General features: G+C 58.2%; 2 protein-coding genes across 8 annotated transcripts; one reads left to right on the plus strand and one right to left on the minus strand.

Annotated features, from left to right (window-relative positions):
• The first annotated feature begins 5,986 nt into the window (after positions 1-5,986).
• On the plus strand, positions 5,987-40,660 carry CSNK1D (casein kinase 1 delta). 3 transcript variants are annotated; one of them, XM_050765800.1, is made up of 10 exons: positions 5,987-6,412; positions 14,156-14,266; positions 25,476-25,624; positions 26,212-26,440; positions 26,852-27,022; positions 27,583-27,731; positions 29,468-29,639; positions 30,052-30,191; positions 39,618-39,766; positions 40,511-40,660. In XM_050765800.1, the coding sequence occupies exons 1-9, from the start codon at positions 6,337-6,339 to the stop codon at positions 39,702-39,704; spliced, it is 1,284 nt and encodes a 427-aa protein (XP_050621757.1). In that variant the 5' UTR covers positions 5,987-6,336; the 3' UTR covers positions 39,705-39,766; positions 40,511-40,660. The 3 variants fall into 3 exon arrangements, with proteins under 3 accessions (XP_050621757.1, XP_050621759.1, XP_050621758.1); XM_050765802.1 differs by lacking the exons at positions 39,618-39,766; positions 40,511-40,660 and adding exons at positions 33,582-33,645; positions 34,798-34,831; XM_050765801.1 differs by lacking the exons at positions 39,618-39,766; positions 40,511-40,660 and adding an exon at positions 34,798-36,973.
• On the minus strand, positions 40,204-51,005 carry SLC16A3 (solute carrier family 16 member 3). 5 transcript variants are annotated; one of them, XM_050765797.1, is made up of 5 exons: positions 50,929-51,005; positions 43,542-43,790; positions 42,896-43,039; positions 41,820-42,575; positions 40,204-40,977 (listed from the first exon to the last, which is right to left on the minus strand). In XM_050765797.1, exons 2-5 carry the CDS (start codon positions 43,762-43,764, stop codon positions 40,703-40,705), a joined length of 1,398 nt encoding a protein of 465 aa, XP_050621754.1. In that variant the 5' UTR covers positions 43,765-43,790; positions 50,929-51,005; the 3' UTR covers positions 40,204-40,702. The 5 variants fall into 5 exon arrangements, with proteins under 5 accessions (XP_050621754.1, XP_050621753.1, XP_050621756.1 ...); XM_050765796.1 differs by lacking the exon at positions 50,929-51,005 and adding an exon at positions 50,356-50,435; XM_050765799.1 differs by lacking the exon at positions 50,929-51,005 and adding an exon at positions 47,224-47,616.
• Between the last annotated feature and the right edge of the window lie 16,867 nt (positions 51,006-67,872).

A 67,872-nucleotide genomic window follows, 5' to 3' on the forward strand; every position in this document is an offset into this window, starting at 1 on the left:
CCCCCTCCCGATTAGCAGTCACTCCCCACATCCCACCCAGCCCCTGACGACCACCGATCCACAGTCTGTGTGGATGAATCTGCCTATTTCGGACATTCCATGTAAATGAACTCATACAGTATAGAGTCTTTCGAGACTTGCTTCTGCTGCTGAGCATCGTGTGTTTTCAAGGTTTGTCTGTGTTGTAGCACGTTACTGCCTCCTTCTTTTTTCGGTTAGTGCCTCCTTTTTTTTTTTTTTTTTTTTGAGACAGAGTCTCACTCTGTCACCCAGGCTGGAGTGCAGTGGTGCAATCTCAGCTCACTGCAACCTCCACTCCCAGGTTCAAGTGATTCTCCCACCTCGGTCTTCCGAGTGGCTGGGATTACAGGCGCCCGCCACCACACCCAGCTATTTTAATATTTTTAGCAGAGGCAGGTTTTCACCTTGTTGGCCAGGCTGTTCTCGAACTTCTGACCTCAAGTGATCCACCTGCCTTGGCCTCCTAAAGTGCTGGGATTACAGTGTGAGCCACCGTGCCTGGCCATCATTCATTTTTTTTTTTTTTTTTTTTTTTTGAAGCAGGGTCTCACTCTGTCTTCCAGGCTGGAGTACAGTGGTGCGATCACGGCCACTGAAGCCTAGACCTCCGGGGCTCAAGCAATCCTCCTGCCTCAGCCTCCCAAGTAGCTGGGACTGCAGGTGCACACCACAATGCTTGGCTAATTGTATTTTTGTAGAAATGGGGATTCGTCATGTTGCCCGGGCTGGTCTCAAACTCCTGGGCTCAAGTGATCCTCCTGCCTTTGCCTCTCAAAGCGTGGGATTACTGGCGTGAGACACTGTATCCAGCCTTCCTCACTTCTGATGAGAGCTCTGGGAAGATTTCCGCTCCCCACTGCTCCCTGCCCCCAGCTTCCAGGTTTTAGTGCTAGCCTACAGAGGAATTCCTTGCAGCAGCATTTCCTGTAGAAAATCTGTTTAGCACTTACTTTACCCAGTTCCAGAGAGGTGATCATTATTTATTCTCTGCCACATGTTAGCATGCATGCAAGTATACACACACATGCATGCTGTGTACATGCACGTACACACGTGCACATACGCAAACATGTATGTACATGATGTGCGTGCACCTGTGTACTGTGTGTGCATAAATACACACACAACACACATGTGTGCATGCAGGTGTGCACAGGTGCCGACTTACACAGAGAGTGCTGCTAGACGTGGTGCCCCCTCCCCTTCCCTGCCCTGTCTGAGATCTGGGTTCCGTTTCATTCGTCGTTCACAGGGAGGCCTTCCTGGCCCCTTCCTGGCTGGGCTCAGGGTGTTAGACTCGGCATCCTCCCACACCCACAGACGCCTTTCTTCGCCCTGCCAGGCAGATGGCGTCTGTGCCAGGCATGAGTCCTGGGAGCCGTCTTGGCTGTCTGAAGGTTTTTTCTGCAGCTTCCAGTTATGTGTAAGCCGCTATCTCAGTCTGTTCATGCTGCTGTAACAAAACGCCACGGACTGGGTATTTATAAAGAACAGAAATTTATTTCTCACAGTTCTGGGGGCTGGGAAGTCCAAGATGAGGGTGCTGGCAGGTTCAGCGTCTGGTCAGGGCCTGGTGTCTCCTCCCAAGATGACAGCTTGTTACTGTGTCCTGCAGAGGGGAGGAACGTGGTGTCCTCACATGGCAGAGAGACAAAAGGGGAAAAGGGACCAAACTCCCTCCATCAAGCCCTTTCACCAGGCACTAAGCCATTCATGAGGGCGGGGCCTCACAATCCGAGCCCCCCTCCAAAGCACCCATTCCACTGATGCACTAGGCAGGTCAGTTTCTGACACACGCTTTGGGGAGGTCACGGGCAGGTGACAGCAGAGCCCCAAGCCAGTCTGATTCTTTCACTTTGTTGTTGCTGTTGTTTGTTTGTTTGTTTTTGAGATACAGTCTCGTTCTTGTTGCCTGGGCAGAGTGCAGTGGCAGGATCTCAGCTAACTGCAACCTCCGCCTCACGGATTCGAGGGATTCTCTTGCCTCGGCCTCCTGGGTAGCTGGGACTACAGGTACGTGCCACCACACCTGGCTAATGTTTGCATGTTTAGTAGAGACAGAGTTTCACATGTTCGCCAGGCTGGTCTCAAACTCCTGACCTCAGGCGATCTACCTGCCTCGGTCTCCCAAAGTGCTGGGATTCCAGGTGTGAGCCACCGCACCCGGCCTGATTCTTTCCCTTTCTTAGCAGATTCTTTCTAAATGGGTATCCATAAACTTTCCTTTCCCTGTTGCTATAGTTTGGGTGTTGGTCCCTTCAAACCTCAGTTGAAATCTGATCCCCAGTGTTGGAGGTGTCTGGGTCATGGGGGTGGATTCCTCACGAATGGCTTGGTGCTGTCCTCTTGGTAATGAGTGAGTTTTCACTCTTACTAGTTCCAGCAAGACGTGCTTTTTTTTAAAAAGGCCTGCACAGCCAGGCGCGGTGCCTCACGCCTGTAATCCCAGCACTTTGGGAGGCCAAGGCGGGTGGATCACGAGGTCAGGAGTTTGAGACCAGCCTGATCAACATGGTGAAACCCTGTCTCTACTAAAAATACAAAAATTAGCCGGGTGCGGTGGCGGGTGCCTGTGGTCCCAGCTACTCAGGAGGCTGAGGCAGAAGAATCGCTTGAACCTGGGAGGCGGAGTTTGCAACCTCCATCTTTTAAAAAAAAAAAAAAAAAAGGCCTATACTTCCCTACTCCTCCAGCTCCCTCCCGCACGCGGTCTCCACACACTCCAGCTCCCCTTCACCTTCTGCCACGAGTGGAGGCAGCAAGACCCTCACCAGGGGCAGACGCCCGATCTTGAACTTTCGAGACCTCAGCATCATGAGCTATGTTAGGCTGTGGTTGCCTTGCTATAAAGAAATACTTAGGACTGGGCAATTTTAAAAGAAAAGAGGGCCAGGCATGGTGGCTCATGCCTGTGATCCCAGCACTTTGGCAGGCCGAGGTGGATGGATCACTTGAGCTTAGGAGTTTGAGACCAGTCTGGGCAACACAGTAAGACCCCATGTCTACAAAAAATAAGAAAAATTAGCCAGGCATGGTGGCGTGTGCCTGTAGTCCCAGCTACTCAGGAAGCTGAGGCAGGAGAATCTCTTGAACCCGGGAGGCGCAAGTTGCAGTGAGCCGAGATCACACCACTGCACTCTGGCCTGGGTGACAGAGCAAGACCCTGTGTCAAAATAAATAAATAAATAAATAATGAGAAGAGGTTTACTTGGCTCATGGTTCTGCAGGCTTGACAGGAAGCATGGTGCTGGCACCTGCTTGGCTTCTGGGGAGGCCTCTGGAAGCTTCAGATCATGGTGAAAGGCAATGGGGGAACAGGCAACTCACGTGGCCAGAGCAGAAGCCAGCAAGCGAGAGAGAGAGGTGACCCACACTTTTAAATAACCAGATCTTGGGAGAACTCACTATCTCAAGGACAGCACCAAGGGGATGGTGCTAAACATTTCTGAGAAATCCACCCCCATGGTCCAGCCACCTCTCAGCCACCACTCAGTGTAAACCCCACCTCCAACCTTGGGGTTTACAATCCAACATGAGGTTTAGTAGGGACAAATATACAAATTACATCATGATTCTTCATAAATTGTCCAGCCTCAGGTATTTCTATTTTTTTTTTTTTTTTTTTTTTTTTGAGACAGAGTCTCGCTCTGTTGCCCAGGCTGGAGTGCAGTGGCCCGATCTCAGCTCACTGCAAGCTCCGCCTCCCGGGTTTCCGCCATTCTCCTGCCTCAGCCTCCCGAGTAGCTGGGACTACAGGCGCCACCACCACGCCTAGCTAGTTTTTTGTATTTTTTTAGTAGAGACGGGGTTTTGCCGTGTTAGCCAGGATGGTCTCGATCTCCTGACCTCGTGATCCGCCCGTCTCGGCCTCCCAAAGTGCTGGGATTACAGGTGTGAGCCACCGCGCCCGGCCTCAGGTATTTCTGGATAGCAACAGTAAAGGAGACACTGTGGTGTTCAGGAGTTGTATCAGGACGGGCCCGGGTGTGGGCTCGCCCTCATACGTCCTGCTGGGAGCTCAGGGGGCTTTCCAGCCTGCAGGTCGGGACGTCCTTCTAGTCTGAAAGATGTCCTAGTATCATCAAACCACCCCACAGACCATGCCTGGAGACTCTGCCTCACACGCCTGTTCCCAGCAGTCACCAACCCCTCATCCCTCCCTTATCACCGCATCTGTGCAAGCGTCTCCCCTGTGACGGAGGCTGTTCCTTGGCAATGACTATCCTCAGCTTCAGTCCCCTGCTGACAGTTTTCTAGCTCAGAACCTGGGGCTCTGGCTGCAGGATGTCCAGTTCACGCCATGTCTGCATCCTGTCTTTTCGGAAGGGGTGGTGTCATTCTCTGGGCTCCACATCTGTTTTGTCCTCCTCTCTCTGACCCCGGGGCTCCAGGGCACCACTGTCCTCTTCCTTTGTCAGTTTGTTGTGGCTGGGGCTGGTAGTGGGGGAGCCACAGCAATCAGCCTCCCTCACCTTGCCCAGCCCGCACATTCCCAGGGCTCTGGCCATCCCCACTACACCACAGCCCTCTCTGTGTGCATGGGTTATAGAGTCAAGACACAAACACACAAAAGCCAGGCAGACGGGCACAGTACCTGCTGCAGCTGCATGAAGCTGGGGCACTGTGGGTGAGAAGAGCTAGAAATGTTGGGGCCATCAGAGCCCAGGAGGACCAGCTGAGGGAGGAGCAGCTGACAGGTGGGCAGGTGCCCCTGGTCAGGGAGAGCAGGACTCCCCAGGAAGAAGGACCACAGTCACCGCGGGAGAACTGGGCTCTGCTCATCAACAGAAAAGCCATGAGCGATCCTGCCAATAAGGTCAGTTTTACTAGTCTGGCAGCCCCCACCCCAGGCTCCTGTAACTCAGAAACTGGGCGGTTCCGACTGCCTGTGCCTCATTAGTGACTGACGGTGGTCTGGCCGGTGGCATCTCCTGTCTCCAGGCCCTGCTGTGTAACTTCAGGAATGGATACCTGCCTCCCCCACCCGACCTCCAGCTGTTTGGAGCTGAGGGGTGGAGAGGAAGGACTTGGGGGTGGAGAAAGGCGGGCACCACTGCGGGGCCTGCGGGGGCTGCTTTCCTCTTCTGCAGTGACCTGGACGGGCTGAGGCTGTTGTCTCACTCACGCTGTGGTGCCCACACCAGAGCCCTGGTATGCTACTGCCTCAAAACACACATTCACCTGTTTCACGTTCTTGAGTTTCAGCGAGGATGTGACAGGTCTCAACATACATGGACGTGGGACCATGGGTACGGGTTCTTCAAGGTCCCCATGCACCGCAGCCCAGGGGGCTTGTCTGAAGGGCTTTCTTCCCAGCGATGGGAATCAAAGGCCCCAATCTTTGAAGCTGGCCATCAGCCTGAACGTCCACTCCTTGTTTTCTTTTGCAAGGAGGAACATTCAGAACCAACACAGATAAGAATGTTGACTCGGTCTCCAGGCCGCAGGGACTGGCGGGAGGCAGGTGGTCTGGCCTCGTATTGTGAAAGGTGGTGGCTTTGCCCTTGACCTCCAAGCTGGACATCAGGACCTCCGAAGGCGTGGGCCCACTCTGTCTCTGGCCTTAGGTGTCAGGAGGTAAGGCTGCAGACGCTGACGTCCTGGGATGCCCCAAGCCCGGGAACTGGTAGCCCAGTGAGGGGGTCTCCCCTGTGTCCCCTGAGCCTGGCCTGTCACTCTGTCCAGGCCTCAGCTACCTGTCCCCTCCTGCAAAAGGCACCGCCTGTCGCGAGGAACTCATCTGGCTTCCTCGACATCTCGGGGGACACACGAAAAGCCCCCGCGAGAGCAGCGGGAGACTGCAGGTGGAAGGGGCTGGCGGCCCGAGGTCCAGGGGTAACGGGACGGTGCGGGGCAGAAGGGCTTGGCCCTGCGCAGAGTTGGGAGGAGGCCTGGAGCGCTCGCCCCGCCCGGCCCCGCCCCCGAGGGCCAGGCCCCGCCCCCGGAGCGCCGCGGCCCCGCCCCACCGGGTTGCTAGGGGAAGTGACGTCACAGCGCGATGGCGGCGGCTCCTTTAGGCAGCTGAAGGGGGATTTAGGCCCGGAAGATCCGAGTCCATCCGCGGCGGGGAGAGGGCAAGCGGGGTCGACAGGGGCCGGAGCAGCGGCGGCGGCGCTCGGACTGTCCCATCCGCCCCGTATTGAGGCGCTGGGAGCGGCGGGGTGACAGGAAAGCGATGGTGAAAGCGGGGCCGTGAGGGGGGCGGAGCCGGCAGCCGGACCCGCAGTAGCGGCAGCAGCGGCGCCGCCTCCCGGAGTTCAGACCCAGGAAGCGGCCGGGAGGGCAGGAGCGAACCGGGCCGCCGCCGCCGCCGCCATGGAGCTGAGAGTCGGGAACAGGTACCGGCTGGGCCGGAAGATCGGCAGCGGCTCCTTCGGAGACATCTATCTCGGTGAGGCCCCGCCGCCCCCGCCCGCCGTTCGAGGACCCGGGCCCGGCGGCTGCCAAGACCAATCGCGACCGCGGAAGGAAGTGGCGGCCCCCGCGGGGTCTGAGTGCAAGTCGGGGCGCCGCCGGGTCGTGGCCAGAACCCAACGGCCACTAGGCGAGCGCGGCCAGGGGTGGGGAGGGCAGTGGGGAGCGGACGTGGGGGAGGGGCAGGGCCAGGTCGGGGGAGCAGGGTCTGGAGGGAGGAGGGGACAGGGGAGCTGACCCGGGGTGGGGCATGGGCTCGGGGGCGCTGACCCGGGTAGGGGCAGGGTCGTGGGGAGCGGACCCGGGAAGGGCTGGGTGGGGCGTGGGGAGGCGGGCCTGGGGGAGGGGCGCCTGGGGGAGGGGCAGGGCGGGGGTGGGGGCAGCGGGCCGCGGGCGGGGAGGGGGCAAGGCCGGGGCGGCGGAGCGGGCGTCGGCTTCCTCCACGCCTAAGGTCACCGCAGTAAACAAAGGCCACGGTCTTTCTTCCGCAGCCCGGTCCGGGGCTGTCTGGTTCCCCCCACAGAGGCTGCCCCTGCGTCTTGCACGCGTGGGGGAAAATGTCAGAAAGACCCAAATGCCTTGTGGGAGTGGGGGAGTGGCCCGGCTAGGAGCGGAGCTTGCCCTCCGCCTCGCAGCCGCCCTGATGACTGACCGCTGGGGGTTCTCTCTCGCCTGTGCCCCCTGGCCTTGGAGCGGTGACTGAGTGCAGATGAGCAAGGGTTAAGTTTAGGTGACGGTAGAGAAAGTCACCCAGGGTTAAGATGCTGGCGAAGTGAGAGGCAGATGAAGTAGTTGTACTCATGAGCTGTCCTTTAGACTATAACAGTCTCACGGTAGATTTCAAAAAACATGGGATTAGAACGTTCTGGGGTGTGTCATATTTACAATGGAAAAATATGCACGTGAACACAAGTGTAATGAAAGGTTGGCTTAAATCTTCAAGTTTGTAATTTTTTTTTTTTTTTCCTTTTTTGAAACGGAGTTTCGCTCTTGTTGCCCAGGTTGGAGGGCAATGGCGCGATCTCGGCCTCCCAGGTTCAAGCGATTCTCCTGCCTCAGCCTCCCTAGTAGCTGAGATTACAGGCATGCGCTACCACGCCGGGCTAATTTTGTGTATTTAGTAGAGACGGGGTTTCTTCATGTTGGTCAGGCTGGTCTCCAACGCCCGCCCGATCTCAAGTGATCCGCCCACTTCGGCCTCCCAAAGTGCTGGGAAGCCACTGCGCCTGGCGGAAGTTTGTAATTTTAAAGTAACAATTTTCTGCACTTGTCAGTGGGATTGTGCAGTGCACGAGTTGTTCCAAGACCCCTTGCATTTGAGGATATGTAGCCTGAGGCGGTGTGCCTGCAGAGGGGCTGCTGCAGACCTTTGAGGGGAGCCGTTTTCTGTTCCAGCAGCCCTAGCTTTTGGGGCATTTGTCAGCCAGGGTCAGGAATCCCATGGGATGTCAGTAATGCCTCTGGTCATACCTTTTAGATGAACCCACATGTGGACAGTACCCAGTTCTCACTCCCTTCCCATTTTTCACCAGAGAGAGAACTCAGGACCCGGTGGGCTGACAGCGTTAGGCTGAATCCATACATATGGGTGGCTCATTCTTCGGGTGCCTGGTTAATCTGCCGGGTAACCCCGTCATATGCCATGTTGTTGCTTTTGAACCTGTACATATGCCTTAGTGGCCTGCTGAGTAAGCAGGCCTTAGACATTTGGGTTTGACTGTTTAAACATTTATACCAGGTGGTCAGCTGGATGTGTTCTTGGCAGTGTTTTGGAAGTCAGGGTGCTTGGTAAATGGAAGTCGTTTGGCTTATTTATAGAACAGTAGATTTTGGCGAAAGTTTTAATCCCAGGATCTGAGTTACACTGCAAAGCCAGTCCATTAACCACGTTTAGGCAGGCATCAAAGAGAAGTATTTTGGGCCAGGCGTGGTGGCTCACGCCTGTAATCCCAGCACTTTGGGAGGCCAAGGAGAGCGGATCACTTGAGGTCAGGAGTTCGAGACCAGCCTGGCCAAAGTGGCGAAACTCTGTCTCTACTAAAAATACAAAAATTGGCCAGGCGTGGTGGTGGCTGCCTGTAATTCCAGCTACTTGGGAGGCTGAGGCACGAGAATCACTTGAACCTGGGAGGCGGAGGTTACAGTGAGCCAAGATCATACCACTGCACTCCAGCCTGGGTGATGGAGTGAGACTCTGTCTAAAAAAAAAAAAAAGAAGTACTTTGAAACTATTTCTTCTCTTCTCTGAGACCTTGTCAAACAACTTTTGTGCTTTCCAAAGATAGAGTCAGACAAATTTTGGTGTGGTTGTCACCAAGTGATTCCAGAGGTGGAGGGTGGAAGGCTGTCTCCTCACTCAGCGTTCTACCCTCCAGGCCTCACCTCTCGCTGGGCATACAGTCATGTTGGATACGGGATTGCAGGCGGCTGTGGCTCTGACTCCCTGGGGTTGGACCCCCCCAGACAGCCATCTATCAGGGTACACGTCCAGTTACTTGAGTAGGGTTGGGCACAGCTGAATTTTTTTTTTTTTTTTCCGTCAGCATTGGCTCCTGGCCACACTGTGGTCCTTTCAGATGACCCCTCTGAGGAAATGAAAGGCGAGGTGGTCACGTTAGCCCGAGTAAGGCAGTTTGGAAGAAGCGTGGGTCTCAGCAGAATGGCAGTTAGAGTCAAAGATGGCTGATCTGAAGACCTTGAGATGGGTTGGTCATCCCCACCATAGTTTTGTTTGTGCAGCCAGTTAGACATAAATTGAGGAACTAGGTCTTCGTCTTGACCTCTGCGTGTCGTGTGTATTCTAGTGTGACTATCGTTAAGACCATTCCTACTGTTGTCACTGTGGTGTCCTCCAGGTGGGGTTCACCTTGCTTTGAGCCTGGCTTTTGGGTTTTTGTTTTTCCACTGGGGACTTTCTGTGCTTTCCGGTGTTTGAGCCCGGGAAGGCGGGGGGAAGGCTGTGCTTCAGTGGAGTGCCCGTGGGCTAGAAGTGTGGTGTGGGCCTGCCTGCCCCGACCCTGCTGTGAGAGTTGGAGGGCAGTGCTGCAGTGCAGGACCCCACTGGGTTGTCGTGTTCCAAAATTGCCCCTTCAAAGGGGGCAGTATTTTGGGGCTATTTCTTGAATGCCCAGGCTTTGGAAAGTGGGACCCCAAAAAGAACAATCTCAGTCTTCAGTCTGAGATTGCCAGATCTGGAAGGCCCTTCAGGAGGGCAGGCTGGGAGGCGGCACAGCCCACACACAACCTGTGGAGCGCACACCTTGGCAGCCTGTCGTGTGACCTGGCCTCGGCCCTGTGCTGCCCTCCACATTCGTGTCCGTGTGGTGTGGCCATAAACCAGAAGTCTTTTCATTTTTGCTGGCAGAGTACCACTGAAAATAAACTTGATAACATTTGAAAACAGACAGTCCTTAATGTGGACCACGAGTTCCCAGCCCCAGTACCACAGGGGTGTCTGGGGGAAGGAGAGTGTTCAGCTGGGCCAGGTTAGAGGGAGAGGCCTGTGTTCACCCCGCAGGGGGCCCATGCAGAGAGGCAGTGAGAGCCCAACTGGCCTCTGTTCTCACCCGTAGTGTGTTCTGGAGGTGAGTGGCAGGACCGGATTACCTGGCTGGTGGGCTGGACAGGTGCATCTGTTGGCATTTGTACTTGATCCCATCGCACCGTCAGCTTGTCAGGGCCTCCGTTTGTCCACCTGTTACATGGACGGACTGACCTCGTAATGTGCACGAGTATCTTTTGGGAGCTAACTACTGCTTCATCTCTGAAGCACATGTTTTTCCCCTCACTGATTTCTCAAGAGGCAGCCTGCAGGGTGCCTGGCATGCAGTAGGACCCCAAGACGTTGACCAGCCATGAGAGGAAAGCGGCCACCTGTTCTCACTGTAGGTTCCGGGGTCTCCTCACTGCAGTGTTGAGGGCTGTAGCCTCTGTTGACCTTGGACTGTGCTTAACTCAAGCGTCTGTAATGAGAAGTCGTGGTACTGCTGACCGCTGCCCTGTGAGGTGACCTTTGTCCTGCTGCTCAAGGCGTCTCCCTGTTTCTTTGTTGACAAGACAATCAAGCCTTAATGGGAGTTGCCAGCGTCCAGGCTGACAGGGCCACACTCTGGTTAGGTTCACTTAATTCACCATCTGCTTTTTTTTTTTTTTTTTGAGACGGAATCTCACTCTGTCGCCCAGGCTGGAGTGCAGTGGTACAGTGGCCGGATCTCAGCTCATTGCAAGCTCCGCCTCCCGGGTTTATGCCATTCTCCTGCCTCAGCCTCCTGAGTAGCTGGGACTACAGGCGCCCGCCGCCTCGCCCAGCTACTTTTTTGTGTTTTTTATTACAGAAAGGGTTTCACCGTGTTAGCCAGGATGGTCTTGATCTCCTGACCTCGTGATCCGCCTGTCTCGGCCTCCCAAAGTGCTGGGATTACAGGCGTGAGCCACCGCGCCCGGCCTTTTTTTTTTTTTTTTTTTTTTTTTTTTTTTTAAGACAAAGTATCATTCTGTCTCCCAGGCTGGGGTGCAGTGGCACGATCTCAGCTCACTGCAACCCCTGCCTCCTGGGTTCAAGCAGTTCTTCCGCCTCAACCTCCTGAGTAGCTGGGGTTACAGGTGCACTCCACCACGCTTGGCTAATTTTTTCTGTGTTTATAGTAGAGACGGGGTTTCACCATGTGGGCCAGGCTGGTCTCGAATGTCTGATCTCAGGTGATCCATCAGCCTTAGCCTACCAAAGTGCTGAGATGACAGGCGTGAACCACCACACCCGGCCACCATCTGCTTTTGGCTGCTGAGCTTGAGGGACATCCTTTTGTTTTTGTAGGATTAACATTAACTGACACCCAGACATGGACTGAGGAAAGCCCTGTCTCAGAGCAGACCAGGACTGTTGAGCTGCAGGGAAGAGCTGAGGTTGTGCTGATAGAATGTCCTTTGTATAAACAGACAACCCAGACAACCTGGTGATCTGTGTGTCGCCAGGTTTTGGTTTGTTTTGATTCTGACACCCAGGGCTCAGGGTCTTTCAAATTCTCATTCCCCTTTTAGTCGTGCTTCTCAGATTTAACCTGCGGTGAAGGACCAGGCTTGTAATTTTCAATCTGTTGCACACCAAAACTTGTGTATAACAAGGTCAAAATGCTGCAGCCATGCCAGATTGCCACCACAGTTACTCAGCGCCTCCGTGCTGCCTTGTGGACTGGTGGCAGCTGGAGGACCTGGCTGAGCAGCATGGCTGGTAGAGTGTGGGGTGCCCCCGGTGGGTGAGGTGGGACAGGGCTGCAGGCCAGGGGGTCTGAGCAGTGCTCAGCGACCTTGAGGCAGGTGGTGCCCAAGGAATGCACAGACCATGATGCTCTGCTGCTTGATGCTTCTGCATAGCAGGTGATGAGGTGCCTGCTGGAGGCCCCAGAGAATTGCCGTCCTCACATCTGTGTACAGGGCCTGCATCCTCTGCTCCCCTGTAGAGACTCGGGGCAACCTTGGTGTCTGGTTCCACAGCAGGGCTGGCTCTGTGTGCTTGCACAGCAAGAGGTCCCAGCCCCATGATAGGGTGTGATTGGTGGTGTGTGCCAGAGCGGCTGGTGATGACTTTGCCCCACGACAGTCAGTGTTGCAGGTGTGACTGGCAGACATTAGCTGTATCATCTACAGAGAAGTGGAGCGAGAGATGCTAGTCAGCAGGCTGTGTGGCCCCAAGCCATCGGCCCCAGGCCGTGGAGTCACTGGGCTGCCAGCTGGCGAGGGTGGCGGTGCTGTCCGAGGCTGCACTGCGCCTGCTTGGGGGTTCAGGGAGCTGCTGACATAACTAGTGGGATGAGTCACCCTCCCTCCCGGCTGGCGAGTCGAGTTCAGAGTCCAGGTCCTTAAAGGAACTCAGAGTTCGATTTTCATTTGCACAGTACATTTTTCGATGAAGTCATTTCTCTTGTAATTGGATAGACTGTCCCAACTGTAGGCAGGAAGAACAAAATTTATTACCTTGAGTGCTCTGAAAAGTCTCTGTTGATAGTAAGTGACGTTCTTAAATCTAGAATGGTCATTGGCGATGACCTGATGATGGCGATTCCTATGGAACGCAGCAGTGGCGATGGGTTTGAGGCCCAGGCCGGAAGTGGCACATCTCGTGCCACCATCTGGGCAGACGAGGGGGTTCTTGGGTGTTCAGTGGACGTGTGTGGATGTCAGCTGACGGCTCTAGTGCTCACTTGACCTTACTCTGCCTTTCATCAGGGAATCTTAAAGAGCTCATTCATCTCCACGACGCTCATGAAACAGATGTCAGACCTCACCACTGATCTCCATTGACAAGAGAAACTGAGTCACTAAGAACTAGCCAGGTCGCTTTGCCCAGCACTAGTCTCCCAGGGAAAGAATTCTCCCAGGGCTCTGTCTGGGCTGCTGAAGCTAGTGTGAATTCCTTTGCACATAGCCACGCTGTTGGGAAGGATTCCAGTGTCTTTTTTTTTTTTTTTTTGAGACGGAGCCTTACTCTGTCGCCCAGGCTGGAGTGCAGTGATGTGATCTTGGCTCACTGCAAGCTCCGCCTCCCGGGTTTACGCCATTCTCCTGCCTCAGCCTCCCAAGTAGCTGGGACTACAGGCGCCCGCCACCACACCCGGCTAATTTTTTTTGTATTTTTAGTAGAGACGGGGTTTCACCGTGTTAGCCAGGATGGTCTCAATCTCCTGACCTCGTGATCTGCCCCCTTCCGCCTCCCAAAGTGCTAGGATTACAGGCGTGAGCCACCGCACCCGGCCGATTCCAGTGTCTTATACTCCGAAGGGATCCGTGATGGAAGAGGAGAGAGCTGAGTATGTGCTGTGTGCAGCTTCTTTTTCTCTCCTCTTTGGTTAAAGCTCCTGGGATACCTCACGCAGTGGATTTGGGGAAGGCTTCGGGCCAGATTCAAACTCAGGAGTATTTGTGGGTGAACCTGAGAGGGATGGTGGCTGTCACGTTTGTCATTTATCAGAGTAAAGCAGAGATGGAACATTTCTAGATAAAAAGTGTAATTTTGCCTCCAAACTCATAGTGCAGTCATCAGGGTATTAGATGTGTCATTGGTTTTAGCCGTTGACTGACGAAAGATGTGCGACCGGTGTGTGTTGGTAGGTGGTGCATTTCGGGCTTTGAAAACAGGCGATTCTTCTGGCTTTGTGGCCCCAGGAATGGAGAAGGGCCTCCCTCCGCCTGGCGGAGGGTGTTTGCAGTAGGTTGGCTGGAGATGACTCCCGCTGCCTGCCTGGGTGGACTAGGGCTGTGATTGTTGGGTAAAAACCCAGCCCTTCCTCAGGGGGAATCTCAAACCACCCCCTCCCAGAGGCCTGTCAAGGCAGCACGGAGAAAAGGGAATGGCACCCTGGAGCTCCACCATGGGCTGTCTGGGGCAGGTGGATGCAGGGGCCCTGGTCAGGGCTGATGGGAGGACGCCGACCAAAAGGGCTACTGTGGAGAGGGAGCTGCAGCACCTGGAGACTGGTAGGCGGGTGATGGAAACTGCATAGACTTTCTGTGCAGTTCAGACTGGTCCTGTTGTGAAAATGGGACTAAGGATAACTTCCCCCAGAGATGTGCTGGCCAGTGAGCCCGCCTTACTATGCTAGAAAGGAGAACACGTCCATTACTTGGTCCTTCCTGGAAAACTCACATAGTGCTTGTCGTTTCTCCAGCATGTTGGGTATTTGGTGGACACCAGGTAATTCCTGTTGTGGTTTCTTTCTTTGCCAAGGTACGGACATTGCTGCAGGAGAAGAAGTTGCCATCAAGCTTGAATGTGTCAAAACCAAACACCCTCAGCTCCACATTGAGAGCAAAATCTACAAGATGATGCAGGGAGGAGGTAGGTCCTTTACCAGTCACAGAGGAACACCAGGGTTCTGTTTGCTAAGGGAGAACAGCAACTCAGCATTGCTGGTTAAAATAAACCCAAAACTGGCTCTGGGCAAAAGGGAGGGAAGTGTTCCCCACACCCTGACGAAGAGGCCACAGCTTCCTTCAGAGAGTCTCGGGTCCAGAGACCCTCCCTCAACACAAAGATACGTCTTATGGGCTGGGTGCGGTGGCTCACGCCTGGAATCCCAGCACTTTGGGAGGCCAAGACGGGTGGATCATTTGAGGTCAGCAGTTGGAGACTAGCCTGGCCAACATAGTGAAACCCCGTCTCTACTAAAAATACAAAAATTAGCTGAGTGTGGTGGCGGGCACCTGTAATCCCAGCTATGCAGGAGGCTGAGGCAGGAGAATCGCCTGAGCTTGGGAGGCAGAGGTTGCAGTGAGCTAAGATCACACCACTGCACTCTAGCCTGGGCGATAGAGTGAGACCCTGTCCCCCAAAAAAAAAGAAAAGAAACATCTTATGCCATCTTGTCCCTTTGTTTAAATTTTGCTTCATGTCGGGTCATGGTGTCTGAAATCAAAAGTTTGTGTGAATTTTAATGCATGTTCCCTTTGGTGTCTGTGCCCCTCAGTGGTCGCTGGGGCTGTTGCTGGTGGGACCTTCCTGCTGTGTGATCCCTGGGTGAGGCCTCTGCTCCTTCGCATGCTTTGCTTACAGCTTGGGGGATGTCCCTTCACACTCTCTGGGCTCGTTTTCTCCTGAGCAAAACAAGAGTTTTGGGCCTGGCGACCATCATGACCTGTTCCAGCTCAGTTACTGTCCCCGTTCGGCGAGCCCTCAGCCCAGAGCCTTAGGTACCTGGTGTTCCATGGTGGGCCGAGTATGGAGCAGAGTGCTCCCGTCCTGACCTCAGAGTCCAGCTCTTGCAAGTTCCCTGGACTTTGAAATGGTTCAGCTGGGCCGGGCGCGGTGGCTCAAGCCTATAATCCCAGCACTTTGGGAGGCCGAGACGGGCGGATCACGAGGTCAGGAGATCGAGACCATCCTGGCTAACACGGTGAAACCCCGTCTCTACTAAAAAATACAAAAAAGTAGCCGGGTGAGGTGGCGGGCACCTGTAGTCCCAGCTACTCAGGAGGCTGAGGCAGGAGAATGGCATAAACCTGGGAGGCGGAGCTTGCAGTGAGCTGAGATCCGGCCACTGCACCCCAGCCTGGGCGGCAGAGCAAGACTCTGTCTCAAAAAAAAAAAAAAAAAAGAAAGAAATGGTTCAGCTGATGGAGCAGGAGGGCATTCTCTGCAGGGATTTCAGAGCCATGAAGCACGCATCTCAGCAGCAGAGCTTCGGTCTGGCAGGTGCGCTCTTTGGGAACAGGGCTTTCTGTCTGAAGAGTGGCTGTGCCATGTCCGTGGAGCCCTCCCAGTTAGAAGCTTCCGGGGCACATTTGTAGGCGGATGGTTGGATGAGTCCCCTTGGGCAACCGGCCAAAGGAAAACTTGTTCAGGGTCTCTGTTAGCCCTGTCGTCACGGGAAAGGGAGGACTGTTGATGGGCTTTTTTGACATCTTTTCTCAGCACAAGCAACGTAATCTGTGCTACTACAAGAAACTGACATTTCTAAGTTTATGTGACACAAAATGTCTTTGGCAGCACCTGTGGTCCTGGGGAGCCCGTTACAGAGAGGGTCATCCAGTGTGTCCTACACAGGCCTCACATGAGCGGAGGAGGCCACAGGAATGAAAAATCCCATCACCAACCCAAGGAAAGCTCAGCAGAGACCCCACCCGGGGAGCCTGTCTGGCGGCCCTTGGTGGTGGACTGGCTTCTCAAGGGCCTGGAGCCTGCATTGAAGGTGTGACGAGCCAAGGAGAGCAGGGTGGTGCACGGTGTGACCTTGGCCTGCGGGAGCCTGGTGCGGGGGTCGAGTAAAACCTGCACGCTTAAAAACACCTTAAGTTTTTACGAGAGACATCTGCAGGTGAACTTGCAAGCCAGAGGTACACAAGGGCAAAGGGAAGAAAGCCAGTCCTTAAAAGCACAGGATAGGCCGGGCGCGGTGGCTCATGCCTGTAATCCCAGCACTTTGGGAGGCTGAGGCGGGCAAATCATGAGGTCAGGAGATCAAAACCATCCTGGCTAACATGGTGAAACCCCATCTCTACTAAAAAAAAATACAGAAAATTAGCCGGGCTTGGTGACAGGCTCCTGTAGTCCCAGCTACTGTGGAGGCTGAGGCAGGAGAATGGCGTGAACCTGGGAGGCGGAGCTTGCAGTGAGTGGAGATGCGCCACTGCACTCAGGTCTGGGTGACAGAGCGAGACTCTGTCTCAAAAAAAAAAGAAAAAAAAGAAAAAAGCCCAGGACGGTCACTGGGGAAGCCAACCCCGAACCAAAAGGTAGCTATGTGGTTCCTGAACAGGACTTCCCCTGGCACTAGTGCCATTCGTAGTGGTGTGTTCTCTGCGTGGTAGATGTTGGCAGCACCCCAGCCCCCAGTTGTGATACTCAAAACTTCCTTCAGACAGTGCTGAAGGCCCCTGGCAGGCAAAGTTCCTTCTCCTGTGGCCGCTGGCTTGAGAGAGTAGAGAAGCTGCACCTTCCTGTTCCTGCCCATGCACCTTCCCTAGGATCCTGGAAACCAAACAGGATTTCAGAAATGGGTTTTCTCCCATTTGGGCTTCAAGCTCATTGCCATGTCCCTGACCATTCCAAAATGTAGGTCAGGTCTTCTGTGGTAAATGCACACATACCTGGTGGATACTGGCAAAGTTTTGTTGTTTTGTTTGTTTGTTTGTTTTTTGAGACGCAGTCTCACTCTGTTGCCCAGGCTGGAGTGCAATGGCGGGATCTTGGCCCACTGCAACCTCTGCCTCCTGGGTTCAGGCCATTCTCCTGCCTCAGCCTCTGCAGTAGCTGGGATTACAGGTGTGAGCCACCCCGCCTGGCTAATTTTTGTATTTTTAGTAGAGACAGGGCTTCACCACGTTGGCTGGGCTGGTTGTGAACTCCTGATCTCAGGCGATCTGCCCATCTCAGCCTCCCAAAGTGCTGGGATTATAGGCGTGAGCCACCGCGCCTGTCCAGATACTGTAAAGATCTAAAGATCTGCATTTTAGAAAACAAATGATGTCCAGGAAGGCAAAAGGCCTCATTCTGGTGGTGGTTCTTGAATTCACTTTGAGACAAAACCAGGGAGTTGACAAATAATGGGAAGAAATTGCTTCATCCAGAAACCACCAGATCTTGCCGCCGCCCGTTCTTGTGCAGTGTCTGCTGTGGGTGATGCAGATTGTCCTGTTGTGGGTGGTGCAGATTGTCCCCTTGTGCAGTGTCTGCTGTGGATGGTGCAGATTGTCCTGCTGTTTCTGAAAAAACGGGCAGCAAGCACCTCTCATTGCGGTTTTCCTTCCTTTCATGTGAGAGTCAAGCAGTGGTGCCGGGTTCTGATCTTGCTTACGTCTGCTTGATGGAGGCTGCCTTTCAGGAGAAAGCTCCACGCCGAGTGCATTCTGTTATCTGCAGCTTGGGAAGAGTGAGCATTAAAAACACACCGGTCGGCCGGGCGCGGTGGCTCAAGCCTGTAATCCCAGCACTTTGGGAGGCCGAGACGGGCGGATCACGAGGTCAGGAGATCGAGACCATCCTGGATAACCCAGTGAAACCCTGTCTCTACTAAAAAATACAAAAAAAAAAAAAAATTAGCTGGGCGCGGTGGCGGGCGCCTGTAGTCCCAGCTACTCGGGAGGCTGAGGCAGGAGAATGGCGTAAACCCGGGAGGCGGAGCTTGCAGTGAGCCGAGATCGCGCCACTGCACTCCAGCCTGGGTGACAGAGCCAGACTCCGTCTCAAAAAAAAAAAAAAAAAAAAAAAAAAAAAAAAACACACCGGTCACTGCCCACAGCAGCCCTGGGCAGTGGGTACTGAGCTCTTCAGCCTGATGTTGCAGATGAGGAAACTGGGTTTAGAAGGCTGTGTAACTTTACGGAGGACAGACTTGAACTTGGGTGTTCTAGCCCCCCAGGCTACTGCTCAAGCAGCTGTCTGCTCCCAGAGAAGGAAATGGCAGCCACCCTATGTGGCCTTCAGCCGTCAGGAATGTGCCCCAGATGCTCCCACCTGTCCCAAATCTGGTTGGGACAGTAGATTCAATACCTGAAATAGTAGAAAGAAACTAAAATTAGCTGTGTTGATAGAAGACTTGGATAGACACCTAGTTTTTATCAAAACCGACTGGACTGGTGGGCAAAACCCAGGGACTGTTGTAGGTGCTCTTTTCTTTCCGATCCTACCATCCCCCAAAAGCGGCTTTAGGTCACTCCCTCCTTGGGGAACCCCTCAGCAAGCAACATTTACTTAGTTCTCAGCTGCTTTTGGTCAAGGCTAAGATGGCAGGCCTGGTTTCTGGGAGGGAGGAGGGAAGTGCTTGTGTAGAACTGGGCCAGTGGGTGAAGGTTCTGTGGTTGAGGGTGGGCGACTGCCTACCATCATCTTTTTATTGTGAAATATCGTACAACTCCAAAGAACGTATGTAACATGTATGGTATCGAGGACATTAAAATCAACAACCAGGACCCTGTCCTGCCCGTCTGAGAGGAACGCTCCTCCCTGTGGAGCCCATTTGCCTGCCATGCCCCATGCCTGTGCCAGGCCCTTGCTCACCTGTTTGTAAGTTTTTGTTTCTTTGTCATCCTACAAGAAACTTTCAAAATCCAAATAATGAAATTATCTAGAAACATTTTGCAGTTAGATAAATCATTTTAGGGTTGAATTGCTGAAAACTTCATGAAAATTTCTATTTGCATTAACGCTGAGTCCCCACATTTATATTGAAACTTTTCACAGATCAGGGTGGAGCATGTCTTTATGTATCTGGCCTTGTCCCCCCATTTTTTTATCCCCACGCATATATTTAGCTACCTTTGGGCACCATGAGGGAAAAGTGTTGAGGTGACAAATAGCAGCACGAGTGGCTGCTTCCCACCGTGACAGCACCTGGACAGGGCAGCAGGGTGGCCCTGGATGACTGGCACACTTAGGCAGCCTTGGGTCTCTGTTTTCAAACCCATTGGCTTCACTTGTTACTGCAAAAACACCAGTCGCAGTAAGTCCATTGAGCACAAGTGCATTGGGAGCCGAGAGCGTGTTGCTTTTACTGTATTTTATCCATTCTCTAATGCCATGAATGACGGGGTGCATTGTGACAGCTAACAAAAAAGGGGTGATTCTGCTGAGACTTTTGGGGGGCAGGGAGGAAAAAGAAACAGGCCAGGTGCAGTGGCTTACACCTGTAGTCTCAGCTACTTGGGAGGTTGAGGCAGGAGGATGGCTTGAGCTCGGGAAGTTAAGGCTGCAGTGAGCTGTGATGGTGCCACTGCCCTCCAGCCTGGATGACAGCAGGACCCCTGTTTAAAAAAAGAGAGAGAGAAAGAAAGATGGTGTCAGTAAATACACCATCAGTAACACCAGTCAGAACGCCGTCACTCACGTCAGTCAGTAAACCATCAGTCATGTCATTCAGTACACCATCAGTCAGTACACCATCAGTCACAGTCAGTACACCATCAGTCAGTGCACCATCAGTCACATCAGTCAGTACACCATTCACATTAGTCAGTACACCAGTCATGTCAGTACGCCATCAGTACACCATCAGTCAGTACACCATCAGTACACCATCAGTCACGTCAGTACATCATCAGTCAGTACACCATCAGTACACCATCAGTCACGTCAGTACATCATCAGTCAGTACACCGTCAGTCACACCAGTCAGTACGCCGTCAGTCACACCAGTCAGCACGCCGTCAGTCACACCAGTCAGTACGCCATCATTACATCAGTCAGTACGCCATCAGTTACATCAGTCAGTACACCATCAGTTCAGATGGATCATGAGTCCATGCCACATACGTCTTTTGAATACATGAAAGTTTTAGTGTTATGCGATGCGGTCTGTATTTTGTAACTTTCTTTGACTCAGAGTATTCCAGAGTATTCCTGAGATTCTTCCCTATCGATTGCAGCTCTAGGTAATTGATTTCATTGTTTGATCATCCACATAGTTGTATAAAGTAGCTTCCTCTTACTCATTCTGCGTTGAGCCCTGGGGAGCTTCTAGCATTTACTCTTAGGGACAGTGCTTTTGTGCACATCTTGTCCATGTGTCTGGGGCACACGTGCTAGCACCTACGTCTGAAGGTGCAGTGGCTGTTGCTTGGCGCGTGCAAATGTCCAGTTCTGCAAGATAACGCAGGCGTCCGCATATTGATGTGTATCGATTTTTCCAAAGTGGTTATGCAGATTTCCATCCCCCCCTGCAGAGCAGCAGAGGTTTGTGTCGCTCACATCATCCTTTTCCATCCCCCCCTGCAGAGCAGCAGAGGTTTGTGTCGCTCACATCATCCTTTTCCATCCCCCCCTGCAGAGCAGCAGAGGTTTGTGTCGCTCACATCATCCTTTTCCATCCCCCCCTGCAGAGCAGCAGAGGTTTGTGTCGCTCGCGTCATCCTCAGCCTCACAACACTGTTTTCAGCAGGGCAGGGGGTGAAAAAGGCAGGAAGAAAACTGCTGTTACTGGCATATTGATGTGATGTCATTTCCTACATAGGGATCTCAACAGATTAGAGAGTTTAGCAAATTTAAGATCAAAATATAAAATCTATTTATTTTGTTAAACCAACAATAATTAATTAGTTATACAATGTAATTTAAAAAGTACTGCTTACAGTAGCAAAAAGGTATCTAGGGATAAATTTTAAGACACATAAGTTCTGTATGCAGAAAATATATAAACTTTATTGAAGGACATTTAAGAAAGATTTGCCTAATTCTCCTCTATGTTCAGAGAAAGGAAGATGCCAGGTGTCAGGTCTCCCAAAGTTGCTCTTAACATTCAGTGACGTTCCTATCGACATCCAGCCACTTCTCCTACATGATGAGGTGATTAGAATTCACCGAGAAGAGTGCAAGGCCAGGGTTAATTAAAACACCTGTGAAGAAGAGGGCCATTTGCCCTGCGAACACCAGCACTTACTATAAAGCTGTCACGATGAAACTTTGTGTAGTTCTGGCCACGAGAAGGGCTTAGAAGGAGTGACAGCCTAGAACACTGAGCACGCCGGGCCTCCGTGGGTTGTAAGTATTTATCGCTGTCTGTTAAGAGGAGTCCTGAGTGCTTGGAGAAGCAGCTGATTCCAAGGCTGGGGCAGAAAGAAGGAAGGTGAATCTGGAACATGTGGCAGAAAGAAAAGAAGTTCAAAACCGATAGGCATTTGTTGTGAGGGTACAGGATAAAGCTTGAAAGGTTATCTGTTGCCTAAATTTAGGACAGTGAAAACTTCAAAATGAGTATTAAGAAGGAACTGTGATACATTGGAGTGGAGAAAGAGAATTTGGGAATCCATAATGCTGCATATATATAGAGAGAGAATTCACAAATCCGTAGTAAGGTTGAGTATCTGAAACACCCAAAATCAGAAACTTTATGAAAAGTGCTGGCCAGGCGCGGTGGCTCAAGCCTGTAATCCCAGCACTTTGGGAGGCCGAGGCGGGCGGATCACAAGGTCAGGAGATCGAGACCACAGTGAAACCCCGTCTCTACTAAAAATACAAAAAAATACGCCGGGCGCGGTGGCTCACGCCTGTAATCCCAGCACTTTGGGAGGCCGAGGCGGGCGGATCACAAGGTCAGGAGATCGAGACCACGGTGAACCCCGTCTCTACTAAAAATTACAAAAAAATTAGCCGGGCGCGGTTGTGGGCGCCTGTAGTCCCAGCTACTCAGGAGGCTGAGGCAGGAGAATGGCGTGAACCCGGGAGGCGGAGCTTGCAGTGAGCCGAGATCGCGCCACTGCACTCCAGCCTGGGCAACAGCGTGAGACTCCGTCTCAAAAAAAAAAAAAAAAAAAAAAAAAAAGAAAAGTGCTGACATGATGCTCAAAGGAGATGCGAATGGGGGCAGTTTGGATTTTCAGATTAGAGATGGTCAGCTGTGGCGCAGAATGCAACTATTCCAAAATCCAAAAGTAGGTATGTATTTGCATGTGTATATCATATGTTTTCAGGTTTATATATACATTTATATGCAACTGTTCCAGAATCTGAAAGTAGATGTGTATTTGCATATATATATCTCATGTATTCAGGTTTATATATACATGTTTTTAAAATATATATACATATATACAAAAGACCGAAGTCAAACATAAACACACATGTATATGTATATGCCTCATGCCTTTAACTTGTTTTTTTTTTTTTTGGTGAGACGGTCTCATTCTGTCACCCAGGCTGGAGTGCAGTGGTGCAGTCACGGCTCACTGCAGTCCTGACTTCTGGGCCTAAGCCATCCTCCCACCTCAGCCTCCCGAGTAGCTGGGACTGTAGGCGCACAGCACCAAGCCCAGCTAATTTTTAAAATTTTTTTGTAGAGACGAGGGTCTCACTATGTTTCTTTCTGGTCTCAAACTTGGGCTTCAGTGATCCTCCCGCTTCCACCTCCATCGTGCTGGGATTATGGGCCTGAGCCTGGCCAGTTAAACTTTTTGATGTGGAATGCAGTTGAAATCTGTAGTAACGTTTCATGACTTTCTCTGCTGATTTGAACATCCGGGTCCATTTCAGTTGACCTCTGACTCCAGGTTTGTTTTCCACTGTGGATGCCGGACATCGAGAATGTCACGCGTGCTGTGCTCTTCCACGTTCTGCAGGCTCCTCCTCAGCTCTCTTCTGGGATGAGGTTGGGTTCCTGGATCTGCTTGGTCTGGCCTTTGTGCTTATGCTCCCAGCAGTGCAGGGGGCAGCCCAGGGCGCCCTCTCGGGGCCCCTTCCTGCCCTCAAGCACGGCTGTTATTGGCTGGTATGGCTGTCAGTCACTGGCCGGCCGGCGTTGTTGAAACCGCCCTGTCATGTGTGAGGCTGTGTGTTTTGTTTTTTCCCTTAGTTAAGGTGTGAGGGCGAATCAGGCCCCATTACTGTTTTTGCTAGAAGTAGAAGTAACTTTTATACTTTTAAAAGAAAACAATAGCATCTCTTTTTGACGCTGAGGGCAGAAATTATTTTTTAATGTAAGATACTGAAAGCACTCATAAAGCAAAAAGATAGAGGCATTCACATTCATGAAAATTAAGTCTTTTCATCAAGAAACTCCAGAAGAAAATAAAAAACGTGCCATTGGCCGGGCGCGGTGGCTCAAGCCTGTAATCCCAGCACTTTGGGAGGCCGAGACGGGTGGATCACAAGGTCAGGAGATCGAGACCATCCTGGCTAACACGGTGAAACCCCGTCTCTACTAAAAAAATACAAAAAACTAGCTGGGTGAGGTGGCGGACGCCTGTAGTCCCAGCTACTCGGGAGGCTGAGGCAGGAGAATGGCGTGAACCCGGGAGGTGGAGCTTGCAGTGAGCTGAGATCCGGCCACTGCACTCCAGCTTGGGTGACAGAGCGAGACTCCGTCTCAAAAAAAAAAAAAAAAAAAAAAAAGTGCCATTAACTGAGAGATACTTGCCTCACAAAAAGCCTACAATGGTTTAGTATCCGGAATTTTTAAAGAACTACTATAAATAGGAAAAAGATACCACGATAGAAAAACTTAGCCAAAAAAAAATACACACCTTCAGAGGAGAGGAGCTACATATGGCCAGTAAAACGAGCCGGGCGCGGTGGCGCCTGCCTGTAATCCCACCTACTCAGGAGGCTGAGGCAGGAGAATTGCTTGAACCCGGGAGGCGGAGGTTGCCGTGAGCCGAGATGGCGCCCCTGCACTCCAGCCTGGGTGACAGTGAGACCTCGCCTCAAAACAATAAAATAATGAAACAACTTTTTTAATGAAGTAAATTTCCCTAATGGTACCAAAACTTGCTGTAAGACTAAACTAAAAATCTGTCTTGCCATGGAAGGACATAAAAGGTTTATCCAGGCCGTTCATAAGCTGTATGTGTGTAGAGCCATGTGTATAGTTAAGGACCCAGTGCTGTGAAAACATACCAAAAAAACATGTTCTTGTGGATATAAGAAAAAAAATAGGACTGAAGGGCATATTTTGGGGGTGGTATTTTGAGAAACCCATCTGTTGCTGCAGCATTCGAATTTGACTCTGGCGTGAGGCTGCGGTGTGCGCTCCTGCGTGTTCCTGCACGCGTCTTTACCAGCACGTGTTTCCATCTCTCAGCATCTTCTTGTGGTCGTTGACTTTTCATACGTAAAGTCTTGGGTGAAGTGTCCAGGTCTTTCACCCATTTTTTTCTAAAGTAGATTTTTTTTGTTTTGTTTTCAGACAGGGTTTTGCTCTGTGGCACAGGCTGGAGTGCAGTGGTGCCATCGCGGCTCACTGCAGCCTTCATTTCCTGGGCTCAAGTGATCCTCCTGCCTCAGCCTCCCAAGTAGATGGGACCACAGAAGCGTGCCACCACACCCAGCTAATTTCCAAAGTTTTTTTGTAGAGACATAAGGGTCTCCCTATGTTATTCAGGCTGGTCTCAAACTTGAGCTCAAGCAGTCCTCCTGCTCCAGCCTCCCAAAGTGCTAGGATTACAGGCATGAGCCACTGCACCTGGCCCGTGTGTCTTTTTAGTGTTGATTATGCCTTCAGCACTGATACTGTGCAGCCATCTGTAAATTCTTCCTGTTAGATTTATTGTGTCTGTATTCTCACTTCCTGATTTGTATATTTCAAGCTTGGGTTACTGTGTAAATCCCCAAAAAGTTTTCATTGCTTTTATTTTTCTCTTATCCAGTCAAATACTTCTACCAACATTGTAGTAATTGAACATATTTTCTTCTCTCACCTAACCCATGGTAGCTGCTTTCTCTCCTGAAGCTCCTCCCCTCTCCGGTGTGACGTCTCTGGCGGGCTCTGCTGGTCCTTTTCTGCCTGAGCGCTTTCTCTCCCACATCATGACTGTTTCCTGTGTCTCCCGCCCCCCTGCCCTAGAAGACGAGAGTCAGGGAGGTGGGGCTTCGATCCCCTCCTTGTCCCCTTTGCAGCTCCTGCCCGCTTGGCCCTCGTCCAACCTCTGCCTCAGGCCACTTGCTAACAGATGGGGCCTAATCTCGAAGATGGGTCCCTGAGGACCGGCGTTGCCGGGGTCTTCTGCCTCCATCACCCCTTCCCCGTTCAGGGTTGTCACCAGGACCCCATGGTGTACACAGCGCAGACGTAGTGTGGAGCTGAGGCAGGGCCTGGACTGAAACGCTGTCTGATTTCCTCGCCTAGTGGGCATCCCCACCATCAGATGGTGCGGGGCCGAGGGGGACTACAACGTCATGGTGATGGAGCTGCTGGGGCCGAGCCTGGAGGACCTCTTCAACTTCTGCTCCAGGAAATTCAGCCTCAAAACCGTCCTGCTGCTTGCCGACCAAATGGTAAGGACTGTTTCCTGACACTTGGCACACACTTGCCGTCTGATGGAATCAGCCGCTCACTTGTGCTGTTCTCGCCATTATTACGGCTGTTAATTCACAGAGGAAATGGAAATGTGCTAAGCTTTAGCCTTGAGGCTCTGGTGGCTCAGCTGAGTGGCTTGGAGGCCACCCTCTCGGTACCAGCATAGCACGTTTCCATTCAGCGGGCCCCTCCGTCTCAGGAACATGCGTGTGATTCCTAAGCACCTCCGTGCAGCTTCTCTGCCAATCCTGGTGTGTAGCCTATGCGGAGAACAGTGCTGGGAGAGACCGATGTCTAGTGGCGGGTTGTCCCCTCTCTGTCGCCTCACCTCTCTGTTTTGTGGGAGCTGAAGGCAAAGCGCCTAGGCCCGTGGAGGGTGGAGGGTTGCTGAAGGCACCTGGGGGAACAATTTGGTCAGTTCGGCGTCCCCCTCACTAATGGTTAAACTACCCTGCCGTGGCTGAGGGGCAGGAACAGCGCAGCCACTGGCACAGCGTCCTGCAGTTGAGCTGTCCCTCCCTGAGACTGCCCTGGGCTGCCATCTCGTGCCTTGCTCTGCTCGCAGATCAGTCGCATCGAATACATTCATTCAAAGAACTTCATCCACCGGGATGTGAAGCCAGACAACTTCCTTATGGGCCTGGGGAAGAAGGGCAACTTGGTGTACATCATCGACTTCGGGCTGGCCAAGAAGTACCGGGACGCACGCACCCACCAGCACATCCCCTATCGCGAGAACAAGAACCTCACAGGGACGGCGCGGTACGCCTCCATCAACACGCACCTTGGAATTGGTGAGCCCCTGGGCATGGGTCACTGACCTAGGGTGCCTTTGGGCATGTCCATGCCTCAGCCCAGGGAGAGGCCAGCCTCTTGGGGAGCTGGGGGTGCGAGTGTGTCATCAGGGGAGCTGGGGGTGCGAGTGTGTCCTCGGGAGCTGGGGGTGCGAGTGTGTCCTCAGACCTCTGCAGCAGACAGTCTGGCTCGTGACTGCCAGGTGTATGGGGGCAGGCGGATGCTGGGATGTTTCTGAGTCACCTGTGATGTGTTCGGGAATTTCCTTAGTATGCATAAGGGGCAGCTCTGGGTGAGAGTGATCCCGGCGTGCGTGTCTGAAGCTCGTCTCCACTGGAAGTGCCAGCCAGGTCTTTTGCTTTGACGTGAGCACGCCAGTGCTGTTCTAAGCCTTTCCCTTTTGTTTTCAGAACAATCCCGAAGAGATGACTTGGAGTCTCTGGGCTACGTGCTAATGTACTTCAACCTGGGCTCTCTCCCCTGGCAGGGGCTGAAGGCCGCCACCAAGAGACAGAAATATGAAAGGATTAGCGAGAAGAAAATGTCCACCCCCATTGAAGTGTTGTGTAAAGGCTACCCTTGTAAGTCTTTGGAGGCTTCTTCTCAGTGGAGCTGCTCATGGGGGTTGCACGTGCGTCGGGCCCGCCTCAGGTGTGCTGAGACGGCTCAGCCTGGGTTTTGTCAGAAGAGTTGCTCCCCTTCCAAAGGGGTGGTGGCAGGAACGAGGGGTGCTTTTGTGTATGGTGGTAATAGCCTGCCCTCCTGTTCATCTTGACTTGCCAAGTGCCCATCAGTGTGGAGAGCACTTGGAGGCCCTGCAGAGATGGCAGGTGAGGCAGGCCTGAGCCTTGGGGTCCTAAGTGGCTGGAAAGGGATGGATGGGCAGTGGTGGGGCCTCTCTCTCTTTGCATTTGTAGGACTGCTCCAGGATACATACCTTAGATGAAACGAAATTGTGTTTTATGATTTGAATTGTTTTAAAAGCTTGCTTAAGGCCTAGAGTCTTAGAAATCTGCCAGGTGTTTTGTATCTGTCCTTCTCCCCTTGAGTGTGCAGCAGCAGGAGGTAGACGGCGACGCTGGCAGACACGTCGAGTCGCAGTTGGGTTTCACGAGTTAGCTTTGAGTTTCTTGTTTTGCAGCCGAATTTGCCACATACCTGAATTTCTGCCGTTCCTTGCGTTTTGACGACAAGCCTGACTACTCGTACCTGAGGCAGCTTTTCCGGAATCTGTTCCATCGCCAGGGCTTCTCCTACGACTACGTGTTCGACTGGAACATGCTGAAATTTGTAAGTTGCGCTGCCGGCACGTCCGCTCAGTGTGGTGTGCAGGGGATGCCTTGTCAGCGAGAGGCCGGTGACCGTCTTGTTGGGGCTGTACCGTATAGGGAGTGTCTCTGGTGGTGAAGGGCGAGTGTGTAGTGGGCAGGACTTGGACTGAGTGGGTGTCTGCCTGCCAGAAAGGGGTGCCAAGAAGTAAGACACCATTAGGGAACGCAGAGGGGTCCGTGGAATTCCCGGGTGTGGACAGCAGGAGGCCCCATCCCTCCCTGTCACCAAGTGGAGCTAGGGCCCAGAGCATGCCCTGGGGGCAGGGGGTGGGGGCTGGGGGTGTGCATTCCCATTCACTGTGCCAGATGGTCGTGGTGCCCACGAGATGAGTGGGGTTGGGGCCTGGTGAGTTGCTGCCCGTCCAGCCTCACTGACCCTGTTGTGAGCTGGTTTTGCCTGTGGCTCTCTTGATGCGGGTGTGAGCATGCCCTGGAGCCTCTAAAACGCAGCCCAGCCCTGGGTCCACGTCTGAGCCGAATTACTATTCCGACACCGCTGCCAGAATTGAAGCTCCTGTGGAACTGCTGTTTTCTTTCATTAAAAACTTGCTGTTAAGTTGTCAGTTTTAAATAGAAGTTGGAGTCTTTCCAGGCAACAGTCTGATGGAGGAGCAGAACTGCCTCTTGGGAGGGTACAAAAACGGCAGCCTTGTCCGATAGTCGTGCAGGGGCCAGGGAGGGGCGGGGGTGCCCTGGACCCGGCCTTGGCGCCTCCAGGTGCTGGGAGGGGTGCACTCTGCAGAGCGGATGGGTCCCTCTGCCGAGGCTCTGCTGCCTCGGGAGGCGGCAGAGCGACCCTCCTGCGGTGTTTCGGGAGGCGGCAGAGCGACCCTCCTGCGGTGTTTCAGGAGGCGGCAGAGCGACCCTCCTGCGTGGTGGAGTCACCTGGCCCTCAGAGCAGCCTGGGCCAGTGTTTTCCGTAAACGGCAGCCTGAGGAGTCTGGGCGGTGCTGGCTGAATGGTGCTGCAGCCGCAGGCGTGTGTCCCGCTGTGTGTTGCCTGGTGGACGTGGCTGTGTGTAGTGAGCTGTACTTGCAGGAAGAGGTGGCACCTGGGTTTGGCCCCGGCTGTAGTTTTCAGGCCCCTGCCACACAGCATTGGCAGTTAGAATCTGCTCTTTCATAGGCTGCTGTCTCGGCTTAGAATCTGACCTCCCCACCCCTGTGCATCTGGACAGTGCAGCACAGACCCGGCTGCCGGCCGCCCCGCCACACCTGCACAGGCTGTCACAGGCCGCAGGGTCTGGACCCTGAGTGAACTCCTCGTCCGAGCAAACGCTCTCATCCCCACCCTGCTTTCGTCCCCAGCTGTCACCATTTGGGGCCTGTCTCTGGCCTCTGATGGTTCCTGTCTCTCTCCTCTCCCTGCGCGTGTCAGTGAGCACGTTCACAGAGAAGCAGGGGGCCAGCCCCTGCCCATTTTGAAGTTTAAGGAAGTTTTGAGCCCACAGGGAAATGACATACGAGTGGAGTTTTTTTGATTGTTGGGGGAGCTGAGAGGCCTGACTCTGACCCCTTGTGAGGATCACGCTGGCGTCCCGTGGGGAGAAACGCATGGCCTGTGGGCGGCTTCGCAGGCAGTCTTGTCCCAGTGCCGTTTGGTAGGGATTTTCTCACGTGGCCGGGGCAGCCTAGGACCTAGGGTTGCTTTCTGTCAAACCTGGTTCCACTCCAGCCTCATCTCCTGCCTCCTCAGGGTGCCAGCCGGGCCGCCGACGACGCCGAGCGGGAGCGCAGGGACCGAGAGGAGCGGCTGAGACACTCACGGAACCCGGCTACCCGCGGCCTCCCTTCCACAGCCTCCGGCCGCCTGCGGGGGACGCAGGAAGTGGCTCCCCCCACACCCCTCACCCCTACCTCACACACGGGTGAGTGCCCCCCCCAGCGCTCTGGAGCAGCTCTGGGGTGACTTCCTGTGTCCCGGGGTTGGTGGGGAGAGTACACTTGGTGGTGGACGCTGTAAGTGCCCCATGTCAGGCGATGCTCGCTCCTGCGGGTGGATGAGCCAGGCTGCCCGGGTGCCTTTAGAAATGAGGGCACCTGCTGGTGTGCGTGATTCCTCCCACATCTCACATTCCTCCCCTATGAGCCCCTTGGCCTCGCTCCCACGTCCCTTTGTGTCCCTCCGGCCGGATCTGAATGTTGGTGGCCATCGGCTGCTGCCAGCTCCTGACTGTCCAGGCAGCCCGGGGTCCTCTCTGGCCACAGCCTCTCACAGGAAGCCCCAAGCAAGAGGCAGCAGACAGGGGCGACCCACTCCGTTTCTCTCCCTGTCCTCAGCTAACACCTCCCCCCGGCCCGTCTCCGGCATGGAGAGAGAGCGGAAAGTGAGTATGCGGTTGCACCGCGGGGCCCCCGTCAACATCTCCTCGTCCGACCTCACGGGCCGACAAGATACCTCTCGCATGTCCACCTCACAGGTAGGTGCAGAGCTCCTGGGCGGGCGCTGGGCCTTGGGCTACCCCGTCTGAGTCAAGAGCGGGCTGTGGTTTTTCCAGGGCTTCTTTCCTTCTTTCCTTTCTTCCCCCCATTTTTGAGAGTTTTTAATCTTGCCAGGGTGTGGTGTCCTGGTTGCAGATGAGGCTTCTCGGGAGGGCCTGGGAGACAAGCTGGGCCGTCACGGGGCTTGTCTCCTGGTCGCAGGTGGCCAGTCTCAGGTTCAGGTGCCCGAGGCCAGCAAACCGTGGGGGCTTTCTCCTGCTGTTTGAGTGCCCGCTGCCTGCAGCTGTCCCCAGACAGCCAACACCACGCGCCCGCTTGCGTCCTGTTGTGGGTGCCCCTGGCCCAAGGGAACCTTCCTCATTCTTCCTCATTCTTGCTGCTGGCCAGGGATGGAGGCCCGTAGGGACCTCCACGGGCTCCCCGCGCGACCCTCCCTGGTGGCATGCCTTACGACAAGGCTTTCCTTCTTTTGACGGCCTCGCCTGTCTTCCCTCGACGAGAAGTACCCTGTTGCACAGCCGGGGCCTGGCCACGCCCGCCTCCTCTTCAGCATCCTGCAGCAGCCTCTCCTCTCCTTGCTCTGGCTTCTGTTGTCTTCTGCGTTTGCTAACGTGCTCTTTGAACCAGAACAGCTTTCTCCACATGGATCCATTGTATTTTCTCAGATAGTTGTCTGGGTTGTTCGCCAACAGGGACAGGGTTAGTGGGGCAGGGCCGTGTTTCACCAGCAGGCATCCTGGGGGGTGCCCAGATCCCCCACAGGTCTTCCGGATGAGGAGGAACTCGGTTCAGAAACGCCCTGGAGCCTGGCTCTGGGCTTGTGGGGAGGTGTCTTTTGGGGTCACAGGATGGAGCCAGGCCTGCTGCCGCGAGCGGGGCTGGGTGTAGCTGGCTAGCCAGGAACATGCCGGAGTGGGGAGCACTCTTGACCACCTGCCGTCTTTTAATAAAGTGATTGGGGTTACTGCATATTTCTAACTCACTAATGATATCACTAGAAGTGGATTTCTTGTATGATAACTTCCTCCCAAAGAGACCAAAGATGCAGGATTTTGACTTCGTGGTTATTTGAATTGGGTTCAAGGGGTCTGGGCTGCATCACGAGAGTGGGTCCCTTACCTGCGCACAGCCCTGCTCTCACCTCCAGACGCAGAGAGGGTTTAACTGGCTTCTTTCCAGGAGCCTGGCACTTGCGCATCAGTTACCGTGAGCAGGTCCCAGGAGGGTCTGCCCGGGCCCTCGTGCCTTCTTGACGCACGGCTGGCTCTGTAGCCCTGAACCATGGCGCAGGAGCCGAGAGTGCTCCCCTTGCTGGGCGCTGGCTGGACCTGGGCCGCCTTGCCGCAGCGCTTGGCCAGCAAAGACTAGGGAAGGGGCCTGAGTGCTTTCTGTTTTTTTTTTTTTTTTTTTGAGACGGAGTCTCACTCTGCCGCCCAGGCTGGGGTGCAGTGGCCGGATCTCAGCTCACTGCAAGCTCCGCCTCCCGGGTTTGTGCCATTCTCCTGCCTCAGCCTCCCGAGTAGCTGGGACTACAGGCGCCTGCCACCTCGCCCGGCTAGTTTTTTGTAATTTTTAGTAGAGATGGGGTTTCACCGTGTTAGCCAGGATGGTCTCGATCTCCTGACCTCGTGATCCGCCCGTCTCGGCCTCCCAAAGTGCTGGGATTATAGGCTTGAGCCACTGCGCCCGGCCGCTTTCTGTTTGTTTTAAAGAAAGTGAAGTGTTGGCCGGGCGCGGTGGCGCAAGCCTGTAATCCCAGCACTTTGGGAAGCCGAGACGGGCGGATCACGAGGTCAGGAGATCGAGACCATCCTGGCTAACACGTGAAACCCCGTCTCTACTAAAAAAAAAAATACAAAAATTAGCCGGGAGCGGTGGCGGGCGCCTATAGTCCCAGCTACTCGGGAGGCTGAGGCAGGAGAATGGCGTGAACCCGGGAGGTGGAGCTTGCAGTGAGCTGAGATCCGGCCACTGCACTCCAGCCTGGGGGACAGAGCGAGACTCCGTCTCAAAAAAAAAAAAGTGAAGTGTTTAGTGGTTTGGGATCTTCGAGGGCAGTGAAGCCGTCCTGAGCGGGCTGAGCAGCCACGGCCTGAGTCCAGCTGCCTCTTCTCGGAACACAGCCCTGGTGGCACCTGGGTGTGGCCATCATAGCCACGAGCCCCCGAGGTGGCCGTGAGCAGTGCCTCCTTCCGTGGTGAGCTATGGCGGGAACCCACGGCTGGCTCTTAGGCCCTTGTTTTCCATGTGAGGAGATACGATGTGGACTCTTAGCAGGGAGGAGTCTCCAGAGAGCTGGTTTGGGGGTGCTTTCTGAAAGAAGCGTCTTGGCCTCTGCTCCTGGATACCCTGGGGGGCCTTCTTGAGAGGCATGTTGAGGGCTCCCCACCTCCAGGGCCGGCCCCTCCGTCACCATCTCACGGGAAGGCTTTGGCTGTGTTCCCTTCCTGCCAGACTCTGCCAGCACCAGCACAGGTGGTGGCTGTGACCGGCGGCCCCCCGTTTTGAATCCCAAGGGGGGTACAGGAGGCTCGAGTGCTCGGAGCGCCTCACCTGCTTGCTCAGGTGAGCTGGAGAGACAGTCACCACGGGCAGTGACTCATCCCCGGCCAGTCTTCCTCCTCGGGCCGTCGCTCTTCCCGGTTCTTTCTGCTCCTCTCAGGAGTCCTTGCGCCCCATGGAGATGGGAGGAGGCAGCAGGAAGGTCTCCCAGGGCTTGCTGGCCATGGCTGGGTGGAGGACCACATGGCAGCCCTGCCTGCAGGTCACAGAGACCCCCATAGTTGTAGGACCCCGCCCCAGCCTGGACTCCACCTGGGTCTGTTCCGTCTTCACCCCCTCTTCTCGGGCTGTTGGTGTTCGGCCAGGGCTCTTTGGCCACGGTAGCCTGGGCCCTAAAGGCCATCTAGTTGCTGAGTCTGTTTGGGGTTTCTTTGTGCGAAGAACGCCTCGTCACTTCAACAGTTGATGACTCGCTTTGATCAACCCCTGTCCAGGACTAGGCTTGAGCCGTGTTGTCATAGCGGCGAGGATGTGCGTCTCCGCTGCCTGCAGGCTGCGCCCTGAGACCCAGTTGTGGGGCTGCCCAGTACCTGCCATCCCGCTGGGAGTCAGGTTTCCTTAGTGCTTGAGAAGACTCAGGAGGGCCTGTCCCGTGCCCTCATTGGCCTTAAGAGCAAGTGATTCCTATCCAGAGGCCCGTCCCAAGAGGCAAGTGAGGCTGTGCGCCGTGCCTGGGCTCACCCAGGCGGCATCCGTCGGTCTGTGGACCTGGTTGAGGCAAGGACGCCCATCTGGACATGGGGCCGACACAGGTAGTCAGGGGGCCGGCGGGACGCTTACCAACAGCTGTCTTTTCCCCACCTCAGAATAGCATTCCTTTCGAACACCACGGCAAGTAGCTGCTCGTCTCCCATCGGAAGGCAGCACTGGGTGAGTGTGCGCGCGGCGGGCGCCAGGCAGCAGTGCCAAGTGGGTGGGAGCCACCATGCCCCGCCCGTGGGAGCTTGCAGGTGGGCTGGGCTTGCATGCCAGGTGCTGGAGGTAGAGTGAGGCTTCTTCTGCTCTGTTCTTCTTGTGGGGTGCAGAGCGGCGGCAGTCCGCTGCCCAGTCTTGGGGGGAGGCTGTCCACAGAGAGCCTTGGAACAGAGTGAGCCCAGGAAACCATCCTGTTGGCCTGTGGCCTCCCCGTGACTGCGTTCTGTGTGCCGTTGCTCCCCTCCTGTCCTGGGCGCCCACCCGTGGGGCAGGAGCGGCAAGGCGGGTGCCCTGAGCACTTGAGTTGCCTTGTCTAGGGTGGGCCGTGCCTGGAGGGCGTCTGTGTCCTGCTCAGCTGAGTGGCTCCACGCTTGTGTTGGGGGCTCCTAAGCTCTTGCCGCGCCACACTCCTGGCGGTCTCTGCCATGCCGGCTTTTCTAGTCGCCTCTCTCTTCCTGTCTCATTTATCTCTGTCCTTGTTTTGTGTTTCTTTTCACACTGGGTCTCTGCCCAGCCGTCTTGTCCACGCAGCTTCGTCTGTATTAACTCCTCCAGCTGCAGCCCACTCACTCCCCGCCGTCGGTGCATGGCCGGCGTCCACGCTGTGCTCCCTCCTTGGCGGCCACGCGCGCTCGGCAGCTCCTTCCAGCAGGGGCTTGCGCTTCTGTCGGGTCCGTGCCGCTGGGAGACCTGCTGCAGTTTTCACACTGTGCACACTCTGGAAATGTGTTGACAGGAACTGCTTTTCACGTCTTCCCCGAGAGGGGTACCCGTTTTCAAACACCAGGTTCCTTTCCAGGAAGGGAGGCAGGAGCACCCATCTCCGCTCCACTCTGATCCTCCGACCGTGCCGAGCTCGGCTCTGCGGGCACCTTGCTTGCATGCCTCTTCCTCCTTCCCGTCTTCCTGTCACTCGTTCTGCTGAGCACGTGTCCCGGCCACAGAGGCCCCTGTGCGTGGCGAGGGACGCAGGCGTCTAGACTGGGGCTAGGCAGTGGCAGTGCGTCCCCTCCCTGCCCAGCACCGTCACCGTGGTATCTGTGCCCGGGTGCCTGACCAGCTCCCCCGGCCCCATGCTGACCTTCTCCTGTGCTTTGGCTCCGACAGATTCCTGGTCGGGTGGCTTCCAGTGGTCTTCAGTCTGTCGTGCACCGATGAGAACTCTCCTTATTGCTGTGAAGGGCAGACAATGCATGGCTGATCTACTCTGTTACCAATGGCTTTACTAGTGACGCGTCCCCCGGTCTAGGATCGAAATGTTAACACCGGGAGCTCTCCAGGCCACTCACCCAGCGACGCTCATGGGGGAAACAGACTAAACGGACAGACTCCAAGAGCTGCCACCGCTGGGGCTGCACTGCGGCCCTCCACGTGAACTCGGTTGTAACGGGGCTGGGAAGAAAAGCAGAGAGAGAATTGCAGAGTCAGACTCCCTTTCCAGGGCCTCAGCTCCCTCCAGTGGTGGCCGCCCTGTACTCCCTGACGATTCCACTGTAACTACCAATCTTCTACTTGGTTAAGACAGTTTTGTATCATTTTGCTAAAAATTACTGGCTTAAATCTGTGTAAAGAAAATCTGTCTTTTTATTGTTTCTTTCTTGTCTGTTTTTGCGGTCTTACAAAAAAACGTTGACTCTAAGGAATTCTGAGACAGGCTGGATTGGAGTTTGTGTATGAGGTGGAGTCGGGCAGGGAGAGGGTGCAGGCAGATCTCAAGGGTGTGTGTTGTGTTTGTTTTGCAGTGTTTTGTTGTCCACTTTGGAGAGGAGATTTCTCAGCAGAAGTCTGTGGTGTGTGTGCGTGCCCGTGTGTGGTGGGACCTCTTCAACCTGATTTTGGCGTCTCACCCTCCCTCCTCCTGTAATTGAAATGCCTGCTGTCGGGAACTCTTGAGGCCCTTGGAGAGCAGTTAGGGACCCGCAGGCTGCCGCGGAGCAGGGGTGCGCGGTGGGTGTTACCAGGCAAAGTGCTGTGCTCTTCTTCCCTAGGAGGTGGGCAGGCAGCTGAGAACCTGGAAGCAGAGGCTTTGAGACCCTAGCAGGACAATTGGGAGTCCCAGGATTACAGGTGGAAGATGCGTTTCTGGTCCCTTGGGAGAGGATTGTGAACCGAGAGGTGTGTGGTTACTGCAGTGTTTGTTGCCTTTGCTGCCTTTGCACTCGGTACGTTTTCTCAACACTCAGTGCTCCTGGGCAGATTGGCAGTCGATCTGTGTGAATGCCCGTGCTCAAAACCAGGAGCAGGGCTGTCCTTGCCAGGTGCCAAGACTAGCTCAGAAAAGCCGGCAGGTCAGAAGGACCCACCCCGAGGTGCCAAGGAGCAGGTGACTCTCCCAACCTGACCCAGTACCTTCACGCCCAGGAAGTAGGGTCTGCGCTCTGTGACCTTCTGTTGGGCGCGTGTCTCTTGGTCAGAAGTGAAGCAGCGTGCGTGGCGCCGAGTCCCACCAGAAGGCAGGCGGTCTCCGTGAGCTGGTGCTGCCCCAGGCTCCGCGCTGCTGTGCCCTGAGGTTCCCAGGATGCCTTCTCGCCTCTCACTCCGCAGCAGTTGGCCAGTAGCCAGTGGCCTTGTGCTCCCACCCCCGATGCGCAGTGCAGTCTGTGTTCGTGGGCACTTCTCCTGGACCCCATCACGATGGACAATGTTCCCTTTGGACTCTAGGACCCTGAAGGTGTGTACCTGGGTTCTTCCCTCTCCTCCCCAGAGATGCCCGGACACCGTAACTGGCTGGCGTCCTGGAACACAGTCGTTCACCCTCCCGGCTGGCTGGCTGGCTGGCTGAGCCCATGGGTGCTTTCTGAATCCTAGGCTGGTTACTGTGTAAGCATTTTGGAGTGCGGGGCCTTGAGCGGGTGGGAGCTGTGTGTCGAAGTACAGAGGGAGGTTGGGGTGGGTCAGAGCCAAGTTAGAGATTTTCTTTGTTGCCGGACGCCTTCCTGAAGGTGGACGTCCCCGACCCGGAGAGACGTTGTGGCTGTGGCCTGAAGTGGCGCAAGCTGGCTTTGTAAATACCCGTGGTCCTGATGTAGCGCCAGAACGTTTGTGCGAGGCAGCTCTGCGCCCGGGTTCCAGCCTGAGCCTTGCCGGGTTGCGTCTTCGGAGTGTGCTTGTGACAGTCCTTGCCCAGTATCTAGTCCCCGTCGCCCCGTGCAGGAAACGTAGGTAGGACGTTGTGTCAGCTGTGCACTGGCGGCCAGTCTCCAAGCTGTGCGTTTGTATCGCCACTGTATTTGTGTACTTTAACAATTGTGTAAATAATAAATTCATAATGACTTCTACCTTTCTTCCCTCCCCTTTCCATGTGGTCTTTATTTCATCAGCTGGAGAGTTTTCGATGCATTGAGGTGAACTCTGTGAAAATACTTTTTTGAGACGACTGTTTGTTCTTTCTCAGCCTGTGGGTGTCTGGGAGCTGGCAGAGCAGGAGGAGAGCTGTGCCCTGGGCCTCCTGCCGGGCAGGGAGGGGTGGCGACTGCTCCTCGCCGTGCTGCCCCCTTGGGCTCTGGTGTGCACACGGAAGTCCACGCATGTTCTGTGTGATGGTTCTGGAGAGCCCCTGCCTTCTGAGGTGGCGCCGGCAGCGGCACTCCAGCCGCCTGCGGTGAGCGCGTGTCCATTCCCACTGCCATAGGGCCGCAGTGCTCAGGGCTTCCCCTGTCACTTGAGCTGTTGAAGCCCAGGAGCTGCCCCGATGGCCCTGCACAGGAACAAGGATGCGGTTCCTCTCTGCCCGCCCCGGAGCACACAGCAGCGGCCCCTATCCAAGGCCTTCGGGGGCTGTCGGGCTGCCAGAGCAGGGAGGTCCACACCTACTCCTGACCTGTGCTTGTGTGTGGATGAGCTCAGCCAGGCTAGGCCGCCTCCCCTCCAGCTTCCCTCCCGCCCCTACCTCCACCCCACACTCTCCACTCCAGGCCACTCCTTTGGTCCTTGGCCACAGCCACGCCAGCAGGGTCACACTGCCTAAGATGAGGATATTTTGGTTTGTAGTGAAAGCATAAAGACTTTGGGTCGCTTGTGTGGAGGTTGCTCGAACTAAGAATGGTGTAGCTTTCTGAGCCCCACGTGGGTGTGTGCTGAGGGGGTTCCGGGGCTGTCCCGCCGACTCTGCCTGTGACGCACTCCGCCCTGACCCTGGGGAGGCCTGTGGCCTGGAGCTCTGCCAGCCCCTCCTGCGCAGACTTTGCCGTCTCCCAGGGCCTTCCCCGTCTCCAGGCCCCCTCACATGGTTCCCTCTTGCTGCCCCAGACTGAGACGGTGTGTGGGGCCTCACTGTGGCCGTGGGTGAGGCTCAGCCCCTGCCCTGTTCACCGGCCCCAACCGGAAAATGGCAAGACCCAAGTTCCAGCTCCTGCCTGACCTTCCCCAGGCCTGCAGCCTCCCTCCTGGGGTTCCCTGCCCTGAGAGGGAGCAGGGGCTGCACGTCCTCAGGGCCTGCTGGGTGGCGGCTCTGCATCTCCCCTGTGAGGGCCTGAGCGGACAGGGCTAGAGAGCTTGTTCTCTGCACCTGAGTCTGGCTGGGTCTGTGTCCGCAGACGTGGTTTAGAGGGGAAGAGCAGGTCTGCCAGGTACTGGGCAGTGCCTCCTGGGAGCTTCGCCACAGACCCCTTGGAAGGCCCAGGGATGGCAGCGTCTGGAGCCACCAGGCCCTTTCTGGGTTCCCTGCGTCTCCCCCACCACCTCCCCCAGCACGGGCCCTGCACACATCTGTTCCAGGGCTGTTCTCTGGGAAAGCCCAGGCCAGGTGAACACCTCCCTCCTCCCTCTGATGTGGGATCGTGTGAAGAAGTCTGTGTGCCCTCTGCCCCCCGCCCCGCCCCGCCCAGCCCAACGTAGCAGTGGGTTCTGGATGGACGTGTCTCTGGTCAGGGGGTCTTCACAACATGGTAGACCTGAACCACTTTTGGCCCCAGAATCTGTCACCGGGGTTGGGGGGTAGCTCTGTGCAGCCCACACACCAGACCTCTGCGCCCAGCTTCCTCCAGCGGGCCCCGGGCTTCCCTTCCCTTCACTCCTGCCTGTTGTGTCAGAGCAGACCCGCTGCCCCATGGCTTCTCGCCTGTAAAGACACCAGCTGAAGGAGGGGGTGGTAGAACTCAACACCCACTCTGCAGCACAGGGACCCCAGCCCCCAGACGTCCCGTGCCCCCAGCCACGCATGGCCGCCTTCCCCAGGGACCCTAGCCCCCAGACGTCCCGTGCCCCCAGCCACGCATGGCCGCCTTCCCACATCGGGACCACTCCTGAATCTGAGCAGGGCCCCTCAGGCGTGTCTGTCTAGGAGCAGCACTGCCTGGCCACTTTGTGTTGGGCCTCTGCTGTGTGCTGTGGGTGTGGGGACCAGAGTGGGGCAGATGAGGGGCGACAGTTGAGCTGGAGGGGCCTGCTTCCTGCCTAGGGGAGGGTGAGGGCCTGAGATACCTGGAAACAGAGGGTTCCAGGAGCAAGCACCCCCCACCCGGCCCATGACCTCCCTGCCAGTACCTCTGTAAGCCCAGGTCACTCCTGAGGCCAGCAGAACCAGGCACAGCCAGGTCCAGAGGCGGCAACTCCTGGGTCTGAGCAGCCCCCATGGGGCCCTGATGTGGGGGTGCCGGCCGGGGAAGGCCATGTGTCTTCTGAGGCCCAGGCTGCCTGCTTCCCACCACCTTGCCTGCTCCCACCTCCTCGTCCTTCTCCCTTCAGCTGCTGGGTGGGGCTGGTGGACTCTGTCGAGACACATGGGCCTGGCTGTGCAGAGGTGGACCTTGATCCCTGCAGCTGCTGGCATTGCCCGCCAGCCTGAGCCCTGCTAGAGGCCTCCACAGCCCTGCGGCTGCAGGCAGGAGCCTGGGCTGAGAGCGCTCCAGCCCAGCTGGGGCAAGGCCAGGGGCAGATGGGGGCACCTGGAGCTGAGATGTGCGCTTTTCGCTTGCTTTTCATTGCAGAGGAGCAGGGACATGGCATCTCTCCGGCTGCACGCAGCCCGCCAGGGCACCCGCTGCCGTCCCCAGCGCCCACGACGCACCTACTGAGGGCCCCGGCGGCCTCTGACCGGGCTCCCAGCCACGCAGGCCACTGCTGGCCACGAGGGCAGGTGGGTGTTAGGTGCCCAGGACAAGCCCAAGTGCTGCACTGGGCTGGATGGAGGACAGGGCACAAAGACCAGCCCTGGGCACTGGCCGCACTGTGCACACTGCCAGCCAGAGGGGCGAAAAAGGGAAGGCAGGAGAGCCCTGTTTCTTAAACATAGCAGTGAATAAAGTGGCCTGTTCCACCTCAGCTCCCATATAACCACCACTTAGGGGCTCCCAGGGAACGTTTCAGAGACCACCCTGGCACAAGCGGCCTCCAGGCACCCGCCCCGCACCCCCCTCCACGCAGTGCCTGCCCCTGCTACGAATGCTGTGCTGCTGCAGGGAAAGCTGGTGAGGACAGAGCCACTGTAGGAACAGCCAGGCTACCAGCAGATGTGAGATTTGGGACACAGAGTTAGGCCACATGGCAAAACCACACAGTCCTAGGAAACCATTGTCCTGACGCTCCACCCACATCCAGGTTTATTTCCACCTTCCAGGGGTGGAAGGAGCTGTCCCCAAGACACTAGAGGGGTGGGCACAGGCCCCACGTGAGAGTCCAGGGTAGGACAGGCTGGAGAGGGCCCCACGCAGCACCTGCCCTGCCAGCCTGTCCGCGGCCCACCCTCCCATTAAAGTCACGTTGTCTTGCAGTGCGGGTTTCTAGGTCCTTGAGCATAGCAGTGGCCGCAGGCTGCTTGGGACCAGCAGGCGGGGCCCCTGGTGAGGATGCCTTGTAACCTTGTGGCTTGGTTTCACCACAGATCCACTCTGGAATGACATGGTTCCCACCCCGCCACCTTCCCCCGCAAAACACTGATCAGGTGACGATCCGCTGGGCCGGCAGCCGGAGCCCAGCCATGGCCCTGCCTGAGCCAGTCCAGTTTGTAAAATAAATAGCAAGCGTTGCCGGCTTCTGTACCTCCTCCCTGTGCCTGCCGGCCCCGCCCAGCCACTCAGACACTCGTTTCCGGGGTGTGAATCACCTCCCCGTTTTTCTCAGGCTCAGCCTTCAGGAAATGCTCCACCTCCCGCAAGTCCACCCCCGAGTCTGCAGGAGGTTTGTGGAGCTTCTCCTCCTCCGCGGCCGCCACCTCGGGCTGTGGCTCCTTGGGCTTCTTCCTAATGCAGAAGAAGTTGCCCAGCAGCAGAATCAGGGAGGAGGTGAGCACCTCGGCCCCCGCCAGGATGAACACGTACTTGTAGACGTGGGTCGCATCCAGGAGCTTGCCTGTAGGAAGACCCCTTTAGTCCCAGCTGCTTCTGCGGGCTGCCCCCAGGGCCCACAGCTCCCCCAAGCCTGTGTCTCTGCGTCTCAGCACACACGGGTCGCCCTGTCTGCCTCTGAGTTGGTGGGGCTGGGAGGTGTTCTCTCCTCCATGTGTTCCAGCTGGGGGCATCCTCCCTCCTCAGCCTCTTCTCCCTCCTCCCCAGGGGAACGAAGACTTAAGAGGCTAAAAATAGCAGTGGCTTTGCGGAGAGTTTGGGCTTTGGTTGGTGGCAGGAGTCAGGCTGGTCCCCACCGAGTTCCCCTGAGGCTTCCAGTGGGCAGCCACAGAAGCCCTGCTGTGTTCAGCACCAGCTCTGTGTCCTGGCCACCGCGGACTCCAAGACACGAGTCTGGGGGTGAGACCTTGGCCCTCCCCAAGCCCAGGACCCCCTCGCCAGGCAGCCAGAGCCTGGGCAAGGCTGCTCCAGTCAAACCTAATTTCCCTCACGTGTTAGCTCAGTCAGCCTTCAAAAAGGAGGCCCCAAAATACAAAAACTGGCTGTGGGGTTGCCCGGAGCCGCCACGTGGTGCCCATGTAGAGCCTGGAGGAGCTGCCCACCCCACGGATCCAGCCCCTAGCTGCCTTGTCTATCTGGGGTGCACTGTGCCAGACCGAGCCCCCCACTCCTAACGGAGATCCATTGGCCCCAGCAGAATCAGGGCCGGTTCAGCACAGTGCACCCCCTTCAGCTCTGAGTCCCGCAATGCTGACAGCTGCCTAGGGGTGTGTGTCCCTGCCTCGCAAAGCGGGCATCTGATGGGAAGGGCAGACGTGGGGAACTGCCTGGGGGCGCAGCGCTCACCTCCTGATGGGGGCCCGATGAGTACGGCCACCGCCTCCATCAGCAGCACCAGGCCGATGGCGCTGGAGAACTTGTGGGTGCCCACGATGGCCATGAGCACCTCGAACTGCAGGGCCCCCACCATGCCGTAGGAGATGCCGAAGAAGATGCAGAAGACCACCAGGCCGCCGTAGTCGCCGGCCGTGGAGCCCGCCAGGTCCGCGAGGCCGTTGAAGAACATGGAGAAGCTGAAGAGGTAGACGGAGTAGGGCCGCACCTTCCCAAGCCCCGCCACAAAGCCCGCAGCCGGCCGCGCGAAGATGTCAATGAAGCCCAGGACGGTGAGCAGGAAGGCGGCCTTGGTGTCCGGCACGCCCAGGTCCTTGGCGTAGCTCACCACGAACACGGGCGGGATGAAGAGCCCCAGCACCATGACCGAGGCGGCCACCGCGTACAGCACGAAGCCGCGGTCCCGGAAGACGCTCAGGTCTAGCAGGCGCCGGGAGGATCGCGCCGGCCCCGAGCCCGGCTGGGCCGCGGCCACCAGGGGCCTCATGAGCGCGGCGCACACGCAGCAGTTGAGCAGCAGGCCGCCCAGGATGAGGAAGCCGCCCCGCCAGCCGTAGCGGTCCTGCAGCAGCTGCCCCAGCGGGCTCAGGGCACACAGGAAGACCGGGCTGCCTGCTGCCGCCAGCCCGTTGGCCATGGGGCGCCGCTTGCTGAAGTAGCGGTTCAGCATGATGAGCGAGGGCTGGAAGTTGAGCGCCAAACCCAACCCTGGAGGAAAGGGAATGTGGTGAGAGCCCCCACAAGGCTGCCCCCAAAGCCCAAGACCCGCGTCTCTACCCCCAGGTGCCCACGGGCTCGGGCTCCCAGTGTGCAGAGCCCCTGCCACCCACACACGCGAGAGGGGGACAACGAGGTGGGGCCGGAACATCCCGCAGCCACCCGCCCTGCTGTCCTCCAGAGGTGGCCTGGACCCAGGAGCAGAAGTGCACGGCCCGCCCCCCTCCCGGCACCTGCGGCCCACCCCCCTCCCGGCACCTGCGGCCCACCCCCCTCCCGGCACCTGCGGCCCACCGGCCGGCCCCACTCACCAGTGATGACCCCAGTGGTGAGGTAGACCTGGATGATGCTCCGGCAAAAGGACGCAGCCACCATGCCCAGGGACGCAAAGAGGCCCCCCACAAGCATGACGGGCCGGCAGCCAAAGCGGTTCACGCACACGCTGCAGAGTGGGCCTGAGGAGGGCGGCAGCTGAGAGGGGCTGGGCCTGCAGCCAGCTCTGCCCCCGCCAGCCCACCGAGCTCCCAGTCTGCAGCCGGCCTCCCCTTCCCACGCCACCCCTCCCTCCGCGGGGCACCGGGGCACGCTGGGGACCAGTCCCAGAGCGCAGGGCAGAGTGACAGGCGAGTGCCACCTGCTGGGCTCCGTGGTCCCTGCAGCGCAGGAACAGCCATCTTTTCAGGAATGGCTCTGGGCAGCCCTGTCCTCTGGGACTGTCTATAAATACAGCCGACCCGTTTGGACAGGGGCCAGGATGGACTTCGCACCCTGCCTGGGTTGGCCCTGTGGAGAACATGTTGCTGCCCAGCAGGATCCGGCCCCGAGGGCTTCCCTCCAGGGTTCCTGGGGAGCGGGCAGAAGGCCCTGTTGCCGAGCCTGGCCACACGCGGGCTCCTGCGCCTGGCAGGATCTGCCAGCAGAGCCCCGGACGGGGGCCCGGTGTGAGGCCGCCCTCACCTGTCCCGTAGAGCATGGCCAGCAGGATGGAGGAGATCCAGGCTGTGTCGCTGTAGCCGATCCCAAACTCCCGCATGAGCTCCTTGAAGAAGACGCTGACGGCCTTGGGGAAGGCGTAGGAGAAGCCGGTGATGACGAAGCAGCCGAAGAGCACGGCCCAGCCCCAGCCGCCATCGGGGGCCTTGACGCCTGTGGGGCCCTCGTCCACCACGGCCCCTCCCATGGCCGAGAGGGTCGGTTCCGCCTCACCTGAGAGAGAACGCAGGCTGACTCAGGTTGCCCGGGTGACCATCCCAGCTGCAGCCCGTCGGGGAGCAACACGAGCTGGGTGGCACACACGCCTGGGCTGGATGGCCCCGCAGCTCGGCTGAGGGGCAGCTGCCCAGCGCCCGCACTTGTGGCCCCCTGACCTGGTGCTTGGTGGAGGCAGGAGGATGTGGAGGGAGGCTAGCAGCTGGGGGTCCCACTCCCTCTGCACTGCCTCCTGCACTCACACAGCTGGCTCTAAAGGGCAGTGGCTTTTTTGGGCTCGGCCAGGACTCAGATTACCTCCTGGGAGGAGCAGCCCCCGGCAGGAACATGGGCCTGGCCGTCATTTCTGTCCTGGCTCGCTCTGGCTGACCCGTGCTGGGCAGGGCCACACACCATGATTCTGGCAACAGCCTGCACCTCCGGTCCCCAGCACTGAGCTCGCCCCGGGGCCTCAGGGGTGGCGTCCGCCAGGTCTCTCCCTGTCTGAATCTAGATGGAGCGTGCCTTGCTCTGGCTCTCCTGCCCCCAAGGGCCCACTTTGGCTTCAGTGGAGCCCGCCAGGAGCTTGCACAAGAGGAGGCGGGCAGTCACTGGCGGTGAGGGGCTGGGCATCAGGCTGGAGCGGGCAGTTGGAAGCACAGGGGCTGCAGTATTAGAGTGGGTGGGGTGGGGAAGGGGGGGCACAGCTGGCCCCTTATCCCTGGATGCCCCCTTGCCTCCCAGCAGCCCTTTTGCTCAGCAACTTCTCCAGTGAGAAGAGACTCACCCCACCTGTGCCTGGAGTGACCCACAGGCTGCAGCCTAAAATCAGGAGGGTCTGGAGCCTCCTGGGGAGGGGAGGGGCTGGGGAGGCTCCCATCCAGCCCACCAGAGCAAACCACGCCAGCCCCCACAATGTCTGAAGCTGGTGTCCCTTTTGTAAACTCCAGGAGCTCAGCTCGTTTGAGTCAAGTTGGAACCCGAGGCCAGACTTCCATCTTCATGCCCCACCCCACCCAGAAGTCACCTTGTCCTCTCCTTACCAGGGAGCTGCAACCTGAGACCTTGGGTGGTCTGGTCCAGCCGGCTCAGCTTCTCCAGACTGCTGTGAACCAGCGCCCTGGGAGGCAGCAGCAGGCCTGCTGTGCAAGCTCCACGCAATCTGTGGGGCTCCACCCCCGCCCCCTTTCCTTGGGTTCCTCCTGCAAGTGTGTGCGCAGACCCCATCCTGGTGGGTCCTCCGTGACGGCCCAACTTTGCCTCTAAGGCAAACACGTAACTAGAGGCAGGACCCGCACAAGGGCAAGGACCTTTGCTGGGAGAGTCTGAGGGGTTCCGCGCGTGGCTCCTCACTCTTTCCGAACCCTCCCCACATCCAGCCTGCCTGACCATCCCCACCACGGGTGCTGTGCCTCCTGGAGCCCCTGCCTTAGAGGTCCGAGGATGGTTTGTAAGGGCTTCGTAAGTGTTCCACGAAGTCACTGTTACTGGGAAATGCCGCTTGATGAGGGGACCCAGGAGCCAGCTGTGGCTGGCTGGATGATGACGAGGCAGATGCGGTCCACTGGAGCAGAACAGACCCCCGCCACAGGGCCAGAGGTCCACTCCCCAACCTGTACTGGCTTCCCTGGGGCCAAGGCCTCGGGACCATTTCTGGGAAACCCGGGAGCAGCTTTTGCTTCTGCACCTGGACACCGGATGCCCCCACCACAGTGCCTGGGACAGGACAGAGGAGGACTGTCGCACCTCCCCAGGACACACCACTTCAGGACATGCTGTCTGGGGTCACTAAGCAGCAGGGTAGGTCCTGCTCAAACTGGTATTAAAAGTTTCCTAAGATGACAGTATACAGCAGGGTAACTACAAGATATTAAAAATACATGCACTTGAGGAATGAAACTGGGAAAGGATGCAGACTGTGGGTCATGGGGGAGACTGGAGGGGTTGACGGCCTCAGGGCCCCAGCTTGTTTGGGGTTGCAGGTTGGCACTTTTTAAAATAAACAGGCCATGCAAGGCCAAGGAAGGAAATACACAAGAGACAGAACAGCCGGATTTCGCGTACCCCAGGCTCCCCCTCCAAAATACAAAGAGGCACCAGGGCCTCTGAGTCTCCTTGGCTGCACCAGTGGGGGCGGGGGACGCAGGCAAACCCAGCATCTGAAGCTTGCAGGGTCCTCAGAAGACAGACGAGGGCTCGCGGGGAGGAAGGGGACGGGGGCCACCCTCAGGAGACGCGGCGCCCCTGAACTAGAGTCAAGGAGGGCTGGCAGAGGGTTGGGGCAGTGCCAGGACTCACTGGCCAGGAGGGCACAGCATGTTCTGAGACCTGAGATGCTTGTGGCTTCCATGTGAAGCTCACGTGGGGAGGGCCATTTTCTGTGTCAAGATGAGGCATTTGGACAAGCCCCCAGACCACAGCCTGGCACCATCGTCTGTCCTCACCCAGCCTGGGGTGCCAGCCATGCTGAAATGGCTCCAGGAGTTCCCACTCCAGCCTGGTGTCCAGGGGCTGACTTGGAGCCAGCTGTCTGCCCACATGGCTTGGGGCAAGGGATTCCACAGGAGGCGGAGTACGGGGAAGGGGCACGAAATAACGGCGCAGACAACCCATCTCCCAGGGTAACCCCAGCACTGCGATGGGCCAAGGTACAGGTCGCCTGGTGTTCCGAGGACCACCCTGGGGCTGTCCTGCCTGGAGCACACGCCACAGTCACCAAGCATTGGCCTCTCCGTGGGCAAACGCCATAGGCTGGCCTTCCCCTGACATTTACTGCCCCCCCCGCCCCCCAGGAAGCGTGCCAACCCGCCCAGAAATAACCTGGCCTCTGGGATGAGAAAGCTGATCTCCCAGGTGGGGGCTGCCGGAGAGCGGGTCCCCCAAAGACCACGACCCCAGGCTGCTGGAAGCTGAGCAGGAGGCCTGGGACAGGGGTGGGTGGAGCCCTTGCAGGAGACCCCGCATCCCACAGCCATGTGCCCTCCCAAGCCAGGGGCTGCTGGCAGCAGTTCCCTCAAGGGTGCAGGGCACAGGGGTCTGTAAGGACCCCTGGCTTCAGGCCAGGACTCAACCATGAAGCCCTCAGGACCTGGGTGCCTGCCAGTCAGACCCCTGCACTGCCCCCATCACAGGCTTGGAACGCCATGCCAGGTGGCTCGAAATGCCGACCTGCAGAGCCAATGTGGACTCACGCACAGAGGGTCCGGAACCCGACCCCTGCTGCCTAAGCCTGCTCCTCCTGGGCCTCTCTCCAGTAACCTCGCTGACCTCCTTGGGGGCACTGGGCACCCTGGCATGCTTCCCCTCAGGCGTCTGGACCTGCAGACCCCTCACCCGCCTAGGTCCTCAGGTTTATGCGCAGTGCCGCCGCCTCGCTGAGGCCTCCACTGGACTGTCAGCCCGTTCCCTGGGTCCGTGCAGTGGCCTGAGCCCCGGGCCCGAGGTCTGTTACCTAACTGACTCCAGCCCTTGAAGGATGGGTCTTGGCCCTGCCTTTGTGGCCCAGGCAGGAGGCGGAGCAGGAAAAGGGCAATTCCTTTCCTTCCTGGATCCAAGGGAGCTGCCTGAGGACCAAGGAAGCGGCCCCTCTGTGGCTAGCGCCTGGCTGCTAAGGGGTGCTGAGGGCGGGAGGGCGCCGCACCGGGGGAGGGGCCTCGCTGAGTTCCTTTCTTCCCCCGCCGTCCCTGTTGTGCAAACAAGGAAGGAGCAGTGAGTAACCCCCGGCAGCCCCGCCCCGGCCGCCTGCAAAGGTGTCCGGGCCGAGCTGGCAGGGGGTGGACGCTGCGCAAGGGGCTGCCCCAGGCCTGGGCCCTGCACCCCACCTCTGACCCCCGCAGACCCCCGCGCACGCCCGTGCCCTGCCGCTGTGTCCGCTTACATCATGACGGCAGAGGCCGGCGGGGCAGACGCACAGGCCGGACTGGCCACTTACACCAGGGCCAGGAGCCCCCACTGGTGCCCCAAGAGGGACTGGGCTCAAGTCCCACGTGGGAAAGGGAGGCTGCATGTGCCGCCGCCGCCGGCTTCAGCCCTGAGCTGACACTCCAGGGTCTCAGAGCTGGGGTCAGAAGACCCCTATTCCGCAAGGCCGAGGTCACCGCCCTGGGGCCGGGAGGCGGTGGGGACCGGAGCTGGTCCAGAGCCGCCTTCCCCCACCTCCCAGGCCTCCTGGACCCCGCCAGGCCGCCCCTTCACGAGGCCACCTCGCCCCATTCCTGGATTCCCATGCACCCCTCCACCCTAAAGCCAGTGCCCGAAGGCCAAGACTAGAGGAGGACTCGGGTCAGGAGGCGCCCCCACCCCACCGCCGCCCAGCGGGCGTCGTGGGGACTCGGGGGGAGGTAGTGACCGGGAGGAAGCAGGAAGGCGGGAGGTGGGGGGCGGAGGGGGGAACCCATAACTCCACCCTTGCCAGGAGAGGTCCCTCCTCGGCGCACCCCCGCCCGGGCTGGAGGGAGGGCGCCTGCGGGTTCCGGCTTCCCGGCTCTGCCGGCGGGGGTCGGCGCGGGTGGGCGAGCTTGGGCGGGGCCCACCTGGGGGAGGGGGAGGGAAGGATGCTCCGCCCGGTCCCGCCCCGCCGGCCGCGGGACGTGGGGGACGTGACCGCGCCATGGGAGGAGCCCCCGTATTGCCCGCAGTAGGAGCCCTAACGGACGCTACCGTAATTGCCGGCGCGCGGGTCCACCGGGGTCAGCGGAGCCCGGGAGCCGCGCCAGGCGTCGGGGCCTCGAAGCCACAAGGGGGGGCCGGCTCCACTTGCTGCAGAGGTGGGTTGAGTGGGCGCGGCTCGGAGACGTCGACTCGTGAACCGCGGGTCTCGGGGCAGGGGCCCCCGAGGTTCTGTGCGTGCGGCTGCCCGGCGTGGCCCATTTCACAGATGGGACTGACTCGGGCAGGTGACGCTGGGAGGACTCCACGAGCCCTATCTGCTCCCGCCCCGCCCCTGCGCCAGGGCCTGGGCACCTCCAATGGCTTTGCGCCACCGCCCAGAAGGCCCCCGCTGGGGCCCAGAGTGTAGCCCACATTTGGCTCCTCACTGGAGGGGGCGGCACTGGCCCTTCTGTCCCACGTGGCCAGGTCACCCCAGAACCCACCGCTGAGCCAGCCAAGCCTGGCATAAGGGTCACTGCAGGCCAGTGGGGGGGAACCGTCTGGCCTGACGGCTGGGCCGGGATCCATAGAGCTCTCTGGTAGCTGCACCTCCAAAGTAAAGTGCCCTGCTTCAGTCAGTGGGGGCTGGCCTGACCATGCAGGCCACATGGCTTTCTGGGTGGCCTGGATGGTGGGCCCTGCCCAAGGTCACATGGGGTCGTTACCAAGTCTGCCTTGAGATTAGGCCTCCAGATGCCCACCCCAGACTGTCCACACCACAGAGCCCTGGGGGAAAGACTGCACCTGCCAAGGCAGTGCCCCTGTGCACTCAAAGCCTCTCTGGGGGCAGACACCCGCCATGGCCTCCTAGCACCTCCTCAGTTCCTGCTCGCCATGAGGGAGTCCAGCCCAGCCTCCTCCACACCATGCTGGAGAACAGTTCCTCTCCCAGCACGGTCAGGCCAGCCCCCACCTGACTCCCAGGCCTGTGAAGTGAAGCTGGGACCCTGGACTCCCCAGCCCCAATAGACACAAGACCACCCACCCTTGTGCTCAGCACGGACAAGCCCTTGGGCCTTGGGGTGGGCCAACGGCCATTTCCTGCCCAACAGGCCTGACTCTGGCCATCACCAGGAGAGGGACCCTTTCAGCCCAGGCCTCCTGGCCACAAAGCTCGGTGCCTCTGGGACAGAGAGGAGGACAGCGGCCCCTCGGCTCCCCCCCTCGTCCCTCACCGACTCCAGCCACTTCCCTTCCAGTCTGCAGCCCCTGTGTCTTGGCTGGCCCAACACCCAGGGAGGCTCCTCATCAACCCACTTTTCGGATGGGGAAACAGGCATGGGTTAGGAAGTGGGAGGCTACCAAAGTCTGTGCCTGGTTTTCCCACGCCTGGGGGCCGGGGTAGAGGTAGGGCGAACCCAGGGAGCCCAGCCTGGCCCTGGAGGGGATCCTCCATTTCCTTGCACGGGCTGTTAGTCATTGCCCAAGGGCGGGTGTGGGTCGGGGAGTGTTTGGGGTGCTGTGAACAGGGGAAAGCGCCTCCGCCAGAGCACACGTGCTCCCCACTCCCCTCGGAGAGGCCACCCATACAGGGAGGGCTGCAGCAGCCCCACCAAATATAGCCCGCGCCCCCCGCCGCCGCGGACCGAGCTATTTATACCCGGACTGGGCCTGGCCGCCAGCGCAGCCACCTCCTGGCCGGAGCCCAGCCCCTGAGGGCAGCCCGACGGGTGGACGCCCGGCCGGACAGGGGGCCACGAGACTGGGCAACCAGGGATGCGAGGGCGCGGAGGGGCGCGGCTGGCTCTCGGGAGCCCTCGGTGGGGGCCGCGCGGGGGGCGAGAAGGCTAGTCCATGCCCCGGGCGCCCCCGGACCTGATGGACAAAGTGGGCGGGGTGGGGGCGAGGGTGCGGACCCAGAGGCCGCCCCCTTGCCGGGCACGGGGAAGCTCTTGGGCCCCGGCCCGCGCACGAGCGTCGCGGCCGCGCCTACCTGCCGCCGCTGGGCCGCCTCCGCCCGCCTCTCGCCGCCTCCGCCCGCCTCTGCCGCCCGGCGCCGCGCCGGGGGCGACTTTAAGTGCTCGGGTCGCTGGCGCGGCACGTCCCCCGCGCACGTCACCGCCTGGCACCGCCCCTGCGCGCCCCGCCCGGACCCCGCGCCGCCTCCGGACGGGCTCCCGGGCCGCCGCTCCCCGACGGCGCGTCCCGCAACCCCGCCGGGCCCAGGGACCCCCCAACCGGAACCGTCCCCGTGGCGCCCCGGTCCGGAGCTCGCCCGCCCCCTCCGCGCCCCGGGACTGGGGCCACCCTGCCTCGCCTCCCCCGGAGTCCAGGCTCGCTGCTCCCCGCCAACCCCCATTCCCCCGTCCCTCCGTTTCCCCGGCTCGCGGGGAGCGCAGCGCGGCAGGTCCCAGCGTCCTCCAGGCAGCGACCCCTTGTCCCCCAACGCCGGGGCCCCTTGGGCGGGGAGGGGCGCGCGGGCCCCGTGGGGTTCCGGCCGCCTGGCTCAGCTCCGGGCCCGCATCCTCCCTCTCTGAGGCCACATCCGACCTGTCCCCCTTCAGACCTCCGCTTCCTCGTCGGTCCCGGTGCGGACGGCGGCCCCTCCTGGCTCGGGGAGCGGCCCGCGGCCTGCGCTGCCTGGATTTGGGGCACGGCCTCGCCCTCCCTGAACTTCCGTTTCCCCAGGTGGCTCCGCGCCCTGCGGGGCCCTACAAAGCCACCGACTCCAGCGCTGCGCCCCTGCCCCGCCCCTCTCGCGGCTGAGAACCCGGACGTCTCCACCTTCGGGGAGGCCAGGGCTGTCCACCCGCTGGACCCCGCGAGGCGCTTCTCCCAGCGCGTTTGCAACGTGGAAATAACGGGGCACTTTGGGTGCCGAGGTTTGAGGCAGCTTCAGGGTGTAAGGCCTTTGTTGGCCTGGACCAAGGAGTCTGGTTGTCAGGGCCACAGACGCTTTAACTGGCCCCTCACAGACCCTGGGGCTTCGGAGGCCCCGGCACCAGTAAGCCCGGACCTTCGCACAAAAGAGGCAGTGGGTATCAATGGAGGACCCCTCCAGAGGGCAGGGGGAGGCGCATCCCTGGCAGTGAGGCCGTGTGGGCCTTGGCCTCCACCTGGAGCCCAGCCTTCCGAGATGCCAAGTCCAGTAAGGCCGCCTGTTCTTTCTGTGGAATGTAACGAGCCCGCCCTCCCACTGGCACTCACAGAGGCTGAGTCTGGGCCTCACCCCTACCTGGGGCCCAACCACCCCCATCCCCAGACGTCAAGATGAGAGCCTGTGAACAGAACCCAGGCCTGTGGCAAGTGGTGAGGGGGCCTCGGACTTCGTGGAGGGAGACCCCACGTAGTTGGCCCGTGCTGCCGCCCCGGGCAGGTGGTGGAGCCACCTTGGGTGATGCAGGTGGTGCTCCCGTCTTCCTGTACCAGGCGATTCGTCAGTTTCTGTGAGGGAGAGCAGCAGAGGGTGGGGGCACCGTGCTCCCCATCCCGGATTGTTGAGTCCCCAGGCCTGCCAGCTGGGCTTGGGGCCCCCACCGAAACCTTCAAGACACCTTCCACGCCTGCCTGCGGCTTGGCCCTGATCCCTGAACCTGAACCCACCCTAGAGCAGCAACGGGGGGAGGAAGACAGAGCCGGACAGCCTGGGGTCTCACTGCCCCCTCCTGCCTCTTGAAGCACAAAAGGGCGCCCCTTCCAGAGCCAGGTCTTCTCCCAGCTGGGAAGACGCCCACTCATCCCTCCTGGGGTCCCAGGGAGCACCTGGGGTTTGGCTCGGACCCCCAGGTCTGGCCCCCTCTTAGGCATGGCTTCTCATGAGTGTGGACCCCAGGACTGCCCACCCAGAGCTGGGGTGGAGCCTCCTTGCCCTCAGAGGGGAGGGCTCCCAGCAGAGAGGTCAAGTCTGTGGGCTTTGACTGGGGGGACTGGAAGACCACCGACTGGTCACAGTGATGTGATGGCTGCTGGGGGCTGGGGCTGGGGGCTTGCCAGGTTGTTACCCAGAGGAAAGGCTCAGCACGGCTAGCGAGCAGGCCACCTGACACAGCTCAGCCCAGGCCTGGACAGGACAGGGCGCTGTGGGGTTGGGCCAGAGCCTCCGCGACCCTGGGCCCCTCTCTGAGGATTCTGGCACTCTGGTAGCATGAGGTACCCCGACCTCCAAGTGCTCAGCTTGTAGAAAGGCCTAGCAGTTGCGGGGGGGGGGGGGGCATTCCAGGCCTGGCACCAGGGCCCAGGTGGCCAGGCTCCATCTGACACAGGACTCCATGGGCACCTGGGCACTGAATACCACTCAGGTTTTGGGTAAGGTACCTTCCGGGGGTCATGCCCCTCCCTCAGCAATCATGGATGTGTCAGAGACAGCGATGGTGCAGCAGGGGAGAGGCACCTCTAGGTGTGGTGCAATCCCGTCGCCTGCTAGTGGCCTGGAGGTGTGGGAAGGGGTAGGAAGGGCCACGTGTGTCTGCATCTCTGCAGCCGCACTCTGGGTGGTGTGGGGAGCACCCACCCCAGACCTGGCTCCAATGCCTGCTCCCCCACAGTGGTCCTGGGTCAGCCCCCAGGCCCAGGCTGCCCTTTTCTGCAAGAAAGGAGGTGTGGGTGTGGACAGGTGGCACCATCCCTGGCCAGTGAGCAGCTTCACAGGACGCCCCCCCTGTGACCCCACGGCCCCCAGTCTTGACACCAGCCTCAGGTGCCCCCGCCTGCCCCCACCTGCCTCCAACTTCCTTTTGTTCCCAGTTCCAGCTATGGGGCCCTGGAATGTCCTCCTAGGGGCCTGGCCCCCAGGTCCTTCCCACCCTGCTCCCTGGCAGGCTTAAGCTCCCTGGGGAACATGATCCCACCTTTTCCAAGAGCAACCTTTGTGGGAGGGGACGGGCATGAAGGGAAGGCTGGGATCTGCTTCCTCCCCCATGGGCTGCCCCAAGGGTCTCATCTTCAGTCAGGTTGGGAGCCAGGCCCTACCTCTGTGTCATGACATGACCTAGGAAATGCGGAGAGGCTTTTTTCTGCGGGACACCACAGCTGCTGCCCCAGGGAGGGTGGCAGAACAGGCCCCCAGACCTATCGGGGCCAGATCTCGGGTCCCAGGGAACCTTCCAGGGTCTAGGGAGCCACACAGAGCCCACATCCTGCGTCCTGGGGAACCCCGCACACCATTTTCCAGATCCCAGCAGGGCCACCCCGTCCTGCCCCAGTCCTGGCCGTACCACCCAGCACCAGTTGCCGCCCCATGGACAGGACTGCGGCCAGGACTGGCCGGGTCAGGGGAAGAAAGCCGAGTCACGGGGAAGGACATTCCGGCCGAGCCACGGCCCCGCCTCCCTGGGGTCCTGGGCTGTCCAGCGCCTGACCCTGCCTGCCTTACAGCTCCCTGCCCAGAGGATCTGGTGACACAACTGTCACAGCCTGTCACTCCACACCTGTGGCCACACCTTCCCCAGACTCCAGACCCGTGCGGGGCATGTGGTGGGACGTGCCCAGGCTGGACAGGGGATGCAGCCAGGACGGTGCCAGGGGAGGTTGGTGACCCCACCGCACAGAGCCTAGACCCAGGACCAGGACCATGGCCCAAATCCACGCCTTCCCTTCACTCGCCCCAGAGAACCTGTCCAGGCTCCCAGAAAAATACATTTTTTTCTTTTTGTTTTTGACAGAGTCTCACTCTGTCACCCAGGCTGGAGTGCAGTGGCGCAATCTTGGGTCACCGCAACCTCCGCCTCCCGGGTTCAAGCGATTCTCCCGCTTCAGCCTCCCAAGTAGTTGGGATTACCGGCACCCGCCACTACACCCGGCTCATTTTTGTATTTTTAGTAGAGACAGGGTTTCACCATGTTGGCCAGGCTGGTCTTGAACTCCTGACCTCATGATTCACCTGCCTCGGCCTCCCAAAGTCAGAAAAATGCATATTAACCTGGCTGCTGCTGGGCCTTCCTTGTGAGCGTCAGCTCAGGCAGGGGGCAGAGGTGAAAAGGGCAGGAGAGCCCACACCGTGGCCCAGTGGGGCCTGACCCACCACACTGCTGCCCATGGTGGGTGTTGGTCATGGGGTTCAGGTGTGATGCATGGTGTAGGGGTATGAGTGTGCAGGAGAGTGGGGTTAGGGGTGTGCAGGGGCATGAGGGTGTGTCTGTGCACAGGTGTTGGGGTACGTCTGTGCATGGGTGTAGGGGTGTGTCTGCACAGGTGTAGGGTTGCATCTGCATAGGTGTTGGGGTGTCTGTGCACAGGTGTTGGGGTGTAGGTGTTCATGGTCTGATGAGAGCGGCTGTTGTGGGCTGGCCAGGCTTCTTGATGTCCTCAGTGACCTCTCGCTCTGTCATTGGGAGACAGAACTGAGACGGGGTCAGTGCTGCTGGAACATTCAAAACTAATGCCCATTGGATCCTGGGCCGTCATTCCAAGAATGTGGTCAAGTGGGGAAAGAAAGAAGTGTGGGGATCTCTCCGGACCTCAGTCTCTTGCTCTGTAAAGTGGGCGCAACAAAGCTCACCTGGTGGCTCTTGGGAGGGTTTCACCTCTAGCCCTTCTCACCTGTTAGGTGCATCCTCCCCTCCTGAGCACCCCTGAAGACCTCCCACAGTCCTTCCAGAATCCCATTGAGAAACCACATTTTCTTCCATGCCCTGCCCCCATCATCCTGTCAGCACTGGCTGGGCTCTCAAGTTAGACTTCAGGTTCATCCTCCCTCTACCCCACGCCCGGCTCTGTCCACGGGTCAGGCGTGGGCTGTGTCCTGGGGCCGGATGGCTTGGCCTCTTGTCTTCCTGACGTCTTCCCTGGTGCCCTCAACTGAGCTCTGCCAGGACAGCCATGTGTGGGTGCCAGCAAGTGCAGGGGCTTTGTGGTGTGGGGACTGAGGTCCCAGCCCATGGGGAGCTTCTTAGGGACACAGGCTCTGAGGACAGGCAGCCTCTGCCTAGGGGTCACTGCTCCACCGGGACACGTCCGTGCCCGTCCGCCACCACACTCTAGGACCACTCTCGGGGAACTCTCCTTTGCCTCTTCATAAATGAGAGGATGGAGCCTCAAAGAGGTCAGACTCAGCAGCCAATCATGCTTGGCTCTGGCCTTCCCTGTCGAGGGGAGGGCAAAGGGTGGGGAGGGTAAGGGGCAGGGTGGGCAGGGGGGCAAGGGGCAAGGTGGATGGGGGAGGGCCAGGGGCAGGGTTGGCAGGGGGGCAAGGGGCAGGGAGGAGGTGCCGCCCCAGCACTGGTCCCAGGTGTGGACTGCAGAGCCACAGTGGGTGCGAGACCAGGGAGGGCCAGAGAGCAGCCTGGGGGCCCTGGCCTGTCCAGACCACAAGGCTCCCGAGCCTCTCCTCTCGGCTCTCCTTCAGTCTCTGAGCCTTGGCATGGGCTGTACCCTCTCCCTGGGTACTTGGGGCACAGAGGGCTTCGCCTGTGGGCTGCAGACCCCAGAGGAGGCTGGTGCACCTCTGTGTGGTTCCAGGGCTTTCTGTTATCCAGATGCGGTAACCAGGTTGGGGTAGGACCTGGCTGCGAGGGGCAAATCATGCCAGAGGATCCTGGGCAGGTCCTGAGCCACGGCTGTTGCTTACCCACGGACCCTGCCAAGGTCCCACCCCTACCCTGATCGGTAGAGGTGAAGCCTCGGCTCTGGGGGAGACACTGGGCTGGGAGGCCTCTGCCATACCTGGGAGACAAAAGGGCCTGGTGTCCACGTCCCACCTTCCCCACAGACTTGCAAACTGTATCAATCCTCTACTGCCACCTACAAAATCATCCCCAGGCCTGGCACAGTGACTCACGCCAGCAGTCTCAGCAGGTTGGGAGGCCAGCAGGAGGATCCCTTTGGGAGGCCAGGAGTTCGAGACCAGCCTGGGCAACACACATGTACATAGAGACCAGGACACACCCACCTGCGGTCAGGTAGGGCTGTGTTCCATTTCCTCCTTTACTTTCCTCAATTTCCCATTTTGCCAGCAGGGACTTTGTATTACTTGTTCATTCCTTTTAAAGATCAAGGTGGGACTGGGCGTGGTGGCTCATGTCTGTAATCCCAGCATTTCGGCAGGTGGATCACATGAGCCCAGGAGTTCAAGGCCAGCCTGGGCAACATATTAAAATCCTGTCTCTACAAAAAAAACACAAAAAAATTAGCCAGGCGTGACGATGCACACCTGTAGTCCCAGCTACTTGGGGGGCTGAGGTGGTACGATTGCTTGAGGACGAGATTTTGAGCCTGCAGTGAGCCAAGATCATGCCACTGCCCTCCAGCCTGGGACAGAGTGAGACCCTGTCTCAAAAAGCAAAAATCAATAAATTGGACTGGGCATGGTGGCTCACACCAGTAATCTCAGCACTTTGGGAGGTTGAGGCAGGCGGATGACTTGAGGCCAGAAGTTTGAGACCAGCCTGGCCAACATGGTGAAACCTAGTTTCTACCAGAAAATACAAAAAATTAGCCAGGCATGGTGGTGTGTACCTGTAATTCCCACTATTTGGGAGGCTGAGGCAGGAGGGCAAGAGAATTGCTTGAACCCAGGAGACGGAGACTGCAGTGAGCCTAGATCATACCACTGCACTCCAGCCTAGGTGACAGACCAAGACTCTGTCTCAAAAAGAAAAATAAATAAATAGGGCGGGTGCAGTGGCTCACATCTGAAATCCCAGCACTTTGGGAGGCTGAGGCGGGCGGATCACCTGAGGTCAGGAGTTCGAGACCAGCCTGGCCAATATGGTGAAACCCCATCTCTACCAAAAATACAAAAATTAGCCAGGCATGGTTGTGGGCGCCTGTAATCCCAGCTACTCGGGAGGCTGAGACAGAAGAATCGCTTGAATCCGGGAGGCGGAGGTTGCAGTGAGCCGAGATCACGACACTGTACTCCAACCTGGGTAACAGAGCAAAACTCTGTCTCAAAAATAATAATAATAATAATAATAATAATAATAAATTCAGGTAGAGCTTCTGTAGCACACGGCTACGGTGGAGGCAGCTCAGAGGCACTGGATGTGCTCACGTTGTTGTCCACCACCAGCTGTCTAGTTTCAAAACTCTTTCATTACCCCTTAAAAACACCCTGCACCAGCTGGGCGCGGTGGCTCATGCCTGTAATCCCAGCACTTTGGGGGGCCGAGGTGGGTGGATCACGAGGTCAGGAGATCGATACCATCCTGGCTAACACAGTGAAACCCTGTCTCTACTAAAAATGCAAAAAATTAGCCGGACATGGTGGTGGGCACCTGTAGTCCCAGCTACATGGGAGGCTGAGGCAGGAGAATGGCGTGAACCCGGGACGTGGAGCTTGCAGTGAGCGGAGATCACACCACTGCACTCCAGCCTGGGAGACACAGCGAGACTCTGTCTCAAAAATAAATAAATAAAAACACCCTGCACCCATTAAGTAATCGCTCCCCATCCTCCTTCCCACAGCCCCTCCCCATTCCCTGGTATCCGCCCATCTGCTTTCTGTGTCTGTGGACTGGCCTGTCCGGGACATTTCATGTGAATGGAGCTCTGCGGGGTGTGGCCTTTGTGACCGGCTTCTTTACTGAGCATCACGTCTTCCACGTTCATCCATGGGAGAGGGTCTATCAGTGCTTCATTCCTGTTTGTTTTTGACGGAGTCTCGCTCTTGTCGCCCAGGCTGGAGTGCAGTGGTGTGATCTCAGCTCACTGCAAGCTCCACCTCCCCGGTTCAAGCGATTCTCCTGCTTCAGCCTCCCCAGTAGCTGGGATTGCAGGCGCCCGCCACCATGCCCAGCTAATTTTTATACTTTTAGTAGAGACAGGGTTTCACCATGTTGGTCATGCTGGTCTCGAACTCCTGACCTCAGGTAAGCCGCCTACCTCGACCTCCCAAAGTGCTGGGATGACAGGCGTGAGCCACCACACCCGGCCTCTTCATTCCTTTTTACGGCTGAATAATGTTTCCTCACGTGGATGGACCACGTTTCGTTTCTTCACTCGTCTGTTGACGGACATTTGAGTCGTCTCCACCTTTTGGCTGCTGTGAACAGTGGTGCCACGGACATTCACGGCCAGTGTCTGTGTGAACAGATGTCTTCATTTCTCTTTGGTGTGAACGTAGGAGCGGAGTTGCTGGGTCCCAGGGCGACGCTTCTCTCCGTGTGGAGCCACCACCCTGTTTTCCTCGGAGGCTTTGGCTGTTTCCATTCTCAGCAGGGTATTCAAGGGCTCCAGTTTCTCCACATCCTCGCCAGCACCTGTTACTTTCTGTGGAGGTTTTCTGGGAGATGTTTGTTTTTCAGAGACCAGGATCTTCTTTTTTTTAATTTTTATTTATTTATTTATTTATTTATTTTGAGACAGAGTCTCGCTCTGTCACCCAGGCTGGGGTGCAATGGCCGGATCTCAGCTCACTGCAAGCTCCGCCTCCCAGGTTTACGCCATCCTCCTGCCTCAGCCTCCCGAGTAGCTGGGACTACAGGCGCCGCCACCTCGCCCAGCTAGTTTTTTGTATTTTTTAGTAGAGACGGGGTTTCACCGTGTTAGCCAGGATGGTCTCGATCTCCTGACCTCGTGATCTGCCCGTCTCGGCCTCCCAAAGTGCTGGGATTACGGGCGTGAGCCACCGCGCCTGGCCCAGGATCTTCTTACGTTGCCCAGGCAGGAAGTCCCGGGCTCAAGTGATCCTCCCGCCTCCGCCTCCTGCCTGGCTGAGACTCCAGGCCCGTGCCGCCACACCAGGCCTGTTTTTCATAAAGCCATGCTTGTGGGTGTGAAGTAGTGTCTCATTATGGATTGGATTTGCATTTCTCTAATGACTAATGATGTTGAGCATCTTTTCTTATGCCCACTGGCCATTTTTTTTTTTTTTTTTTTTGAGACGGAGTCTCGCTCTGTGGCCCAGGCTGGAGTGCAGTGGCGCAATCTCCGCTCACTGCAAGCTCCGCCTCCCGGGTTCACGCCATTCTCCTGCCTCAGCCTCCTGAGTAGCCTAGTAGCGCCCGCCACCACGCCCGGCTAATTTTTTGTATTTTTAATAGAGACGGGGTTTCACTGTGTTAGTCAGGATGCTCTCGATCTCCTGACCTCATGATCCACCTGCCTCAGTCTCCCAAAGTGCTGGGATTACAGGCCTGAGCCACTGCGCCCGGCCTACCCCACTGGCCATTTTGTATCTTCTTTGGAGAAATGTCCATTCGGATCCTACCCATTTTTATATTGGGTTGTCTTTGTTGTTGTTGTTTAGTTTTACTCTCTTTCATGTTTGGAACAAGGTCTCACTCTGTTGCCCAGGCTGGAGTGCAGTGGTGCATTCTCAGCTTACTGCAGCCTTCACCTCCCAGGCTCACACGAGCTTCCCCCGCCTCAGCCTCCCAAGTAGCTGGGACGGCAGGCGAGCATCACCACCACACCCAGCTAATGTTTTTGTGTGGTTTTGTAGAGACAGGGTTTCACCATGTTGCCCAGGCTCTTCTTTGAACTCCTGAGCTGAAGTGATTTGCCTGCCTCAGCCTCCCAAGGTGCTGGGATTACAGGTGTGAGCTGCCATGCCTGGCCCTTTGCTGAGTTTTACAGGTTCTGGGTATTAAACTCTTAACAGATACATGGTCTGCAGATATGTATTTTCCCCCATTCTGTGGGCTGCCTTCACTCTCCTTTGATGCACAAAATTGTATCTTTGTTTCTTATGTTCCTTGTGTTTTTGATATCATCTCAAAAAACTGGGCCGGGTGCAGTGGCTCACACCTGTAATCCCAGCACTTTGGGAGGTCGAGGTGGGCAGATCACTTGAGGCCAGGAGTTTGAGACCAGCCTGGCCAGTAGAAACCCGTCTCTGCTAAAAATACAAACATTAGCCCGGTGTGGTGGTGCACGCCAGTAGCCTTCCCAGCTACTCGGGAGGCTGAGGCATGAGAACTGCTTGAACCCGGGAGGCAAAGGTTGCCGTGAGCCGGGATCGCACCACTGCATGACTGCCTGGATGGGTGACAGTGAGACTCTAAAAAAAATAGTAATAATTAAATAAATTATGCTTTCTTTTGAGAGTTTTATGATATTAGCTCTTATGTTTTGTTTGTTGATCTATTTTCCATTCATACTTACACATGGTGTGAGATAGGGATCCAGCACTATTCTTTTGCATGTGGATATCCAGTTGTCCCAGCACATTTGTGGAAGAGATCTTTACTTTCTTTTCTTATTTACTTTAAAAAAAATTTCTTTTAGATGGAGACTGGGTCTCACTATATTGGCCAGGCTGGTCTTGAACTCCTGAGCTCAGGTGATTCTCCCGCCTCGGCCTCCCAAAGTGCTGGGATTACAGGCGTGAGCCACTGCGCCTGGCCGGAATCTATCCTAAGGACAAAAATCAGTGTTGTCAGCCTGCTTCTGTGTTTAAGCTGGAGTGGGTGTGCCGGGCAGGGGCTGCCTGTGGGGCCAGACGTTGCCCTGGGTCTCCCCTTCCCACTCCTGGGGTGGAGTGGAGCCCTACCCCAGCCCCTTGGCCCCAACACTCAAGCCTCAGCAGGCCAGGGGGTCATCAGCTGGAGGCCTCAGTGGTGGGCATGGAGCAGGAGGCAGCTCTCCTGGGCACTCAGGGAGGAACATCCTTCCTTGGCAAGAAGGTTTTGGGGTGTCAGAGCCTTGGTGGCCGTGGAGCCCAGCCTGGGGCATCCAGGCCAGGCTGGGCCAACACAGACAACTCTGTCCCAGGATTGGGGTGGCAGCTGGCTGGATGGGTGGGGACGCTGCCCTCTCCTCTCGGCTCAGCCTTTTGGAGGCTGGACAGAGCGTGGCCCTAAGAGTTCCCCCCACCTGCTGTGAAAGGCAGCCCCACCGGCCCTGAGCGTCCAGCATCCTGGGTGCGGTTTTCCCCCTTTCTCATCTCCACCTGCCCTGTGTCCCACCCCTGCCTCCTCTTGAGCTGGGGACTGGGGGGTCAGGGTTTCCTCTGCCCTCCTTGGAGCCCACGTCGGCCCTGGGTCTGCCATGGAGGCAGGACTGGAGCGTGGAAGGAGAGGAGTCAGGGCTGGAACTCAAGGCTGGGTGGGAGCAGCGCAGCCCGTGCTCGCCTGTAGCCCCGCTTCTCAGTGCAGCCCCCCCGCCCCCTCTTTGCACCCTTTGGTCAAGCAGTGGGGGAGCAGCCCAGGCAGTGGCCTCGGACCCTCCTGCTCAGGGGCGGCCACTGGCACCTGGGAGGCTGGTGGAGAAGGGCCCCATCGGTGCCCCTGCCAGCTGGGGCCTCCAGAGACAGAGCAGGCCCAGGGAGCAAGGCCTCTGGCCTGTGAGACCCTACTGGCAGCCACCGGCTCCTGGGGAGCCCCCACGGCCTGCAAGTGCCTGGGGGTGACCCAACCTTCCCTGCTCTCTGCACAGACTAGCTCCTCCCCCGCCCCTTGGAGACGGGTGGGCACTCTCCCAGGTGGCACCAGCAAAGTGTGCTGCTGCCCCACACGCCCTCCTCAGGCCTCCAGGCCAACCCCCAAGTGCCTCAGCCCAGCAAGGCTCTGTCGCTGCCCCGGTCTCCGGGCCCTGCCTGGTCCTGGGCGTCCTCCTCTTCTGCAGCCCAGGGTCTTCTCCACGTCTCCTGAGCCCCATCCCTGCTCCTCTCCTCCCTGCCCACACCTGCCCGGGGTGGCCCCGTCCACTCTTACAGCCCTCAAGAGCTTCCTCTCACGGTAACCCCAGTCCTGCTGGGCTCACGCGGGGCTGCCTCAGCCTCTCTCTCCCTTATCCTCAACCCCCATGTCCAGTGGCAAGTCCTGTGGTCCCCAAGCCCTAGTGGTGCCCCCGGAGGCTCAGTGAGCCATTGGCATCCTGGGGTCCTGCCCACCCCAGCGCTGGATGGCACAGATGCAGGTGAGTGATGGGCTTCAGGAACAGCCAGTGCCACCAGCCTGGCCCCAGGCCCTCGTCCCTGCTGCCCATTCTCCACGCACAGCCGGAGGGGACCTTCTGCCCTTCTGCCGTGGTCAGCACCAGCCTGGTTTATGCTCTAGCCCTGGCCGGGCCTCTGTCCTCTCTTCCCTGGCCTGGAACGTCATTTAGGTATCACCTGCTTTGGTGGTCCTGGTGCGGCCTCCCTGACCAAGCTCCACCTGCACACACCCTCGGCACCTCACACACGGCTCCTTCAGGGATCTGTGCATCCACTGCGCTGTCGAGAGCTGCCTTCTTCCTGCATTTCTCCTCCTCCAGTGACCTCCTGGGCTTGCCGAGGCCGTCCACTCCCCAGTGACCGAGGCTGGGCTCGCCTTGGCCGTCCACTCCCTAGTGACCGAGGCTGGGCTCCCCTTGGCCATCCACTCCCCAGTGACCGCCTGGATTCGTCTTGGCCGTCCACTCCCCAGTGACCGAGGCTGGGCTCCCCTTGGCCATCCCCTCCCCAGTGACCGCCTGGATTCGTCTTGGCCGTCCACTCCCCAGTGACCGAGGCTGGGCTCCCCTTGGCCATCCACTCCCCAGTGACCGCCTGGATTCGTCTTGGCCGTCCACTCCCCAGTGACCGAGGCTGGGCTCCCCTTGGCCATCCACTCCCCAGTGACCGCCTGGATTCGTCTTGGCCGTCCACTCCCCAGTGACCGAGGCTGGGCTCGCCTTGACCGTCCACTCCCCAGTGACTGAGGCTGGGCTCCCCTTGGCCATCCACTCGCCAGTGACCACCTGGATTCGTCTTGGCCGTCCACTCGCCAGTGACCGAGGGTGAGCTCACCTTGGCCGTCTATTCCCCAGTGACCAAGGCTGGGCTCCCCTTGGCCATCCATTCGCCAGTGACCGAGGCTGGGCTCACCTTGGCCGTCCATTCCTCAGTGACTAAGGCTGGGCTCGCTTTGGCCATCCACTCCCCAGTGACCGAGGCTGGGCTCGCCTTGGCTGTCCACTCGCCAGTGACTGAGGCTGGGCTCCCCTTGACCATCCATTCCCCAGTGACCAAGGCTGGACTCCCTTTGATGGTCCACTCCCCAGTGACTGAGGCTGGACTCCCCTTGACGGTCCACTGCCCAGTGACTGAGGCTGGGTTCCCCTTGGCCGTCCACTCGCCAGGGTTATGCAGAGCTTGTCACTGCTGGGACTGCAGCTACCCCATGTCTCAACCCAGAGCACCCCAGGTCAAGGGGCAGAGGTCGCCACCTGCCAGCCCCAGCCTGACACACGAAGGCACAGGGAGGTTCTGAGGTGCCCGAGCCAAGGGCGTGAGGACAGCAGCCAGGCTGTGGCTGGAGGGCTATGGGGTTGGGGGCCTGGGGAATGGGGCCGGACTGTGTGCCAGGATCTGTGTCTCCCGCCCGAGGGGGAAGGCAAGGCCTTGCTCAACCTTCCTGTCCGGCCAGGACTGCAGGCCCCGCAGCCGGTGACTCAGCACTGAGCGCTCAGTGGAACTTCCTGGGGGGTTGGGGAGGGGAGTGGGACTTCTGACAGCGCCCGTACCTTGCCCCTTGCCGCGACACTGGCTCAGGAACCGCCATTTCCACACTGTCGGCGGCCGGGGTGCAGCCCCGTCCCTTCCAGGGGCCACGTGAGCCCCTTAGCTTCCCCAGCCTCAGTTTCTTCACTTTTACCCCAAGACGGGTGGACTTTGTGGCCTCTACAGGACGTGGTTACAGTGTGGAAATGCCGTGCATCCCCCAGGCTCCCCCTGGCTCCCTCAAAGCACCTCCTGCCCACAGGCTGCTGTCCCTGCAGTGGACAGGGCAGTCAAGGAAGGTGGATGCCGGGGCACCTTGGCCCCTCTCTTTCTGGATGAAGCCGGCCTTGGGAGGACAGCCTGACTTGGAGCCCTGTTGGGTGCCCACCCGCTGGGCGGCACGGCCTGTTCCACACCAGCCTCGAGGGAGCATCCCCTAGTCCTGCCTGTGTCCACACCAGGATCCCTGGCAGCACTGGCCCTGCCTCCAGGTCTTTTTTTTTTTTTTTTTTTTTTTTTTTTTTTTTTGAGACAGAGTCTCGCTCTGTTGCCCAGGCTGGAGTGCAGTAGCGCCATCTCGGCTCACTGCAAGCTCCGCCTCTCGGGTTCACGCCATTCTCCTGCCTCAGCCTCCGGATTAGCTGGGACCACAGGCGCCCGCCACCGCGCCCAGCTAATTTTTTGCATTTTTAGTAGAGACGGGGTTTCACCGTGGTCTCGATCTCCTGACTTTGTGATCCGCCTGCCTCGGCCTCTCAAAGTGCTGGGATTACAGGCGTGAGCCACCATGCCTGGCCAGCCTCCAGGTCTTGACCTCTGGGAAGTGGCTGTGGTTGTGGCCGCTGTGGGGCGTGTCTGACGCCGCTGTCCGGCTCCTGTCCCATCTGGACAGTGCCGGTCTTGCTGGTCTGTTCCTGGAGGATCTTCCTGTCCAGAGAAGCCTCCCTGCCCCCAGCCCTCAACCAGGAGTCAGTGCCCACCCCCCTCCTCCTGGAGCAGGCAGACACTGAGGCCCACCCACATCCACCAGGCCCTTTCATTTCTTGGCTCCTCTCCGGCCTCAGGACCTGGGAGCCAGGCAGATGGTGCCCATGGTCACCCTTTCAGCTGAGCCACATGCCCGGGTGCCCCAGGGACAGAGCAGGGCGTGCCACAGGCACTGGCCAAGTCCAGATGGAAACAGGGCCCGTCCACACCCACCGGGCCCTTTCATTTCTTGGCTCCCCTCCTGCCACAGGGCTTGGGAGCCAGGCAGATGGAGAAGTTGCCTTTGCAGGTCTGACGCAGGCATTCCCCAAACCTGAGGGGAAGTGGCTTGCTCTGGCCCATGCAGGCTGGTGCCCAGGCGGGGGCCCCCGCATCTCTTGTCCTGGATCCCTGTGCTTTTAGGGCCCCGCAAGAGGCCTGGAGGCCCCAGGCAAGCAGCTTTTGGGGGCTCCCACAGTGAGGTCTGCCACCAAGGTCAGTCTGTGTTCTGGGAAGCAAGAGCTAGAGCCCACACCTACGCCCTCAGCCATGGCCTTCTGACCTTCCTCTCACCCTCCCTTGTTTACCCCACTCAGTGACACGGGGCTGCCTGACACCCAGATGTGTGTTGACATCTGCTCTGGGCTGGGCGGGGCATAGGTGCCAGGAATGCCGCTGGGAGCAGGACAGCCAGTTCCCCACCCACCTTGCTCTGCCACAGAGGCATGGGAGGGTCAGGTCCTGGCCATGCCACTCACCGGGGCACCAGGAAGGGCCCTTGGCCTCCACTGTCGTGGCATCTAAGATGAGGGTGGTTGCAGGGTGGCCTGGGGGAGCCAGCACTGGGGGCTATCAGCCCCACACAGGTCCAGGGCTGAATGGTGGTTCCCAAACAGATAGGATCCAGTCGTAGCCGCTGGTCTATTAGAATGTGGCATGGGAATAGGGTCATTGCGGATGTCATTGGCTGGGTGGTCCCGCTCCAACGCGACGGCATCCTAAGAAGGGCAGCACACGGAGACAGAGACACAGGAGAAGCCGCGTGATGGTGGATGTGGGGACGGGAGGGGGCGATGGGGCTGCAGCCAAGGACGCGGAAGCTGGAAGTGTTAGGTGCCTGGGGTCCCAGCTACCTGAGGCAAAGGTAGGACGGATTATCCCATAGGGCGTCTGGAGGGGCTGTGGCCTGTCTGACATCCTCAGCTCTCCTGAACTGGGAAAGAAGAAAGGACCAGTTTGAGGTTCTTTGTTTTGGCGGCCCCAGGCCCTGGCACATACCCTGTCTGCCTCCCACCTGTGAGTGCTGCTGGGTGCTGGAGGCCAGGAGTGAGGTGAATGTGGTGTCCCTCAGCCAACTCCCAGCCACCCGCACTGAGGGTGTCCAGGTATAGCCCAGCTGGGGAACTGGACAGGGAAAGAAGGGAGGGTGCTGCAGTGGGGGGGCAGGAAAGGGAGGGAGAAGTGCTGTAGTGTGGGGGGCAGGGAAGGAGGGGGAGGGGTGCTGCAGTGCAGGGGGGGCAGGGAAGGAGGGGGAGGGGTGCTGCAGTGGGGGGGGGCAGGGAAGGAGGGGGAGGGTGCTGCAGTGCTGGGGGGGCAGGAAAGGGAGGGAGAAGTGCTGTAGTGTGGGGGGCAGGGAAGGAGGGGGAGAGGTGCTGCAGTGTTGGGGGGCAGGAAAGGGGGGGAGAGTGCTGCAGTGTGGGGGGCAGGGAAGGAGGGGAGAGAGTGCTGCAGTGCTGGGGGGCAGGGAAGGAGGGGGAGAGTGCTGCAGTGTGGGGGGGCAGGGAAAGGGGGGAGGGAGAAGTGCTGTAGTGTGGGGGGCAGGGAAGGAGGGTGGAGGGGCTGCTGCAGTGGGGGGGGCAGGGATAAGGAAGGGGGGGAGTGCTGCAGTGCCAGGGGGGCAGGGAAGGAGGGAGAGAGGTGCTGCAGTGCTGGGGGGGGCAGGGAAGGAGGGGGAGGGTGCTGCAGTGTGGGGGGGCAGGAAAGGGGGGGGGGGAGGTGTGCTGCAGTGTGGGGGGCAGGGAAGGAGGAGGGGAGAGTGCTGCAGTGTTGGGGGGCAGGGAAGGAGGGGGAGGGGTGCTGCAGTGGGGGGGGGCAGGAAGGGGAGGGGTGCTGCAGTGCCAGGGAGGCAGGGAAGGAGGGAGAGGGGTGCTGCAGTGGGGGGGCAGGGAAGGGGGGGAGGGGTGCTGCAGTGGGGGGGGGCAGGGAAGGGGGGTGCTGCAGTGCGAGGGTGCAGGGAAGGAGGAGGAGGGGTGCTGCATTGCTGTGGGGACCATCTTCTTCAGGCTGGGGGTCCAGGGCTCCAAAACATCTTTCTGCCCCAAAGGAAGCGCTGAAGGGCAGGGAAAAGCGTCCCCAGACGCCAAGGGTGTTGCCAGGGGCAGCGCCTTCAGTTTAGTTTGAGGGAATCTAGGGGTATGTGGGCACCTGCTGCTGGGGGGATTCAGTGAGGTGTGGCCTCGGGCCTGAGCTGACGGCGGGTGCCCTGGAACTGTGGAGCTCAACCCAACTGAACGGCCCTCGAATCAGAGCACAGGCTGTGAGGGCCCTGGGCAGGACCAGACTGGCCTGCCCCATAGCTTCAGGACCCAGGCAGTGCCCGTGGCACACCCTGCTCTGTCCCTGGGGCATGCGGGCATGTGGTCAGCTGAAGCAGTGACCATGGGCGCCATGCTGCTGACGTGGCCAGCACATGATTCCAGGCCCAAATCCCCATGACCTGGTGAATGACCTGCTGGAGCCGCGTAACTCAACACCACAGCCTGGGGGTCTTAAACGACATTTACTTTCTCACTTCCGGAGTCTGGATGTCAGAGATCAGGCTGCCGGCAGGGTGGGTTCCTCCTGAGGCCGCTCCGTGGCTTGCAGAGGGCACCCTCTCCTTGAGTCCTCATGTGGCCTCTGCTCTGTGTGCTCACTCCTGGTGTCTCTTCCTCTTCTTATAAGGACAACAGTTCAGGGCCTCACCCTTAGGACTCACGTAACCTTAATTACCTTCTTAGAGGCCCTATCCATAACACATGGGTTTAGGGGTTTTTTTTTGGAGACAGAGTCTTGATCTGTCGCCCAGGCTGAAGTGCAGTGGTGCCATCATAGTTCACTGCAGCCTCAAACTGCTGTGTTCAAGTGATCTTCCCACCTTGGCCTCAGGTAGCTGGGACCACAGGCACGTGCCATCACACGCAGTTAAATAAAAAAAATTTT

This window comes from Macaca thibetana, chromosome 16 (assembly GCF_024542745.1).
Source record: "Macaca thibetana thibetana isolate TM-01 chromosome 16, ASM2454274v1, whole genome shotgun sequence".
Classification (NCBI taxonomy): domain Eukaryota; kingdom Metazoa; phylum Chordata; class Mammalia; order Primates; family Cercopithecidae; genus Macaca; species Macaca thibetana.

Bases quoted from the DNA above. Each gene is read 5' to 3' on its own strand.
- SLC16A3 (XM_050765795.1), bottom strand. From the start codon at position 45,164: ATGGTCAGGCAGGCTGGATGTGGGGAGGGTTCGGAAAGAGTGAGGAGC. The intron at 43,040-43,541 runs GTGAGGGCGGCC...CGCCCTCCTCAG, and splicing joins GGCCATGCTCTACGGGACAG to GCCCACTCTGCAGCGTGTGC. The intron at 40,978-41,819 runs GTGAGCGCTGCG...GTCTTCCTACAG, and splicing joins CATCGGGCCCCCATCAGGAG to GCAAGCTCCTGGATGCGACC.
- CSNK1D (XM_050765800.1), top strand. From the start codon at position 6,337: ATGGAGCTGAGAGTCGGGAACAGGTACCGGCTGGGCCGGAAGATCGGC. The intron at 25,625-26,211 runs GTAAGGACTGTT...CTCTGCTCGCAG, and splicing joins TGCTGCTTGCCGACCAAATG to ATCAGTCGCATCGAATACAT. The intron at 27,023-27,582 runs GTAAGTCTTTGG...CTTGTTTTGCAG, and splicing joins GTTGTGTAAAGGCTACCCTT to CCGAATTTGCCACATACCTG.